This window comes from Diospyros lotus, chromosome 6 (assembly GCF_014633365.1).
Source record: "Diospyros lotus cultivar Yz01 chromosome 6, ASM1463336v1, whole genome shotgun sequence".
Lineage (NCBI taxonomy): Eukaryota > Viridiplantae > Streptophyta > Magnoliopsida > Ericales > Ebenaceae > Diospyros > Diospyros lotus.
Genome location: NC_068343.1, coordinates 15802320 through 15873183, shown reverse-complemented (window position 1 = coordinate 15873183; position 70864 = coordinate 15802320). Strand labels below are relative to the sequence as shown.

General features: G+C 35.9%; 7 protein-coding genes and 1 non-coding gene across 18 annotated transcripts; 4 read left to right on the top strand and 4 right to left on the bottom strand.

The window, feature by feature from the left end:
• Positions 1–510: 510 nt before the first annotated feature.
• On the bottom strand, positions 511–5424 carry LOC127803150 (uncharacterized protein At4g38062). 3 transcript variants are annotated; one of them, XM_052339197.1, is made up of 2 exons: positions 5201–5424; positions 511–3558 (listed from the first exon to the last, which is right to left on the bottom strand). In XM_052339197.1, the coding sequence occupies exon 2, from the start codon at positions 3521–3523 to the stop codon at positions 728–730; it is 2796 nt and encodes a 931-aa protein (XP_052195157.1). In that variant the 5' UTR covers positions 3524–3558; positions 5201–5424; the 3' UTR covers positions 511–727. The 3 variants fall into 3 exon arrangements, with proteins under 3 accessions (XP_052195157.1, XP_052195155.1, XP_052195156.1); XM_052339195.1 differs by lacking the exon at positions 5201–5424 and adding an exon at positions 4550–4783; XM_052339196.1 differs by lacking the exon at positions 5201–5424 and adding an exon at positions 4387–4539.
• A 12848-nt stretch (positions 5425–18272) lies between these two features.
• LOC127804963 (uncharacterized) lies at positions 18273–30326 on the bottom strand. Of its 6 annotated transcripts, none has more exons than XM_052342094.1 (4): positions 30085–30326; positions 25240–28581; positions 21291–22616; positions 18273–18642 (listed from the first exon to the last, which is right to left on the bottom strand). In XM_052342094.1, the coding sequence occupies exon 2, from the start codon at positions 28546–28548 to the stop codon at positions 27496–27498; it is 1053 nt and encodes a 350-aa protein (XP_052198054.1). In that variant the 5' UTR covers positions 28549–28581; positions 30085–30326; the 3' UTR covers positions 18273–18642; positions 21291–22616; positions 25240–27495. The 6 variants fall into 6 exon arrangements, with proteins under 6 accessions (XP_052198054.1, XP_052198055.1, XP_052198051.1 ...); XM_052342095.1 differs by having other exon boundaries at positions 25240–28593; positions 30089–30326; XM_052342091.1 differs by lacking the exon at positions 30085–30326 and having other exon boundaries at positions 21291–21537; positions 22419–22616; positions 25240–29609.
• Positions 18641–24122, top strand: LOC127804964 (kinase-interacting protein 1-like). The gene is made up of 2 exons (XM_052342096.1): positions 18641–18952; positions 21166–24122. The coding sequence occupies exons 1-2, from the start codon at positions 18865–18867 to the stop codon at positions 23931–23933; spliced, it is 2856 nt and encodes a 951-aa protein (XP_052198056.1). The 5' UTR covers positions 18641–18864; the 3' UTR covers positions 23934–24122.
• A 4703-nt stretch (positions 30327–35029) lies between the features above and the next one.
• Positions 35030–43364, bottom strand: LOC127804699 (protein ecdysoneless homolog). The gene is given in 8 exon segments (XM_052341637.1): positions 35030–35480; positions 35857–36076; positions 36264–36406; positions 36409–36423; positions 39040–39173; positions 41134–41281; positions 41284–41471; positions 42114–43364. Coding segments are annotated over 7 exon segments (1995 nt in total). The 5' UTR covers positions 43301–43364; the 3' UTR covers positions 35030–35480; positions 35857–35896.
• Positions 43365–43904: 540 nt separating this feature from the next.
• Positions 43905–44612, top strand: LOC127803274 (protein SKIP34). Its single transcript, XM_052339379.1, has one exon. The coding sequence runs from the start codon at positions 44115–44117 to the stop codon at positions 44400–44402; it is 288 nt and encodes a 95-aa protein (XP_052195339.1). The 5' UTR covers positions 43905–44114; the 3' UTR covers positions 44403–44612.
• Positions 44613–49952: 5340 nt separating this feature from the next.
• Positions 49953–60300, top strand: LOC127803801 (nucleobase-ascorbate transporter 11). Of its 2 annotated transcripts, XM_052340314.1 has the most exons (10): positions 49953–50871; positions 54468–54565; positions 54668–54838; positions 55210–55310; positions 55831–55966; positions 56149–56199; positions 57246–57533; positions 57963–58197; positions 58602–58882; positions 59902–60300. In XM_052340314.1, the coding sequence occupies exons 1-10, from the start codon at positions 50211–50213 to the stop codon at positions 60118–60120; spliced, it is 2241 nt and encodes a 746-aa protein (XP_052196274.1). In that variant the 5' UTR covers positions 49953–50210; the 3' UTR covers positions 60121–60300. The 2 variants fall into 2 exon arrangements, with proteins under 2 accessions (XP_052196274.1, XP_052196275.1); XM_052340315.1 differs by lacking the exon at positions 56149–56199.
• A 269-nt stretch (positions 60301–60569) lies between these two features.
• On the bottom strand, positions 60570–64654 carry LOC127803800 (putative U-box domain-containing protein 50). Of its 3 annotated transcripts, XM_052340312.1 has the most exons (9): positions 64526–64654; positions 64217–64423; positions 64024–64136; positions 63765–63892; positions 63268–63679; positions 62691–62831; positions 62067–62606; positions 61062–61772; positions 60570–60867 (listed from the first exon to the last, which is right to left on the bottom strand). In XM_052340312.1, exons 1-9 carry the CDS (start codon positions 64596–64598, stop codon positions 60670–60672), a joined length of 2523 nt encoding a protein of 840 aa, XP_052196272.1. In that variant the 5' UTR covers positions 64599–64654; the 3' UTR covers positions 60570–60669. The 3 variants fall into 3 exon arrangements, with proteins under 3 accessions (XP_052196272.1, XP_052196271.1, XP_052196273.1); XM_052340311.1 differs by having other exon boundaries at positions 63277–63679; positions 64217–64565; XM_052340313.1 differs by lacking the exons at positions 64217–64423; positions 64526–64654 and having other exon boundaries at positions 64019–64132.
• Positions 64655–69676: 5022 nt separating this feature from the next.
• Positions 69677–69749, top strand: TRNAA-CGC (transfer RNA alanine (anticodon CGC)). The gene has a single exon. It is a non-coding gene; the product is annotated as a tRNA-Ala (tRNA).
• Positions 69750–70864: the final 1115 nt, after the last annotated feature.

Genomic DNA, 70864 nt, shown 5'->3' with positions numbered 1-70864 from the left:
TAGCTATAGTTTAATTGTTACGCTGGTGAATCTGCCAAAGCAATTGACAAACACAAAAATAGTAATTAACCAAAATCTTGCACAAGGGTAGATAATTGCCAATCTAATGGAAACACTCTCTCAACTAAACAAATAAAATCAATCATTAACTTCGTTATTTTAATGTTATTGTTATTATTAACATTAGACAAAATGTATTTAGTGCACGACATTTTTATTTTGTGAGAGTCATATTTATATGCAGTCTTTCCTTTATTATTTTATAAAGAGATTGTTTTCACAACTTAAAATTTCCCTTATTATAAACTTCCCTTCTCATTGTTATTATCATTATCAATCAGTCTAGCCAATTGCAAGAGGTCTTGATGGCTAGGTGAAAATTGTTTCATAGACTGTCAAGTCCATGATTCACTTTGTAGTGACTGGCAAAGTAGAAGCAAATGCTCAATCATTTATAAAACTGAGTCAAGACATTACCGATTTAAAAAACCAAACTAGCATTGTGGCTGATTATCTCTGCACTCTGGCTGTTGATTCCAGAATAGGCATGTTAACAAGGTAAAACCAACATGATTAAATATAATGGTTACAAAGAATCAAAGTATAAAGCAATGGCATATAAGCTAAAGGCTTTCAAACATGCTCAGTACATAGCATGGTGATGAGCCATCAAAGTATACAAGGAGACGGAAGCTATATGGTAAATAGTTACTTTTCTCAGTGGTATCTAATTGTTGAGAGCTCTGAATGGCAGTCTTTCGTGAACAGTGCTTTCACCTCTTTTAATAGGATGAGAGTAATGGAATACCATATTCTCTTTCAGAGGATCAAAGGGGTCGTCACTCCCTTTCAAGGCCATCCCTATACTATCATCATCAAAGTTCTGCATAATCTTCTCCCAAATTCCCATGAGCTGAATGTCTTCGAGAGAGAGCTCGGTTAACCTGTCCAATAGGCTCCCGACAAAATCAAGCACGCTCTCTCTTTGAGATGACAACTTCTTCACATCCTCAAGTAGTGATCTCTTTTCAGTTTCTAGCTTTTCGACAATGGTGTCTGATGTTCTTAGGTCTGATGATAGCTTCTTTATTTCTAACTGTTTGGCTTTCAGGTCAGCCGCCATAGCCTCTCTTTCCTCTCTTAAACTGGACAAGTTCTTCTGCTGTGATTGCAGTTTCTTCTGGAAGTTAGTGAATTCATCTTCTAGTTCAGCAATCACCAGTGTTTTCTCTTGTATTTCTACCTCCTTCAGAGCCTGAGCTGTTCCAATCTCATCCCAAGTTTCTTGGAGCAGATTAAGTTCAGCTTGCTTCTCGGCTAGTTGTGATGAAAGAGATAACGTTACACTTTTAAACCTCTCCTCCATTGACATTAGAAGCTGATGGAGATCATCTATTTTTTTGCCTCTCTCATCTAGAAGTCTCTGGAAATAGTCTTTCTCATGTTCATAGGTTCTTTCTGCGAAGATGTGTGCAAGAGTTGCACCTTCCAGTTCTCTTCTCACCGAATCTTCCTCCAGACTCTCGATCTCTTTATGGAGACCATTGGATATTCTTTCCTCTTCTTTTGTGCTCGGCAGAAGGCTTTCTTTCTCAAGTTTTCCATCAAATAATATGAGCTGTCTTTGAAGATCTTCTAGTGTTCTCTCTTTCTCTTCCAGATCATGTGCAAGGCTTTCCTTCTCTTGTTTGAGAGTGAACTCAACCTCTACCTCTGCAAGAAGAGAAACTTCTAGTTGTCTACGAGTTTGCTGGTTTTCTTCAAGGTTGGCTTTCAAGTGTTCAGCAATAGATTTCCATATCTGCAATTCAAATTCAAGTTCATTTCCTTCACAGAACTTCTCATCCAATTCATTGTTTGCCCTGTTTAAGGCATCATGAGCCTTTCTCAGATCACTCTCCATCATCTGCAAAGCTTGCTCCTTCAAGCAAAGTTGGCTTTTGGCTGTTTCCTTGAGCATTTCCTTCTGTCTCACAAGCTCATCCTGCAATTGAAGCTGTTGTTGTTCTATAAGACTCAAAGACTCGACCCTTCTCAACAAATAACCCATCTCAGTACTCTGTTCTTCAATATTTCTTTGAGCTTTAGCAAGTGCAGTACTCTTCATGTCTAACTGTTCTATAAGAAGAGAAACCTTCTCCTCTCTCTGTGAGTTTTCCAGGTTCATATTCGCCATCTCATCAGCAAGCTTTAACCGAGCTTCATTAATTCCCGATTTCAACAACAATAGCATAAAGGATTGCTCTTCATTCTGCAACCCTAAGTGCATGATCAAAGAACGGCAAGTTTCCAACTCCTTCTTGAATTCCTTTATTACTGTATCTTTACTCTCCAACTCAGACTTGCAGTCGGTCAATTCCCCTGACATTTTCTCCAACCGAGAGGTCCACTCAGCTTCTTTGGCTCTGAGATATTTGGAACAGTCTCTGTGCATATTCTCCAATGCTTTGAGCTTATTCCGAAGCTTCAACAGTGAAGAAGAAGTTCCTGCCTCCTGAATATGAGGTTCCCGCAGTTCTTTAAGGGATAAGTGGAGCTCCTTGTTCTCTTGCTCAAGTCTTTCAAGTTGGTATTGCATTTCTTTGTGAAGCATCTCCTTTGTGCCTAACAAGTCCCTTAGACTTGCAATATCTTTGTCTCTTTGATCAGTCAGACATTCGATTTTTGACTTTGCTTCCTGACACTCAGCAAAAACATTGTTAAAGCATGTCTTGGTTTCAGAAAGCTGAACTTCCAGATACTTTCTTCGGCTCTCTTCATGAGCTAGAGCTTGGTTACACATTTGCAACCGGCTTTGAAGGTCTTCTAATATTCTGGTCTGAGAGTCTAAATTTGTTTCCAGTGTGGAAATCTCATCAAGTAATGTGGATTTCTCCACCTCCCATTCCTTCTTGCTTGCTTGAAATTGACCTTTAAGCTTTTCATGGGCCTCTTCTAGATGCTCAAATTGTTCCTTCTTCCATTTGAGCTGATTTTCAACCTTCCCGTTACTCTCCTCTAACTTGAGTAACAAATCATCTCTTTGCCTCAGCTCTTTGGTCACTTTGGCCTTTTTACCTGCTTCAACACACTTTTTCTCTGAAGCAGATAAGAGAGATTTAAGGTCTTTAACCTCTTCCTTATAGGCATGAAGTTGTTGCTCTTGATCCATGTTTCTCGAATTAGCATCATCTAAAGCCATTGCCAGCTCCCGGGTTTCTTCTTCCCATTTTCTGCGGTTCTCATCACAATTCATGTGAAGTTTATCAATTGCAGAACTAAGATACTTAATGGTGGCCTCTTTCTCCTTCATTCTGGACTTTAGTTCATTGTAATTTTTCTTTGTGATAGATATTTCATCTTCCTTCTCGTTCAGTTCTTGAGCTTGCTTCTCAGTTTTTGCCTTTGCTTCTTGAATTTTAGTAAGTTGTTCATTGTGGGCTCTCTTCAGGCTCTCAGACAGTTCCACTTTTATTTTAAGTTCCACCTTCAGGTTTTCAATCTCAGCCTTAGCTTCATCTAGCTCTTCCAAGACCTTTTCCATTCCTTCACTTCACAAGAGATATATTGTAATAACACCTGTCAAGTGTAACGCACAAACAAAGATATTCCAGATCAGGATATCCGCAGAATGAATCCAAACTACTTGCAAAAGTGAGAACAGAACATGTCAAAATATAAAAAGAAAACGAAATTCAAACTACACACCATGACCTTAAGCAATATAACTTTTCAGAATAATCCTCTCAACAGTACCATGCCTACGGTACTTTCAGCTTTGACCACACATCACATTCTTTGTAAAGAAATAGACAGTTAGACAGAGAGCTCTGCAAGTGTTCATGACGCAAACACATTCTTTGAAAGCAATTGGTAATCCGGAGAGAAAATATTAGAATTCTGACACAGAAAGATTTCAAACATTTGAGTGACGAAAGCTAGGAAAGGTAAAAGTTCATTTTTCTATGTTTGCACCATTAGAGTTCATTTTTCTGTTTTTCTGGTTCCTGGGGCTTTCCTTTAGGTGATTTTTTTTTTCTTCCCCTTGAAGAATGAAAGCTAAGAAAATTAAAGGCTCTCAGTTCCACACATTATTTTACATCTCTTTTTGAGATGGGGGGGTTACTAGCAGGTCTCTTCTTTGAGCTAACTAAAAATTGAGACTAAGCACTTGTGAGGATGACAAAGAAGGCGAAATGTACACCAATAACATCATAAAATTCTTCAATACACTGAATACGTACACATTCAGTGCCTATATTTGTTGTACTAAAAATTTGGTCACTCCGATTAACTGACAGATAAAAGCATGCAAGAAACCCTAAACCTCTCGGAAATTTCAAACTGCCAAATCAAGCCCAAAAAAGAAGCACCGAACAATTCTCTTAAAGTAAAACGGGAAGGTACCTGAAATTCCCCGAACATGGAGAAGAAGAAGAAGAAGACAAGGGAAATTTAACAAGGAAATCCCAACCAGTTCCAAGACTACAAGCTACCATCCTTTCAATGCAATTTCAGTCAGATCAATCAAACAGAAAACAACAACGAGGCGAGAGAGGAAGAAACTCACCTGGCTTCTGAAATTAGCAATCAGCCATGCAGAAGAAACAACTGTTCCCGAATTTGAGTGAAAAAGAAATTGGAGAGACAGCGAAAGGCAACAAGTGAGAGAAAGAGCAAAAGTGGGGGTCGCAGGTAGCCGTTGCGGGCGCAACGTCTATTTACGATTTGAAATTTACGTTTTGACGGTCGTTGGAGGATCGATTTGCGGGTTTGTCCTTGACGGCGTTAGTCTCGGATCAATTGCCATTCCATTTTTAACTATTTTCGTCTTTCCAGCCGTTTGGGATACAACTTGGGTTGGTCCATCGGAGTTGGGCTTCCTTTAGGTTGGGAGTTTGGGCTTTGTTAGAAACAGACGGGCCGAATCAAAATTGGCCAACGGCCCAAATTGGATAAAAATATTTTACCTGATCTTCTGTAAATCAACTGATATTCTTATAAAGTTTCATTTAAAAATGAATATTATTATATTCTTCTTGATAAAAGAGTTAAAAAAAGTCGACCCCCATAGTGGGATTAAAACTTAATTCATGGTAAATTTGAAGAAGATTCAAAAGAATCGTAATAATACACCAACACTAAATTAGGAAATACAAACAAATGGAATGTCCGTCACATGTAATAATCGGATAAAAAATTGACAATTAAGTGAATTTACCTCTATATGTGAGATGGATTAACATATCAAACTCTGGTAACATCAATGCTTTGCTAAGACCAAAAGCAGATAATTTTTCTGTCACTTCAGTGATTTCCCCACCGCTCATTTGTGGCTTTAAAGGAGGAATGACCTTTGAATTGAGTGATGGATCGGCTATGAATGAATTGTATGCCACATAAGCATCATAATGGCTTTGGTTCATTCTGTGAGATGCTGCCCCTTTCGGGCCCAAATAAACAATCATTTGTATATGGTAACGCATCAATTGCGTGTACATTGTGGCTCACAAAATAAAATAAAAAGCGGTTTCCTAAGAAAAGAATTTGGTCACAATCATTTGTATATGGTAACGCATCAATTGCGTGTATATTGTGGCTCACAAAATAAAATAAAAAGCGGTTTCATAAGAAAAGAATTTGGTCACAATCAGATGACCAAAAAAGAGAGCATATGGACACACCCAAAAAAGAGATTCGGAAGATTTCCCACATGGGCCATTGAAATGCCACAGCCCAATAAGCAAAATGAAAAGAAAGGAATCCAAGGGGGCAAATGAAATTAAGAAAGGCTGGTGGTGGTGGGGGTGGTGATAGTGGGGGCTTGAAAGCTATTTCACACACACACACACACACCCCCTTAATTTGTCTGTCTCGTTGATAATGCGGCTTTGTGTACTACTGACAGTACTTTGTTCAACGCAATTTTTAGAAGAAAGCACACACGGAAGATGGATGATACCCACCACCAAATGGTTTCCCTCTTGAACATGTGGACGATAGATTTTGCCATGATTGATGTGTAAATTAAAACTAGTAGAATTAATTAAAGAAAATAAAATCAAATTGAAAAGAGAATGGACAAATTAGTCCAATAAAGTAACTTTAAATCTTATTTTGCTTCTTCCCCTCAAAATCTCTTATTTAGTAAACATAATGGACCAAATTAAACATTTGGGTGATATATCAATCAAGAATTTGATACCTTTCGTTAGTACACATAGCATCCAAAGTTGTTAGTTTTGTATAACAAATAATTTTAACGAAAGACAAATAGTGGTATAAATGTTATCAAGATAATTTTAAGGAAAGACAAAGATAATTCTCCTAAGAATCATATGAAAGGGGTAGACATTATTTATAAAAAAAATTCTAATTCTAAAAAGGTTTCGAAATATCAGGATAAATGTTATCTATAAGAATTTTAATTCTAGTAGATTTCAAAATGTTAAGATAAATATCATATGTTAAAATCCTAATTCTAAGAGATTTGAGATTATTCAATGTTCCTCTATAAATAAATAATTTCTTATTTTAAAAAAATATATGTCCTTAATATTAGTTTCGATATAACTTTCAAGTATTTAGTATCTAATTTAAGTATCGATATGTTTACACAATAACTTCTTTACATCCTCTGATCGTTCTTTTTGTTACAAATTTTAAACGACTTGATGTTGACGTTTTCAATCAATAAATCTATTATTATGTTTGAACCACAATGATAGAGACTAAAAACACAATCAAAATCTACATAACCATAAAGAACGAGATAAAATCTTACTCATTGAAAAAAGAAAAAAATAAAAAAAGAAGATTAAGATAAATAACACCTTGTTATTTAAACCTATCATTAATCTCTACCTCTAATCTAAGTCTTATACCTTACCCTAATGAATTATGATTGAGGGAGGAGCCACCTTCGACCCCACGGCCTATAAACTTTAATTTTGTCAAAGATAGATGATGTCACGCCGCGGGTAACAATTCTGTGCAATGAGGTAACATAGTACATAGACAAGACAACAACAATCATGCGCATGTCCAAATTTAATGAAACGAGTTTCATTGTGTTAATTTTCTATTTACGTTTCATATTTGAACACGCAACCAACCCATCCCAATGGCAAGATGCTTCATTAATCCATTGTATTTAATTAAGCAAGTACTATTACCTCTGCATCGATCGTAATAGAACAGGAATAGTCTTATGTCATTATGTCTATCTAATTTTCACTTTAAATTTGTCTAAAGAAGCCTCAATTACAACCCCCAAATGCTACTTTTAAACATGCAAAGTGACAGTAATATAGCGTTATGGAACTAATTTGTCCCATGTTTGTGATCTGAATACATAACAGTTAGTTGGTAAATATAAATTGTATTTTAATTTATTTTTTTTTTAAAAAACTTTAACTACCATATATTATTTAAATCATAAATACATGATAAATTACGATACTGCCACAACAGGACAAAGTAATAATAATAACATTACATTGAAAATTTGGCATACCTATTGATGGGCTAGCAGGGGCATTTGGCCCCACGCTCTGCGGTGATAAGAAGAAAGGAAAGGAAAGGAAAGGCGAGGCGCATGATGTCTTTTGCCTTTTGAGTTTTGAGGCGGCACATGCAATGCAACAGCTCAAAGTTGGCAGGCATTCCCCAACCCACGCACCCACGAAATATATTGACGCTGCTGCTGATGCTGATGCTGATGCTGGTGCTGGTGCTGCTGCGAGGGGCGGGGCCGACATTTAAGTGCTTTGGCTGTACCCGTGCGCTCCCAATTCAACTCATTTGATTCACGCCCTTCCCAAGCTACAGCCCACCCACCCCCCCCCCATGGGTTGTCAAGTGCGTGTTGTATTCTGAGAGGCGCGATGTAAGAATCTTCTGACCATTCCAACTTTTTTTCCTTAGCGAAAGTGGAACTCAACCTCATGCCCCATCAATACCCGATCGGATCGTCGCGAGACATCACATGGGACACCCCGGTCACGTCTCTGGGTTTGCTTGCTTGCTTGTAGTGCGCTCTCTCGTCCCAGTAGATATATATTTAAAAAAAAGACAATTTGCATATGTTAGGTAAAACTAATAAGAACGTGATTGGTAGCATCATAGATTGCCTTTGTCATCAAATCCGTAGTTTACAAACAAATACACGATCAAAGATTCAACTAGGCCATAAAATAAAATACAGAAAAGAGAGACCACTAACTAACTACGTGATCAGAACTTAAAATTGTACCAATTTGGAAGTAGCACCTCGGCGTTATATGTGTTGGAATGGAAACATCATAAAAATAGTTTTTGTAATACCGATATTTTGGTGACATTACTCATAATTGCTACCACTGTTGAAGAGGAGAAAGCAATTAATAATTGGGTGGGTCAAGGGCTGGCTAGCTCAAGCCTCAAGTATTTGATGACAGAGACAGTGATACAGAGAGAGAACAGAAGTAAATCGTAATGGGACCTTTTTTTTCTTCTTTTATTGTCTTCTCAGCTTGTTTTATGTGCCTTTTTTTTTATAATTTCTTTAGCATTAATTGCATTAGAGGAAGTTGTCCAGTGCTTCTCGTTCCCTTGAGTCCTACTTTTTGTGCTGTGCGTTGAACTATTGAAACAAAGTGAGATGCACTAAAAACGTAAGACATAGGATACCATGTCAATTTTTAATTAGAATTATTATACGTGAGCCCGCCCGCCTGGCCCGTCTATTGGGAATTAAATTAAGCATTGAGGACCCATCTTGCCATTCAACACAAGCCATGATTATTAATTTAATTGATTAACGTAATAGAAGAAGATTGGAAAGCAAAAGAAAAAGAATGAGCCATATTATAGGCCCTAGATAGAGATGGAGATGGTTAAAGTAGACCCAATTCTATGTTCAACAACCCATCAATTTAATATATATATATATATATATATATTAAATTTGTTATTTTGATTCGGTATGACCCGACAAGTAGGGAGAGGGACAAAGTGATTCAATCCACAGGAGACTTTTATTTCTATCCTTGAATTGAGCACTAAATTACTTTTAGTTTTCAGTAGGCAAACGCCTACCGTTATACGCATGAGCAAAATCTTTTAAATTTGAATTCCTTCACCGGGTCGGATTATGTATTCCAAACAATTTTAATACATACAGTGCAAGATAATTCCAAATATCAATAATGTTTTCAGATCTCATTATTTTCCCACAATCTAGGTTTGAACCCTAATATAATTTCGATGACTAATGACAAAGAGAGCTAAGGGATAAGCACGAATATCTTTCTAATGCGAAAGAAAAAAAAAGGGGAAAGTTTTGGAATTTCTTCAAATGACTTACAGAAGAGTTTTTTGTTACTATAGATGTATTTGATCTGGGCAAAAATTATACATACAAAATTGAACTGAATAATTGAATCTGAATTTTTTCAAAAATTAAAATCGAACAATAAAAAAGAAACAAATCAAATTCAAAATTTCAATTGGGTAATTCATTTTCTCCAAATTGTGGTTTGTCACCCTTTATGCCATAAACACATTTTAATTGGTAAAAGTTCTAGATTCATCTATTTAAAAGGGACTGAATTATATGCACAAAAAACGTGATCTTATGAATTATTGTGACATTAAATTAACGTTCTCTTATTCTCTCCTATTACACTAGCTAGGTGTGGAAGTGATAGATCATAGAAGATAATATTATTTTAATTTGTCCTTTGAATTACCAATCAACATGCATCCATCTCTCTCTCTCTCTCTCTCATAATTATTACACTTTTTGGCTTTTATTTAAGACACTTATTATCAATGACTTTTTTTGCGCTAGCTAGCGGTGAGAAGGAATTGATGCCTTCTTCCCAGATGCCTTGCCTTGCGTAACTAATTAGCTTTCCCCATCTAAATTGCCGACTTAAAAAGCTTTAGGATAAGGCTCTGTTTGGCATCCGCTTGTTTTTAGTACTTCTAGTTTTCTTTAGGTGCTATGTTTTTTCTCACTTAAATAACTAAAAGCATTTACTTGATATTTTTATTTTTCATAAAACAAAAAGAATCTATGATCAATAAACATTATGTTTGGATAAAGGATAGGAAAAGAAAGGGTACCCTACAAAAGGGGTAACGTAGTCTCTTTTCTTTATTTGTGAGAAAATTTTATAGTGAAATAAAAGGAAAGAGAATGATGCATCTTCGGCCATCTTATTTTGATATAATAAATATTATTTTTATTATATTATACCATTCCATGTTCTACTTTATCTTTCTCCTCAATATAAACTTATAAGCAATCTATTTTGATAATGACTAATTATGAAAATAATTTAATTATTTTTATAAATTTATAATTTTATCTAATCTTTTTAATTTTAACCAATAGAAAACAACATGGCACGACTATAACGTGACAAAACAATTAATGGCTGTGAATCCATCACCACTCAAACGGGCTGCTATATATTATTTTAATCCCTTTGTTTTCATAAGTCTTTTATAATACTAATGTGCCTCCCATCGTTAACTCATCAATTGGCTAACACAGTAACAGATGTTTTATTAGTTAAAGTAAATGGTCCCACAATTTTGTAGTATGTGTACCCTCCAAATTATGACTAACCCATGAAATCTTTCAAAAAGCAGAAGAAAAGGGCTCGTTGGCCAACCTAAATCAGAACCCACATGATCATATTCGGATTTGCATAACTTAAAAGACCAGAATTTGGTATTAGTATAAGCTAATTGAAACCCACACTAGATTTATAAGCAAATTAGATTTAATAAGAGAATAAAGAAAGAGAAAAGGTTGAAAAGATGGGGAGGTCCTGAAAAATAAAAAAAAATTGAGGGGAGGGACAATGGATGCTAAAGGTGTCACCTCATTCAGTGGCGGAGCCACATGTTAGCCAGTTGGGGCCTTGGCCCCAACTGATTTTTTTATTTTTTATATATATTAGTATGAATAATTATAATTTTTATAATTTAGGCAGGGTTAAAATTAACCCTTGGCCAGCACTAAAATTCTTCTTTGACTTCGTTACTGACCTCATTGTAATTTTTGCCACTAGACAAAGATAGACTTTTGCATATTTCTTTTTTTGTTTTTAACTTATAATTTTTTTTATGTTTTGTTAATTTAGATATAAATCGAAAAAAAGAAAATATAAAAAGTATTTCAAATTTTTATTTTTTTCAATATGTTTGTTAAACTTATCTGTCAACTCTTGAAAAAAAAGTCATGTGATTTCTTATCTAAATTTTTTCAGATATGCTTATCTATCTCTTATTAAGATAAGTATATCTCAATCCTTACAAATAAGAAAAAAAAATGACGTTTGTGTTCTCCAGTGCATTCTGAAAATTTTAACAAATAATTTGATAAAAATTTTAGAATGTTTCTCAAGTTTATCTTGACTATTCCATATCTTAATCTATAAAATATTTTAATTTTATCTTAATATAATTTTTTCTTATTCATTTTAATAAACGTTAAATATACCATTATAAATTTAGGATGAGATCACTCTGTCCTTTTAAATAGAAGGACAAAATAATTCTTTAATCGTACGAGTGAGGGGCACTCTCAATAAAATGCAAAAAAACAAACATCTTAGTGAAGAAAATGACCAACAAAGTTTCTATCAAGGCATAAATAATCTTTATCATTCATAAAACCTTATGACCCATACAAATCAATTCAAAGCTTAGGACCCATACAAATTTACTTTTTTAAGTTGGTGGTTTGCAAAAGAAAGTAAATTTTAAAAGGGCAGTTGGAATATAATTGAGGGGTCATGGTTATGCCATATCAAGAGTCACTATACATAGAATAATTAAATTGAGCTCTAATAAAGTGGGTAAATGTACATTAATTATTGCTCTAATAAAGTTGTACATTATATACAATACAATTGACTAATTAATGGAGTTTCACATAAGATTTTTCTTAAATTTTAAATTTAAGGGTCATTAATGGAGTTTCATATATAATATTGATATATATTCTAATATATTTTAAAATATTGAATAATATAAATAATATAGTAATTAAAATTCTAAATTACAAAAACATCACAAAATATGGTGATAAGATTTATGAGTTATTTAATATTATTCTCAATTAAATAATAATTTTATTTAATATTATTCGATAAGATTTATGAGTTATACTACAGGGCTAGACAGCCTTACAGAGATGTTTACAGAATATGGTCGAAAAGACCAAAACACCCTCACCTAAAATACAAATTTTTAATGGATGCCACTGCCAACTCTCACCTTTTGCCTCTCTCTTTTCTTACTTTTTCCATGGTTGCCGATCGTTATGGGAGAATCGAGAGAAGAGAGAGACGAGGGCTAGGTGCGCGGTCATGAGAGAAAGAGAAGAGTAGAGAGGTGAAGGCTGAGCAGGGGCAATTTAATCTTTTTACCCTTTTTTGGTAACTCTGTCGGTCACTCTCTTTGGCTTTCTAAACTTATCCAAGATTTATTGTTAATTTTAAATTGAATTATTATATTTTTTTATAATATTATTATATTAATTTATAAAATTTATGAGCATAGTATTGTATTTTGGGTCGAGAGAAGCTGGCTGGCAGTTGCTTGAAGGCCACACGCACACACGCAATGATTGGTCTCACAGCCGGCCACGTCAGCAAATTCTTCTCCATTTGGTGCCGTGGGGTCGTCCATTTTATGTTTTTAATAAAAATAGTCTCCGAGTTGCCGTCGGATCAAAAACCCAAAGTCCTCCTGCCGTTCTGAATGATCTGCAGATCGGAGAGATCGATCCGACGGCTCACGTCGCGCCTCCCAACTGCTCCACCGCCTGACCCGCCGCTACCCGCCAAGGGCAAAAATAATTGCACAATCACCCCTTTGTTATGACCTAATCTCACTGGCCCACCAACTTAAGATAAGGATGAGCTTAAAACTACTTTTACTAATGACTTGAGATGCTCTTATCCGGAGCCTAGATTGACTACATCAAGAGACAATACTTTTTATTCAGTCGTACTCTTAATTATTATGATGTGTTTCTTTTTATTATATCAGTTTAATTTAATTTTAATATTTCTTATCCCTTTTAGTATTATTATTATTATTGTTAATCCAAACTAATTTGTTTGGATGAGTAACGACATGATTTAGATATGGCTATACTTTTTATAACACCAAAATTGTTGACTTTGGCTCAAAAATACATATACATGCTTACGTAATTTTTATTTTAAAAAGATAAATTATATCTAATTTATAAATTATAATTTACCTTTACTCCTTTCCATAGATGGCCTTTAGTCATTTTTAAGGTATCTTTCAATCTTCTCTTCCTTATTTTGGGTTGGCCGACTCAGTTGATTCTGAATTAAAAAAACTTAACGGAGTAATTTCATCGTTTATCATGTTATTCTTTTAGGGGTTTTATTTAATTATACTGATGTGAAATTATTTGTTTTATTAAAAAAGATAAAAATACAAATTTTTGTGTGTGCGCATTCATTTTGGGTGTCAACCTTATATTTTTCGTATTTTCAATTATTTATTTTTATTTTTTTTTTCATTCAATCATATTCTAAATTCATTTGGATTAATAGTAAGCAAGTTTGCACGTCTCTTTTTTATTTCATTTCAATAAATCATCATTTAAATTTTATTTTCGTTGAAATAAAAGACATCGAGCATCTTTCTTTTGCGCTTGATAACTTAAGTCTTACAATATCTCCAATAACATTAAAGCTATATTTCTCCTATGCCATGTCTTTACGTGGCATTTCTTTATTAGTTTTAGTTTGTTCGCTACGTCATCTAAATAATTGTTTTACTATATTCATTTTGATATCATTTTTTAATTATACTAATCGAGTTAATTATTTATTTATTTCATAAACATTATTTACTTTAACAAGTATCCTCAATATTTGTTATTGACACAAAAATTGAACAATTTTTTCAACTATCCATTCATAATGGAGCTTTAGAAAATTTAAATTTGAAAACATGGTTAGAAACTTAAAACATATCTTATCTTATAGCCAGGCCAACTTAATGAAGAGTAGAGGGTAGGCTGTCTAATTTTTCAAATTTTGAAGTGGTAAAGTGATATTAAATGGTATTTTGGGATATCTTTGCGATTAACACTATTCTATGTCCTTAAATTGGCATAGATATCTCAACTGGCTCTCCCTAGTTGATTTCAGAGAGGGGAGGGAGAGGGAGAGAGAGAGAGAGAGAGAGAGGGGGGGATAGGGGTGTGGCTCGGAGAGAGAAAGGTTAAGAAAATGGAAGTGTTTTGGATGGATAGGTAGGGTTTCGGACTCTCTTCAAGTTCCCCTGAAGCTTAACCGTCGGGTTCTCTCGCCGGCGAAGTCTCCGGTCTTTTTCACCGCCGTCAAGAACTTCTGGTTTTCTTCTAGAGTTTTAGTTCTCCGGTGGTAGGAACGTTTGATTCGTCGAAGCGTTCTCCTTCCGGCGAATGTTTCGGTTTCCTTCTGGTGTATCATCGCTCGATTCACCTGAAAACCCTCTCTTTCCGGTTATAAAAGGGACGGAGAGACTGTTTGAACCGGCGAAACTCGGGTAATCCCGATTTTGCTCTGGCCATCTTCTCTCGCGAAGCCTATTCTTTGATTCTTCAATTTTATCTGATTCAGATTTTCATCGATGATTTAGGGCTGAGTGTGAAGACGCTTAGTTTTATAAGATCTTTCTGCTTATTGAAGAAGCTCCCCTATATTTATGGATTTCTAGATGCATTAAGTGTTACCTATTTCTTTTTGGCTGCACACTGTCTGCAATTTATTATTTTTCCCTTTAAGAAGCCCCTATTTATGATAGCGGTGGACTTAGGTCCAGGGTTATTTGGATGAGAGATTTTGATGCTTGAACTTCTAATTTTGTTTTTCACTGATTATAGTTGGGGATGATATTTGAATTGAACTAAATATCTTCCTATACTTGGTTTATTTTGTTGTGTGAAGTGAATTAATGATCCTCTGATACAGTGGTTACTGCAACTGGCTGGAACCACTTGCAATTCTTCATTCCTTTATTGTGTTTTCTTCTTCCTCGAAAAAATGTCTGGTTCTTTGACTCGTTTGTCACGGTGGTTGTGGGGTGGTGGTAAAGATAAAGAGCCCGCTTCTAGTGGGTCTTCTCTAAATTCTTCGAGGAAGAGAGGAGAAGAGAGGAGAGCAGGGGAGACAGGAGAATGGCACAGCAAAGAAGAGAGGAGAATTGACAAAGAATTTGATGCCGTATTGGTACCATCAGATGGTGTTTGTTACTGGACAATTGGGTGGATGGAACCACCCGCCTCCGATTTCCAGAGTGATGTTGGGGCTGATGATAGTTTTGCCGTGCTGGTTCCTTGCTATAAGCACGACAGCAGGGAGTTGGAGGGGCCGAATGTTCAGCTCCTAAGTGCGATCGAGAACCTCCAAAATCAGTATGCTGGTAAGACCTGATATTTCTATGAATTATGCTTTCAGCTTGATTTCTTATGTCTCAGATTAGTTAGCTGTCTTGCCATGTTTGTGTGTGGTTTCCTGACTTCGTAATTGCTTTGACTTCACTTCCTGGTTTGAGATGTATTTGCCTACAGCAGAAGTCAGAAATCGAAAGAAAACATATTTTCTTTAAAAGAACATATAAGTTTCATAGTTGTGAAATGAATATCAAATTTTCCTTCTTCTGAGGCTATCAAAGTATTCAACTTCAAGTAACCATTATATGCAGAACAAGGGGATATGTAAAACTACTTGCTGCCCTGATCTGAAAGTAGGGGTTTCCTTGATCACAGCACGGATCTCTTAATAAGATGCTTAAATAATAGTCTCTTTTTTTTGCTCTTTTATTGTATTCTTTTAAGTGTATTTTTCCTGGCTTTGGATATTTACCCTTTGTATGAAGAAGGGAAACGGACAATATGTTTCCTAATGAATAAGTTAAGATCTGTACCAATCCATCTTAGTGGTTTCTGTTATGGTAATGCGATTTTCATTTTATAAGGAAAGCTACATTAATGGTTGTTATTGAAGACTTGAAGTATAATGTACTACAAAAGATCAGCCAATATGTAGAAAAATTGGCAATATGGATTTCTGCTTGCTATTAATGACATAATTTAGGTTTCCTTTACCTTCTTTATATGCCATCTGTTGAGCTGGAGATAACTGTCAAACTTTTGAGAATTTAAAATTTCCCCCCTTTTGAATTTGCATTGCAAGGATTTGATGGCTACTGGGTTAAGAACAATAAGGATTGGAAAGATGAGATATCATTTGCTAAAACGAAGTAATCCATGCATCTACATGATTGATAGGTTGATTCTACTAATTTACACCATCCCACTTCTATCACAGCCAATTTTTTTTTTTTTTTTTAAGAAAAAGTTTTCAATGGGATCTTTAGCACATTTTGCACATAAACTGGCTGCACATCTTCATGGGGATTCTCCCTTTCCTCTGTGTGAAAAAGAAAAGTGCATTCTACTTTAATTTCATTTTCTTGTTCTACGCATAGTCTCCACTTTCTTGGTTCTTCAGCTTTTTTCTGTAATGCAAGAAACTATTAGTTGCTTCATACCGTTGTTGTGTGTTGGTTTTGTGAGTGATTTTTTATGAGTTGCTTTTATGGTGATGATGTAAATGCAATTGCATTTTGTTTCTATTGCCTTTAGGCTGGACATTTTCTTGACGATGCTGAGTTCTGTTCTTTTTAGTTGGATGTGCAGATGGCAACAAGTACGTGGAGCAGTGGCTTTCTCCTCGTCAACATTCCTGAAGCATGCGTATGGGGGCAGTCCTTCCTGGGTTAGTTCTGTGGTGAACCATTAGAATAAGAGTAGCTAATGTAGATAAGAAGTGCAGATTGGAAGAGAAAAGGACAAAAAAAGGAATTCAGATGGGAAGAGAAGCAGAGAAAAAATGGTGGGTTTCCTTTGCATTTAGTAGTCTTGACTTGGAAGTGCAGAGGACTGGTATCTCCCAAAAGAGGGCAATGCCATTAGTTGAGTAAGGGCAATCAACCGTGAGTGGCAATGACAATGAAATGATGGGAGAAGACACATGGGATCTTGAATTTTCCAGGCATCATGTAATTTCCTTCGGGTTATCAGGGTTGGACCTACAAGGAGGGACTTAAACATGTACTGCAAATTCTTTATTGTAAATAACTAAATACTACTCTGGTATGATGAATATTTTGAAGCATGTCTATGCTTATGACTCTCTGCTTCTGTGAGTAATTCTCGTATTTTCTCAATTTGCGGGTCCAAGGGCCTGCCAGGTGACCTCTTTATAGCTGCTCCTTGTCTTTGCAGCAGATTGTTATTTTTCTCCCTTTTCATGCACTTAATGCTGCGCTAAGAGCTTGGAGTTGTGGGTGGGAAAATTATGCTGTTCTTTTACATGTATAAGAGTTATGATGCCATCTTTTCCGTTTCCATCAAAATGTCCTTCCAAATGTAGCCTTGCGGGTGGCATCCTGGAGAAATTTTGTTCGAATAAATCGACAGTTACCTCATCTTTTCCTTTCATTACTTTTCTCCCTTGTCTACTTTCAACTTTTGAAGCACTTGCAGATGTCTTACCAAACAATAACGTCGTAATCTTCCTTCACACTCTCTTCTGCCATGTCTTTGCAATGGACCACGTTCACAACTGCTTTCAACTTGCAAGTAATATTATGTGAACCATAAAGTTCATGGATGTCGCCTTATTTCATCCCCCATGTTGATACGGTACCTTAATTTCCTGTGACAATAGCATGCAAGCGTAGATTCCATCATGTGAGGTGTATATGTATTTCTACTTTTTATTTATTTCTATTTATAACCTTATTTTCTATAAAATTCTTGTAGTTAATATCAAATTTAAGTATCTTCAATGAAGGGTTTTTTTTTTTTTTTTGGTTCTCTACTTTTTTTTGTTAAATATATATTTCATTCTATCTACTCTCTCTATTGGAGTCTATTAGTTGCGTTATCATTTTTCTCTTTTCATAAAAAAGAAAAAAACGTCAAATCCATGGCAAAGTTGATTGAGAACGAAACATTTTATCTTCACTATCTCAGGCAAATACGGAAGCAAAGCTGGAGCAGCGTTGGCACGTTCTGGTATCCTAATGCTTCCTCTTAAAATTGGTCCCAAGCTTCCCCTACACTTTAATGGCATGCCAGCACTTGAATCTCAAGGCTCTGCTAAAAATGGTCTCAAAACAGCTGTATTCTAGGAAAATGACATGACTTGCAGGCCGAAGTTGGAATGTTAAAACTCTGAACTTCAACTGAAAAATAGGCTCAAAATAAAATTATTCATCCTACATTGTTAATTAATCAAAACTCAAAAGTTAAAAAGAGAGAGGTAAAATGAAATTAGAAGTGACACTAAATTGAGCATTTGAAAGCTAACTGGAATTACTGGCATGGACAACCAATCTATGTGGGCATTATTCAAGGCATATTGAAAGGCGGGCTAAAGAAGGGGTTGTGAAGCTATCATCAAATGGGAAGATACAGCATTTTGTAGATGTAAGTGCCACCCTTGCAAAGCCAGACAGCGCCATGACTGTCCATAGAATGATGGTTGCAGATTGGCTGGCTTTCTCTCCTTTCTTCTTTTCCTTCTTTGCCTTGGTTTTCAAAATGGAGGGTCCAAAATGCACCTGCCAACCATAAAAAACCAATCACAAGATATTCTTCATTACCCTTTGTTTTCTTAGAACCCAAGAGGGTTTCTATTTTATGCAGTTCCTTTTCTCTCCCTAACCTCAAAGACCTCTCTCTCTCTCTTTCCCTCCCTCCCTGTTGTCAGAGAGAGGGGGGGGAGGGCTTCAGAGTTTTGTGCTTCTTGCCCAGAAAGAGAGGGAGAAGATCAGACTGGAGAGATGTTGCAGAGAGCTGCAAGCAATGCATATTCATGGGCAAGCCATGTTAGGACCAAGCAATCGACATGGCTCAAACAAAGCCTTCAAGGTATTATAGCCAACCGACCACTTGGTTTTGGTTGATTTTCAAACTTATGTCAATCACATTTCAAGTTCAAGATATCTCCTTTCCAACTATCAGCCGGGTGTAATAAGATATCATCAACTGGTAGATGAAACAATGCACGTGTAGATTATTTGGCATCCAGGAAACAGTTCACCGCAAGAGCAAGAGCCACAAATTTCTGATGAAATATCATATCAGAGTTCTGAATCTTGTTCTCATGTTCAGAACTAATCACCTTAGCTTTTATTCACCTTGATGCTCAAAGAAAACGGAAGCCAACTTTGTATGAACTTTTAGCTTCTTTGCTATGCAGAACTCAATATTTCGAGATAATCTCCTCAATGTTACAAAATTTCAAAACTTATGCACGCTAATTATCTTTTCTAGACAACTTACAGCATGATGTCTAATTATGTTATCTTATCAACCATATGGTACTTGATGAAAAAATACCTAATTGTAAAAAGAAACAACAAACGAAAGCCTTAATCATACTAAATGGATTTGAGTTGACTATTAATTTAAATTTTTCAAGCATCTCTATCCATGGCCATATCTTTTTGGAAGGCCACTGTATCCCCTGTTATGTCTAAGAGTTCTCCATTAAATTTTCTTTGTTCTTCTTATCATATGTTCCATTCCAAGCCATCTTGATCTTGTCTTGACCATCTTATCTTCAATGGTCATCATTCCACTTATTATATATGATCAAGTTTCTAATTTTATCTTTCCTTGTATGGCTACACATCTACCATAACGATTCATCTTAGTTATATTGACACACTTATCCACTTCATCATCTTGCCTTGACTCTACAAGAAATATCTTCAACTATCTCATCTTTTTGAATAATTGCTTCAAGATATAGAAAATGATTTTTTCTAGAAATAGCTTAATCTTAAAGTCTCATTATAACATCACCATCATTAGCCACCTTATCCTAACTCAGTGGAACGATATTATCATCCACACTAACTTACATTCATAGATTTAATTTCCAACCTGCTCAACTTGATTAAACCTTTGAGTTCTAAGGCATTCTTCCATAATTCAAGCTTAATATTTACATCTTTTGTCTTATCTACTAAGACAATAGCATTTAGAAATAACATACACCAAAATACTTTTTTCTTGAATGTGCCTTGTGAGTTCATCCATCACAAGGGCAAAGAGGTAATGACACAATGCAGATACTTAATGTAATTCAGTTACAACTGAAAAGGCCTCAATATCTCCTTCACAAATCCTAAAACATGTTTTTCCTAATAATATACCTTCAGTAACCTATATATAAGCAATTAAAACTCCTTTCTTCTCTGAAACCAAATTGATTTTCAGAGACCTTAGTTTCTGCACTTAACCTTTGCTCAATCGTCATATCCTAAGTTTTATGGTATGGCACATCAGGTTTATTCCTATATAATTTTCACAACTTTGAATATTTCATTTGTTCTTGTAAACGACACTAGAGTGCTTTTCCTCCACTATTTAAACATCCTCTTTGATTTAAAAATTATATTAAATAAATTTCATTAACCATAAAAATGTAATATTCTCCCAGGCATTTCCATGTTCCGATCAACATATTATCTGGTTCAACTGCTTACCATTTTGTACATTTTAATTTTTCAAAGCAAGCTTTACTAAATACTTGTATGGAACATGTAATTCCTATATTCTTTAGAATTACGAAGATATCTCAATATAACATTTGTTTTTCCCTTGATCACCCTCATTTATCAGCATCTTCTGATTTTTTTCTTTGATCTGCTTCACTGAACTCAAATCCCTTTTTTCTGTACTTTCTTTAGCCCCGCCTAGTGGGAATAAGGCTTTTCTTGTTGTTTAGCATACTTAAATAATTATATTTCTTTCCCCTCTTTTGCTTAAGTTAGTGGTACAAATTTTTGTAAGCCTTTTGACTTTGTTTCACTTATTGCCATCTTGGCTTCCTGAGACTGAGTATACCCTTTTACATTTTTCATCACAAAATGCATACAAAATGTCGCAGCAAGTTGAAAAGTGAAAAGAAACAAAGAAAAAAGAAAACAAAAAGGTTAAACTAGAATTTTTTAAGTTATGAGGACTCTGAATTTCAAACCTCTAGGCTGGGAATCAACTGGTTTAACAGTCATGAACACCCAATGATTGGGTTTTGATTAAGTCCAAATTAACCGTATTGTGTGAAACTGCAGACATGGAAGAAAAAGTGCAGAGTGTGCTTAAACTCATTGAGGAAGATGGAGATTCTTTTGCAAAGAGGGCAGAAATGTACTGCAAGAAAAGGCCAGAGCTGATACACTTTGTGGAAGAATCTTACCAAGCTTATCAAGCCTTGGCTGAGCGATATGACCACATATCCACAGAATTGCAACACGCCAACACCACCATTGCTACTGTTTTCCCTGAAAGAGTCCAGTTTGCAATGGATGAAGAAGACGGTTATGGTTCTCCTAGAGTATCAAAGAATATTCCAAAGTCCTTGGCAAGTAATGTGCTCAAGGTTCCAAGTTTTCACAGGAGAGATTTGAATGGTCTCCAAACAACATCCTCAAAGAAACAGGAGGCTGCAAAGTCATCAAAAGCATCAAATAAGATTGCTCCTAAAACTGGTTCAAGCAAGTCTGAGACAGTTGAAGAGATTAACAAGCTTCAGAAAGAAATCTTAATCCTGCAAACTGAGGAGGAGTTTGAGAAGAGCTCTTATGAAGGTGGGCTTGCAAAGTACTGGGAAATTGAGAACTGGATCTCAGAATTGCAAGAGAGAGTGTTCAGCTTACAAGAAGAATTCAGTGAGGGAAAGGTCATTGAGGATGATGAAGCTTGGATTTTAAAGGCAAAAGCAGCTTTGCAATCATGTCAAGAGACATTGGCTCAGTGGCAGCAGAAACAAGAGAAAACAACCAAAGGTTCAGGGGCAGATTTCAAAAGGATTGAGAATGCTTGGGAAAAACTGAACTCCTCCAAGCACAAATTTAATCCAGATCAACAAGCTGATGAAGAAAATCCAAATAACAAATATGAATCTGCAAACACGGGAGGAAAACCACAAATCTTGAACTCAAAAGTAGGCAGTGTCACCAATGAGGGCCAAGAATTGGACATGTTGATAGAGAAGACTATAGAGCATTCGGAGGTGGATTCCAAAGAATTTTTGACTGTGAAAGAAATGGAAGAGAAGAATGATGACCTTGCAAATAAGGTCATTAACCTGGAAAGTGCAGTTTCATCTGAGACTGCTCTTGTACACGGGTTAAGGAGAAAAACTGATGGTCTTCAAGAAAAAATTCAGACCTTGGAAGACGAAAAGTCAGGTCTAGTTGATGGCACAAACAATTTGACAGTGGACGACAAGTTGAATAGGATTCAAGATCTAAACCAGAATGTTGAAACCCAGAACAGCCTCCTTCAGACACATTTCACTGAAGCTTATTCTAGTCTTCATCACCTGTCTGAGAAACTGCATTGCATGAAACCTGACGAAGAGCTGACAGGGTCATTTCTAGCAGACAAGTCCTCAGTTAGAGTTAAGCCACCAGAAGAGATGGAGAAACAAGAATATTTTCCAGCTCTAGATGATAGTTCCAGGAGCTCTGGTAGATTGAAATTAGCACTGACGGAGGATAAAAATGGACACATAATCAATCTGTCTGTCAACAGTCAAGGAGAAAAGGTCAAAGAAAAAAGTCAGTTGCACTCAAATGCTGACATGAATATAATTTATGAGAAACAAGAAGACACAAAATCACTCAAGGCTGTTGATAAACATGGCATATTGCAAACTGAAGATAATGTTATAAATACTCAACCACAGGAGGTGGCAATAGAGAAAGAGGAAGAACCAGACTTGCAGGGAATGCTCCTGAACCAGCTTGAGGATAGAGAAAACTTTCTGACAGAATATACTACATTATTGAGAAATTACAAGGGCATGAGGAAGAAGCTCAGTGAGGTAGAAAATAAAAGTAGACAGAGCATCTCCGAAATGACGTTGCAGCTAAGAGAACAGAGGAGTACCATTGCCATGAGGGACAGGGAGATTCTGACCTTGCATCAGAAACTGAAGCTTCTGCATGAAATTTTCAATGAAAATATGTATCCAAAAGAAGACAACAGGATGCTGTCTACTCTATTGGATGATCAAAATACTAAACCTGTCACAACTGAGGAGCTGAAGGTAAATGGAGCCTTAGAGATTCCTCCAGCAATGAAAGAAGAAGAAGAAGAAGATATCAAGTTAATTCCAACCAATCAGCCTCAACTCATCTCGCCAATAGAAGAAAAGCTCCGAACGAGTATTGATGCATTACTGGATGAACATCTGGATTTCTGGTTTAGATTCAGTGCTTCATATCACCAGGTACAGAAATTTGAGTCCTGGTTCCTGGATTTAAAAGCTGAACTAGCAGAAGTTCAGGGAAAAAATGTAAAGGGAGGCACTAAAACATACATAAAATCAGATCCCCAGCCAATACACAAGCACCTTACTGAAATACAGACAGAACTGACACTCTGGATAGAACAAAGTGCATCACTTAAAGATGAATTGTGGAGCAGATTCTCATCTTTGCACAGCATCCGAGAAGAAATAATGAAAGCGTTGAAGGAAGGTGCAGAAGAAGAAGAAATAAAGTTCACTAGTCATGAAGCTGCAAAGTTCAATGGTGAAGTATTGAACATGCAACAAGAGAACAACAAGGTTAGGAAAGAACTGCAAGCGGGTTTAGATCGCGTAACTACACTTCAGCAAGAAATTTTGAGGACCCTCACAAAGTTAAAAGATGAATTCAGACTCTTTGAATCAAATAATAATTGTCGAACAAAATTAAGGCACTTGAAAAACCAGTCGCAGGTTCCTCTAGGGTCATTTATCTTCAGGAGTAAACGAGATAAAAGATTATCAGTTTCCTCCTGTATCCAAATAAGAAAATACTGTGATCTTAGAGCTAGCCCTCCAATGTAAAATAATTCAAGTCAATTTGTTTTTTTCTTCATTTTACACATTCTTTAGCGTGCTATTAGAGATGATATCTGGGTGTGTACAAAGGTTTTCTTCTTTGTTTGTGAACTGGGAGATAAAAGTTTGTGTACTGTATATACTTTTGGGTAAATTACATGAAACCCTTTTGCACTTAGGATCATGTGCAACTTACCCTCCATGTGCTTTTAATTGCACCAAAAGACCCCCTTACACTTTCTATGTGTTGGTTATTATTATACAGAATTTTGTACAATCTGTTAGTTGATCAACGCAAAATTCTATAATTCTGTATATAGAATTTTGGAATTCTATATTTTTTATGTAGATTGCTGCATAAAATTTTGTATAATAATAATGGATGTTGGCTGATTGCAACATTTAGAAAGTGTAAAAGGGTCTTTTGATGTAATCAAAAGCATAATGAGGTAAATTGCACATGACTCTAAGTGTAAGGGGGCTTCATATAATTTACCCTATACTTTTTGAAGTCTGAAGTTATCAGAACAATGAGGAATTTTAGTATCACAGGTCCCACTTGGTTTGTTTCATTTAGGTTTTTCTCGCAGCTTTCTACGTTCCTTATTGCAGGGAGTACAATTTAGTTTTCAAGCTCAACATCTGATCATTGAAATCTGTCAATAATATAAGCTAATTTTTGTTTTGTCAAAACATCTCTGAGCTCCTCCATACAAGCAGCTGGCAAGACAACACAAGGATCATCTTCAGCTTGTTCAGGTCATCTCAAAGAACTAGGATTTAAAAGGTCAACAGTAATTGGTGCTATAATTTACCTGACGGTTTCTAAGTAGAATTTATTTAGAGCTATTAGTAAGCTTTTTGAGATTTGTTGCATCTCATTCTTGTCCATGCATAAAATTAATCTTGTCAACATAGCCTATGAATTGGAAGGAGGCGATTTACCCAGTGGATTGCTGGTTTAATTGTCTCTGTTAACTCAATTCTTATGCATATGCATCCAAACATGTCAAAAACCACAAAGCAATAATGGAGATCATGAAACGGGAACTTTAACATGAAAATCTCGAATGAGCAAAAGACCATGTATCTAGTCCCATTAAGCAATCCAGCATCAAGAAATGAATCCGAGAGAGAATTTACAAACATTATAAACAAAATTGACAATATACTCAAAGTTGTGAGCAAGAAAATGGTCTAGAGTATTCAAAAGCAACCTAGTGCATAATCTTCTGATGGGTATATATATTTAAAAAGACTTCTTTGCACAATTTTATCTTTGCAATCTTGTTCACAAAGAGGTAGAACTCACCTTCAAATTGAGTAGAACTCATTTATTTTGAGCTTATATTGTCATTATGGAGTGGAAGCATATCAAAGTTGAGTCTGTGAGCAATAAACATTCAGCTTCTCTTTGTACCATTACCCAGCCTTGTCTTCTATTCTTCAAATCTCACTACTGTTCCAAAATTTTAACCCTTCTGCAATGACTTCAACTTTTACTACAACTACATCTAAATATCCATATTCATCAACTCTAAATATTGAAAAAAAAATCTCAATCAAAGGAGCCTAAATCTAATCTCCCTCATTGTTTCTGAAGGAATACTTAGTGTAGTAAAACCAGTCAAGTTAGCAATAAAGCACTTTGGTTGGCTCACTGCAGAACAGAGAGAAATCTACATGTCACCAACAATGAGTATTGAATATTGAGTGCAATAATGCATACGTGCCTTAAATTTTCTTAAACATTTAATCTTAGGATACTGATATATTAACCCCACATGTTAGTTAAGTGGAGAAGATGCATGCAAAGTGTGTGCTGATGGTGTAAGCATATCGCGTTAGATTGAAGTCCTAAGGATGCCTTTAGAAGAAAATTATGAGCACTACAGCCAGCCAAATTGAGGCTGTAATCTACTTGGACAATTTGTTCTTATTCAAAGACTAATAGGGTCAGGTTGCTTGCTAGTCTCAAGGGAGTTTACTCAAAAGAGGTGGGTCCAAAAGGCCCTAACTTAGACTTCTTCTCCCCCATTAAAAAAAACAAAAAATATATCTCCAAAAATTTGGTACTAAGTTAGAATATTTTGAGAATATTTTATAGATCTTTTATATACTCTTTAAGTTTTCCATAGTTGATTTTTACCTTTTTAGGTCAGTTAAATAACTTATTTATACCCGTTGTATGCCTTCTATAGTAAAATACAAGGAAAAAATACAATACAATATTCTTTGACTTTTACAGGAATAAATACATGAGTATGTTACAATATACAAACAATCAAACATGATATGTAAAAGATATTATTATTTAGACATGCAGTTAAAACTAGATGGAACTCAAAGAAGAAATTTGAGATTTCAATTTCTTATCCATGTTAAAGACTTGAAACTTTTCTTTACTGTCAAATGTGAGCCCTTTTTTTTTTAACATTGTTAAAATTAGAGAATACAAGTATCCAATTAGCACATGGGTGAACAAGATACCATGAATGTGAATAAGCTATAGAAGACTAGAAGCCCAAACTATGGTTGACAATGTATCAATAAAAACCAAGATATATTGAGACATTAGAGTCATAAAAACATGTATAGAACTATACAAAGTTCAACAAGTTTGAAGCTATTTGGAGAAAATGGAAATGATTGACACTATACAACTTCAATATCTTGACTATTACTTTTTATTCTAACATGAGGTTATAAGATGGTCTTGAATAGAAAGAGAACTTTGTCTATCAAGATAAACATTAACAAGCAAGGAAGATAAAGCATCATAAGTGTGTGATAAGAAAAACAACCTTCTTATCTTGAAAATGTCTATTGGTTTGTAAACTCTCAATTCTTACAATTATTGTTGATTATGGTCTCGGTTCCTCTTGTTTTACTTGCTATTATTGTGACAATCCAAAGTAGTAAGGAGTTAATTTAGGTTCATTTCACTTATTTGCCTCATCAATAGTTTGTAAATTCAACTTTATTTATTTTCTTTAATATTTTCCTTTTTACTATTACAAGCAAAATGCTCTATCACGTCACTATTCTTCTCCACACTATGTTTTTTTCCCTTCTATATGAAACGAAGTTTTTATTTTTTATAAGTTTTTTATTAATTAGTTTTTTTTTTTCCATAATATCAGCTCATTTTTAGCTCTACTTTGAACAGTTTTATAACTTTTATTTATATGTATAATTCTTTTTTTATAGTTTGTAAAATCTTATAAGCCCTTATCCTATCTTGTAACAATCCAATGCTAAATTCCAATTATAATAGTATAGCTCTTGGAACTCATTAATTTCCAAAGGTAGAAACAAATTAAACTTAATAAGCTCGTCTAAACTCTAATACTCTCTGATTATATAGGAAAATTAGATATCAAAAACACATAAGCAAACCAAATTTTACCAATAAAATTGGACAATCTACTATGATCAACTTGTTTTCTTGTAACAGTAATTACACACAAGGGCAGATCCATGAATCTATGTTGGGGAGGCTGAAATTTTAAAAAGTTAATGTAATAAAATTCTTATGTAACCAAAAAGTCAGTACAACAAATTTTCACTAAACTTGTGCTCGACGAGCTTTTGAAACAAAAAATTCATCTACAACAGAATCTACATCTATTGTGAGAGCAAGTTCTCTTTCAATGTAGAGTGACATACAATCAGCAAGGAAATCATCCTCCATTTTGTTACGAAGTGCCGTCTTCAAAAGTTTCATTGTTGAAAATGCCCGCTCAGTAGTTGCAGTAGAAACAGGTAATGTCAATACAAGACGAATCAATCTAGTTATCATAATGTATGTATCTGACCTTCCACTCTCGATTAATTCCTGGCACAATTCAGCAAGTGTAGATACTTGAAACTTTTGTTCAGGAATCACATCCTGAACATAATACCGCAACTCATATTCTAAAGCAAGAATATCTTGACTGCTAAAATCTTCAGGATAGAACTTCTTTGCAAGCGTACAAATATCATCACTATTGAATGATTCAAATGAATTTTTAGGATCCAAAGCCACACTGAGAGAAAGGAGTTCTATTGATTTATCATTAAATCGTGTACTTAATTCCATCAATACGAAATCTATTGCTTCATTGAAAACATCGAAGTGATAATGGTGCTCAAATGTAGTCTCATCACTACAACGACCAATCAGATACGAAGAATCTAAGTTCGGTACGCAAATGTTGTGTGTTGAACAAAAACCTTTTACTTCCTGAAGAAACTCTTCCCAACCTTCTTCTCTCAGTTCTTGAAGGATATGTTTTGCAGTAGAAACATATCTCATAGCAACCAAAATGTCTAGAGATTTTTTCTGAAGGGTTTGACAAAGAACATCAGTTATTCTCATAATTCTATGCATTAAAAGCAAGTTGAACACAAATTCAAAACATGCAAAGTGCCTGTAAGCGCCACGAACTTCAGCTCGAGAACTTGCTTTTGGACAATGGACTTTAAGATATTCAAGCACCTTGCAAGTTGCAGAGTACATGTTTATGATACTTTTTACAGAATCATAATGAGAACCCCAACGTGTTGCTCCAGCGCGTTGCAAATTACCTATTTGATTGGCTCCACTTCCAGACTCATGCTCTCCAATACTCAACATATGCTCAACTTCTTTTCTTTGAGCACTCTGCAACTCACTAATGCACTGAGAAGAATAATTAATAATTTTGATAACATTATCCAAATGAGAAAAGAATTCCCAAATAACACTGACATCCTTAGCTGCAGAAATCAATGCTAGTGTTAACCTGTGAGCAAAGCAGTGAACATAGTATGCATATGGATAATCTCTAAGAAATAATGCTTGAAGTTCATTCCAAGTACCACGCATATCATTAGCACCATCATATCCTTGACCTCTCATTTTGCTAAACTGAAGGTCGTGCCGAATAAGAATATCGGATATCTCATTTTTTAGGTTCAATAATGTAGTGTTACTAACGCTTTTGATTGCAAAAAAACGTTCTATCAAAATACCACGACTATTCACAAACCTCAAAATAATAACCAATTGCTCTCGGTTATATTATCTTTTGTTTCATCTATAAGAATACAAAAACATTCGTCTCTAATATCCTCACGAACCATCTGTCGTACTCTGTTGGCCATAATGTGTAAAATATCTTTTTGAATATTTGGAGCAATGTACTGAGCATTTTTTCGGAGCATTATCTAATACAACTTTATCAACTTCTATACCCAATTGTGCAAAAGCCTTCAGCATTTGAGATAAAGATTCACCATGACCTCTAAAGGCACAACCTTGGAGTGCTAGCAACCGGACAGCTATAACTGAAGCCCTTAGGCGCAAACGATTTTTTTGAGATTCCTCTTTTGTTTGTGAATGAATTACCCTTTCAATATGTTGATACGGATTCATTAAGTCTTTTGCCATTCTCACACAATTCAAGTGGGGATTCATTAAATCTTCATCCCATGCATTAACGGGATATTCACAAATTTGCTTTCTTTTTCCCGGTTCCTACTCAATACAAGAAGACCATTGAAATTGATGCATAGAAGCAATTGATCTAAATTCACTAGATTGATTTTGCACGCTTGAAGTACTTTCACTAGTCTGACGATCTCTCTTTCTGAAAAAGGATAACAATGTTTTCCCTTTCTTCGCAGAAGGTGGTTGTGGTTGTTCCATTCTAAATTCTAAGATACACAAAGAAAAAATAGCACAATTCAATAATTAAACAATTAAAATATTCAACTCAAGATTTAAGATACACAAAGAAAAAATAGCACAATTCAATAATTAAACAATTAAAATATTCAACTCAAGATTTGAGGCAAATGCAAGGCCAATACAACAACTGTATTTCTAGGGTTCAAATATTCAATCACAATTAACAAATTCCAGCCAGGGCAATTCCTAACTAAATCAGTAGTCAAATAGCAAAATGCAGTTGACGCCAAAATAGACCAACGTGGTGAAATTTTCCCGGATGGTGCAAGAAGACACAAAGTTCGCAGGAAAATCACTTAAAACTTGCTGAAAAAAGACATAGACTCGAACAAATAGAGCATAAACAGGTAAAAAAAATTGGCCGAAAAGCAGAACAACCGCAGGCATAACCTGTAATATCTAGATTTAACTGTCAATCGAGAGAATAAAAGAAGAGAAAACATGCCGGTTGTACAGATCCGGGCTCGGATGAAGCAGATCTGGAAGTTCCGGGGGGCTAAAACCTCGGGAAAACAGAGATCAGAGGCGGCGAGAAAGAAAGGAGAGAGAATGGGGGGTTCCGCAGGGCGAGAGAGAGGCAGCGAGCGATAGCGAGAGAGGGAGAAGGGTTTGCAGAAGGGCAGCGGCGGAGCAGGCAGGGGTGGGCTACAAAAAAATTGGGTGGGCTGCGCACGGGCTAGATCCAGATTGGGCCGGGTTATTATTAAAAAAATAATTTTTTTATCCTAAAATTTTAAATTTGATTGTGGGACTGGGCAGCTCACATAAATCCGCCTTACATATTTCTTTTAGTTGAGTGCCATTACGAGGAAGCAAGGTCTATGTGAATACGGGATACCATGCCACTGGTCACCAAATTGAGCCTATGGAACGGAATGAGGTAGATAAAGCATGAAAGCCAGATCAAACACAGAAATGGGGCAAAATTCAAAAGCGCGATGGATTCTCATGTCCTCAACTACGCAGCAGCATCCTATATACAAGTGATGGTTAGATTTGTCGATCATCCGGTCTAACCACGAAACCAGAAGACATAGGTAGGCAAATTCCTAACATTCGCGGTCGAGATGGCATAAGCACGCCTGCTGGAAATCGTGAAGAAGTCAGTGCGCAGTTCCAACGCCAAAAGAAAGGAAATAGAATCAAGTAGACCGAAAGCCTCTCACCGGTCCTGCCGCATCAGTATCGAGGTGTGTGAAACTAGAATTCGAAGCCCTTGCCTTTCCCGCGAGTTCAAGAATAGGGCCGTAATCAACCCGACAATTTAGACTTGTTTTATTTATAAACGAACATGTTCATTTATAATTAAGTCGAATATTTTTTGACTCATATTAACCTCACGAGACTTATTAAGATTTAATTTTATTTAAAAAGTAAATAATAAATTAAATTAATAATAAATTTATTTAAAAATTTTAATATTTAGTATAGAATTATATAAATTTATGAAGTATTATAACTTTTCTATATATATTTTTTAATAAAATTACTTAAAATATATGATTTTATAAATATTCTAAATAAATATATGAAAAATTCAAAGTATATATTAAATTATTCATGAATTTTTATACGAACTAACTCACAAACTTATAATTGAATAGTTCACGAGTCTTATTGAGCCGACCTTTGTCTAGCTTCAGATTTGGCTCATTTATTAAACGAGCTCTAAAAATTGAGTTCGAACGAGCTTTTATCAAGTCGAGTTCCAAATATAACTCACGAACGATTTGGCTCATTTACAGCTCTATTGAGAAGTTGAGAAAGGAAAAAACTCTATTTTTGCTTTTTATAAGAGATATACAAGTCGGCTGTTGAATGGAATTGAAAGCTTTTCTGTTCTTGCAACAAGCAGCATGCCAATAGTTATTTGAGTAAGAAACAAAAATGTTAAGAAAGTGTATAAATAAAAGAAAAAATATAGGGATCTCTTAGAAATATAATTTTTAAAATAAAAAATAATTATTTAATTAAACATAAGTATAAATTTTATTATGCCTTTAATCAAATATAAATATCAGTTACTTTTATCTCTAATGTGGTCGTCAAACAAAAGAACCTCTAATATTTTTTTAATATTATTGAACTATCTCAAAACATTTTCAAAATTATAAAAATACCCAAAAAAAAAATTTTAATATTTCTTAGCATTTTGAAAATCATAATTGTCGAACTTTATAAATATTATGCATTAGTTTCCCAAACTTTATCGAACTTTTTAAGAATTTAATTGTCGAACCCAAAGTGTGATTTGAATGAACAAAAGAATAGCAAATAACTGGGGCTTAGGTTAGTCAGAATTTGACACTACTAGGAATAATGGTTTGAGAATTCATTTGATTTGTATAACAATTTAGGAATTTTATCCAAATAATATTAGCTTTGAAGAAAAATCATACTATCATAGTTATTTAAATTGTGTGTAAACGTAAGTGTTATAATAATCAAATTAAACTAGTTAATTAAATTAAGAATTGATCAATTGGGTTTGATAGCTAAAAATCACTTATCAAAAATTTGATTGATTTTCTACATAAACCATGGTCGAATTGGTAAACTAGTTGAACCAATCAAGATTTTTTAAATTTATTTTTACCTTTTATTTTATTTTTGAAATTAGAAAATATAGTAATGATTTGATATATTAAAAAATAATTAATGTCTACTATTTGAATATCATATGTAAGGGTGTGCAAAAAATCGGGTAAACTGATTTAATCAAACTGAACCAATCGGTTCGGTCGTTTCGATTCAGTTAGCCATAATAATCGGTTCGATTTCGATTACTCATTTAGCAAAAAATCGGTTAGTCGGTTCGGTTCGATTATTTTGGTAAAAATAATCAAAAATCGAATCGAACTGTGAAGGCTAATAAACACCCCCCCGCACCCGAACCGAAGTGTGAACTCCCCCTCCCTCACGCACGCGGGCGCAGCACCTTAGGTCCCCAGATCTCCCTCCACCATTGCATCGTTCTTCTCTCCTTCGGTCCTTCCTTCTTCGTCCTTCTCTTTCTCTCTAAAGATCTCCCTCCACCATCCCTTGTCGTCGCTGATGGTGAAGACGAAGACGAAGGCTCTTCGACTTCAAGGCTTCGTAAACGATAGATCAGAGAGAAGATTGAGAAGACCTAGAAGGCGGAAGGATCGAATCGATCCTTAATCCTTTTGTTTGCTCAGCCCCTATCATCTCTGATGCCGACTGTTGTTTTCGTCGAAGCAACCACATATGATGCTTCTGCTTTAACGTCGACACTGATTTGGACCTCCGACACAACAACGTCGATTTCAATGCCTACGGGTGCATCTCTCTTTCCTCCGATTTGCACCACTGTGCTCGCCCTTCGGTAAGTTTTCTGCTCTGTAACTTCTATTTTTCCAGAAACATAAGAGTTTTTTTAACTATAGATTTTTAGATCTACAAAAAATCAACCGTCCGATCAAACTTATTTTTGGATATATGAATCACTATGGTTGGGGGAATCCAATGATTGGTTCCGATCATTGGAATCATCGACTGGCCACCTGGTGGCCAGTAACGACAGATGTTCAGTCTCTTTGGTATTCTAGGTTAGTTCGATTTTCAGTTCGGTTCTGTTACCATGTTTTAGTTTTTGATTATTGGGGTTGGTCGGTTCGATTATTATAGATTGGTCGGTTCGGTTCAGTTAGTAATTTTTGGACAGTTCATTTTGGTTATAACTGATTGCACACCCCTAATCATATGACGTTTGATAAATTCATTTCACTAATAACATGAATTTAGTTTTGGATAAAATGCACCCAAATCCTTGCAGTTTTGGGTCATTGGTGAGAGGCTCTATGGTTCAAAAATACTTTTATTAGTCCCCACAGGCATAACCTAGTAGTTGGAACCGTACATGTATTGCTCCCAAAGAGCCATAGATTTAGCTGCTATATAGTCAGTGAATGGTTTCGTGTTTGAATTCTGTCACTGGATTTCGTGATTTAACCCCATGCAGAAATCTTGAGGCTGAGCTGCAGAGGCCCCCGGGACGAGGGATTTCACCTTTTGGTAAAAAAAAAAAAAAAATACTTTTACTAGTCCATCTAACTTATTATTTTTTTTTTAACAAAGACAACTTCTTTATTACTAACTCTATTAGATTAATCTAAATTATTTTTATTGAATATTAATTAAATTAAAATAAAAATAAAACTCCAACGTGAGTTCCAACAAAACCCAATGTTAAACTCACTGACAATATGCTATTTCTAAAACCCATCACGAATGAGGTCCAAAAACCTCTAGTATAAAGAGAGAGAAAAGAAGAAAAAAAATGATAAATCGATGACCCTCAAAGATAGAGTAGTCAACTAAATCTTGGAACCAAAGTTTCGCTGAAAGTGATCTCTACCTCCCATCTTGCCCCTCCCTTGTAATAGTATCTAATGCTGCATGTTTTTACCTTATTTTTTATTTATTATAATTAAATATAAATTGGCAAAAAAATAAATAAAATCTACCTTACTTAATATTGTCTCTACTTAAAACTAACGAAAATGATGTATTAATAACAAATGTAAATTACATAAATTTCTAAAAGTATTTTTAAACCAAAATTTCTCTACCACTGCGTTTTACCCTTTAGTTTTGGAGCAATTGTTGAGCCCATGTGATGACTATAGCCATGTGTCAAAAACCTTTTAAATGTAAGGTTCTTGATCTCAACTAAGTCAGAAGTGAGTAGCTCACGTTGAGTTTATCAAAGTCGTCCCCTTGGCCGTGAAATAAACCACCCCCCCCCCCCCCCAAAAAAAAAGGGACGTAAAATCATGGAGACTGTCAACATGAGTTTGACTCTTGAAGAAAGCATAATTACTTCCTCCTGGGGTGGTGGTGATTTTAGTGGAACAAACCTCAAACCCTGATCATCCAAACACATTTCACGATTTACCTGATAACAACGAGAGGCCAGGGTTGCTATCCTCAGACTAGTCAAGCACAAATCTAGAACTGAATTATCAAAAAATAAAAAAATTAAAAATTAAAAGTTAGTTCATCCTTCAAACACCATGTCAGAAGCATTCGATTCAGTTGAACTAAAATTAGGTGTAGGACCATAACTCGTGTAAATCTTCATGGCCTGGCAAAATAATATTAATAAAAAGGTTAAACAGCATCATAATGATGTAGTTCAATTGTCTTCCAAAGCAGTTGGTCAGTCTCGCACCCTAGTAGAACCAGTTGGGAACATCGATAGTCTGTATCTTAAGACCCAAGAACCTTATAGCATCACACCAAACAAGCATTAACAGAACTAAGAAAGAGCCCACGTTGTCAAAACTAGCATAAAACCAGCAATCAAGATTAAAGGCCATATAAATACACACTCTTTAACTCCGATTATGTAAATTTGCAGGCATTAGCAAACAGTTTCTTTGTTTTTTTTTTAATAAATCTGTAATGACAATTGGCAAAGCCCACGCCAGCCGTCCTCCTTTTTCATCTTCCGAGTTTTGGGTACATTAGAAACCAAGAGGAAAACTAAACCTTTCTATTTATGAGGGAAAATGGTTCGTGTCTGCTATTAACATGGTATGCACATTCCCATTTGGAGGGTTTTTTTTTTTTAAATTACACGCTATCACTCGCGTTCCCGTCGAACCAGCCCAGTGTCATTTGGAGGGTTTTTTATGGCCACTTAATGAAGCCCCCCGCATTGCACAATTATGGTGTCAAGATAATCATTGGAAGCAAGAGATCAACAATTCAGGCAGGGAAGGTCATGCTTTCTCCAGGCATCAAAATGACACTCTTGACAAGATGTCCTCCACGTTCTTTGCCATGCAAGGACCTACATAATGCTGCGGTTCCTACCATAAAATATACGGAAGAAAGAAGGGCAAGTTAGCCTCTATTCAGTTGCGAAAAGGAGCATTAAGACATCGGTACAGCCTTTACATCTTTGTAATGATACATTTTGGCAGAAACCATCAAAGAGGGAAAAGAATACCATTGCCAAAAATAATTATAGAAGAAAAACGGAAAAAAAATCTTTGAAAATAATAGCACATATGTTTTATCTTCTAAATCGCTAATCAAAGAATGTAACCGCACCCCCATCAACAATTTTCAAATCAGAGATTTCACAATGTTCTAAATTCACAGTAACTACAAAATGTAATTAATTTAAACCACAACATGAATGGAAATCTTAAAAGCTTAATGTTTGAAAAGAGTGGAAGGTACCTCAATCAAGACCATGAGGATATGTCAAAAGCAGAATACTTCACTTGTCTTTTTTAGGATCTTCTGGCAGGTGCAGACCCATTAGGCCTAGCAAATTGGAAGCAGGGCCAGGAAGCCCTTGTTGAGAAGAAAAGGAATCAATAAAACTCTTTACAAGGTTCACATCCACGTCCACTGGAGTGAACTCCTCATCCATGTCTTCCGTTGCATTTGATGTCCCCTGCACAACTTAAGTTTATGGATCAAATGATACAACAGAAATATTTTACCAAGCAATATTCAGATATTAATACATTTGTGTGCAATCACACGGTAGAATGTCATTTCAGAACAATTTGTGTGGATAGAGCTTACATCAGTGGGTTTTGATTATCATGAATTTAATAAATACAGTTGGAGAGATGCACCTCGTCCTTCTTTGAAGACTGTTCTTGCGCACGAACAAAACTTTTGTCAAGTGTGGTATTCTTCAGTTGCTCATTCAGGGCATCAGAATAGGAACGCATGAAAGTATCCCCTCCCTCATTTTCCTCAGAAGACTCTATATCACTTCATCATCAGACTCATCTATGCATTGAAAACAATTACCCAGCATAAGAACAACAACCACAGGCCTCAATCCACTAGGTAGGGTTGGCAACATAAGTTCTAGCTCTCCAAACATCAGTATTCATGGCCATATCTTCAATTATACAGCAAATATATATGTGTGTATATAATCAAAGGCTCAAAGCCAGGTTTGAAAATGATATGCTCATACACATAGAGAGTAAATCTGAATATATTCATTAAACTTCAGTGAAAGGATTCCATCAACACAAGGAACTATACTTCCAAATTTCTAATCCATGAGCAGTCATACTTGATTTATTGTAAATGTGTCATGCTTCAAAATGAAAGTTCTATTACAATTGCCTGAAACCTCCAATAGCATTCAGCAAAAAAAGAAAAAAAAAAAAATCCTAAGATGGTATATAAAGATTTTCTGATGGCAAGCCTTGATAGCAATGGCAAGGAGCTCCTTTGGGATTGGAAGGTCACAGGTTTTTGTTGTAAAAACAGCCCCTTGGCAAAGCAAGGGCTGCATACAAAACCAATCGCTCCCCAACCCTCACAAAGCAGAGCCTCGTGCACTGGGACAGCAAGATTTATGGTATATAAAAATTTTCCCCGTGAATTTGCATAAAATTTGACTCTCACAACTTTTTTATGCAAACAGAGCCAACAATACAAGCATGCCAGGATAAAACAAACAGTTTGTTTCAGTTATGCAGATAACATAACACACCCTTGAAATTATGGAATACACAGGATAAGTTATCAGCATTCCTGTAGATAGATACAGAGCAATTGCAAAGCACGGTGTTCAAGCCAGATCCCATTAAAGTCATCACATGTCAAAACTGACAAAAAAATTGTTATAAATGTACCAAAATAGTCATCCTAAATATATGTAACTGTCATTTATAGCGGAAACTGTACCAAGACAGCCCAAGAAATAAACATAATCAAAGTCACACCTCCACCGCCTATTACAGAGGAAACATTCTCGTCTCATGATAGATCAATTCCTTTCTTCTTCAGAAAATCAACTATACTAGTGCGCACACCCCCTCCTTAAAGTGTGCAAATAAGGTTGAGTTTTCAAAACCAAATTGTAAGACCGTGTTTACCAAATTGTAAGCCATCAAACCATGGAAGCAGCAAATTTATTTCACTTTGAGCGAGTTGGTCATGACAATAATACTCGACTACTAATGACACAAGTCTAGATTCGTAAAAGTTGAGAGCGAGTTTTTCTCCCACCCAGGGAGAATGATAGGGATATTTTTCTATTTTGATTTTAAAAATAAGATTTAAATTACATTTTGTCTTGTTCAATTTAAAGACAGAAACATATAGACGTCTAGAATTCATGTAGCCGACCCCACATAGTGGGATAAAGGCTGGATATGCTGTTGTTTAAATAATAGAATTTTATTTGATTTAGGGATTAGATAAGAGTTATATTTGATTTGTCTTCCAAAGTGGCACTAGAAGTTAGTTCTTCACCTTGTTAATATTCAGGAATCCCCAGTTGGGTGGTCAATCAACCCATTAAAGTTGGAACCAGCAGGTCACCTCCTCCTCTGATAGGACCCTTGTTAGTCACATGTACCAGCAAAGAAATAGGAGGGAAGAAGCAGGGGCAGAATAGGATATTGGGAGAGGGGGAAAGTGACAAAAACAGTTGAAGGGCAAAAAGGGGAAGAGCAGCCAAGGGAGCATGGCTGATAGCTGAGGCCGTTGGAGGGGAGTGTTGCTGGATAACAAACTATAAATAAGATAGGCTAGGAGAATATTGGGGGGAAGATCTTTGTGGGAATAGTGGGAGAGTGTGGACCTCTCGAAAGTCCATTTTTGCTTTTCAGCATAGGCTGTTTTCATGTTGTATTTCTCTTGTTTAATTGAAGTAAGATGGACTCTCATCAGGAGCCTATCATCCTCCAGCCAATGTCCAAGTAGAATTAGGCTGACTGGTGCTTCCAAGTTCCAATGACCATATCCTCCCTCATTTCAACACCTTTCCAGGTCAATCATTCCTAATTTATCCAAATGGTTCACGTACTAGAATCTTAAGGCTTCAAGTCCAAAACCCATCCAGGCAACCAAAAATGTACGGAAAGGGTGTAACTACATTAGAACACTAAAACCACCATTAATATGGTCCATCGATAGCAAAATTAGATTACCAAAGCCCCCTGGATTCTTAAACAAAAGAAAACATAAATGGGACTGACTAGAGAAACCTTTTTTGTTCTTTCAGTAAGCAAGGCTGAGCATAGGATAGCAATCTAAGAATAGATATAATAGGCGTCCAACCTCAACAAAAGCAAGGGCATTGGTGGATGTGTGGTAGTGGATACATGTGGGCATGGGTGTGGGTGTGCGCATGCACGTCTGTGCATGCATGTGGACATGTGAGAGAGAGAGAGAGAGAGAGAGAGAGAGAGATCACAGCAACTGTATTTATTAATTTAGGAAAAAGTTTTTAAAAGGAAAATTCCTATCAGCATATAGGACAAGACAGGAGGAGAGAAAAATAAAGGAAAAGAGGATGTGGGATTAAAGAACAAATACCATGACAAGAAGTAGCTCCACAATTTAAAAGAGAAAAGAACTTCTCAAAACAGAAAAGATTACCAAAATGCATGTCAGATGAGGACCCTTCCTCAAGATCCACGTCATTGCCAGTGTCTTCCCAGCTATGATGTCCCATTACTGATTCCACCTCCTTCATAAAACGGTCCACATCAAGGTCCACAGCTTGCAGGCTTCTTCATAAAAAGATTTAAATAAATAAATGAACACATTGCTAACTCCATACTAACAAGATGAAACTTTAAATTAAAATAATTATCATTCAAACTAGAATTAACAATGTTTTATTCACCATTTTGAGGCTGACAAGTTTAGTCATCAGTCCAACTGCTGAAGATTATTGATGCAGTTTTGTCAAACACAATACATTATTACAAATGGACTGGCCAGCAAGATGGCATCTTCCCAGATATGTAATAAATGGGCATTAGGTTCATCTTTGAATCTAGAAACCACCGTGTTCAAGGTATAATCCATTGTTACGAAGTTGTTCTGTGAGTTTGCTCCCAATCTAGTGTGTTCTGATTTTACTGGTTCTATTATTGATCAGATGGTATCAACATGTACAAAATATGAACATGCTGAGACGAGAATTTTAAGAGGATGTCTGGCCTTACAAAAAAAAAAAAAAAAAATAGAAATGAGGTTATACGTAATAAAGTTGGAGTAGCTCCTATTGAAAATAAGACATAGGAGATGCAAATAAGATGGTTTGGTCATGTGAGAAGTGTTAGAAGACGAGCAGTTCTCTTACTTTCCTAATATGCAGATTTCCTAATAGTGTTTTTATTTATGGTCTGATTTGATTGTATTAGCAGCTGTGTAATTTGTTTCCTTTTCTGTAAATATTTCCTAATCTAGTTTAGGAAACTATCTAATTAGGAACCTTCCTAATTAGGCCTAGGAAACTGCCTATACAAAAGATAGGCGTATGTGTGTATATGTTACTGCAATTTCATTAGAAAGAATAAGATTGGTTTTTCTTTCTTCTTGACAAGAAGAAGACCAATATAGGCTTCTATAAGGAGAATTGATGAAATGGAACAAATAATTAGCAAGAGAGTTAGAGGAAGACCAATAATAACTTGGGAGACACTTGGACTTGATATTAAATATATAGATCTTACAAAAGATAAGGCAATGGATTGAAATGAATGGCAAGCTAGAATTCACGTAGCTGATCCCACATAGGGGAATAAAAACTTGGTATGTGTTGTTATTGTTGCTCAGATGGGAGTTCAATTTTAATGTTATCATGTTTAGGTGATTGGATTTGAACTTATAGAGTCAATAACTTTGCAGCTACATCCACCAACCCAGAAATGCAAATAGAAAAATCAACACATAGTTCCCAATTAGAACAAAATCACAAATAGCTTAAAGGAAACAGATCCAATGGCCAAAGCAATTCAAGTCTACATCCTATTTAATGCTATTACACATTAGCCCCTACAGCCTACCAGCAACATATTGGGAGGACATGAATTTAGAAGGAACCAAGTTAATCTGAATCCGAAGAGTTAGTTGCCTTCTATTTTTGCATTAGGTTGCTTAGATTTTCATTTAATAATTCAAAGTTTATAGTTTGTTCTTTTGAGAAAACTGAGTAGGGAAACAAGAAGTTTTTGCTATCTGATTTTGAGATGAAAATTTCCCATGACAAGACAAACACCAAAACATGGAATTAACATTATACTGCATTGCCCTTGTACACTGAATAATATTCATCATCACATGGACCTGAGAGAGATTGATTTATGATTTAGAGATTAAAGCATACTTCTCTCCAACAATTCATGGGAGTCATCTCACTAAGAACTCATATAAATCAAGTAAAATAAAAGAAAAAAAATCCTAGACTCAGTCCTTTTCTTCATAGAATTTTTTCTCTTTCAAGTAACAACAACAACACACCAAACTTTTATCCCACCTTTACATGAATTCTAACTCCCCAATCATTTCTATCTATGGCCTTATCTTTTCATGAGTACCAGAGATGCAAATTTGTGGCCACTATAAATATGTTACTCTAGCATGTGTCCAACACAAACAATCTTGATGTCATTCATGGCCACAATTTAAAGTCTTGCTATCAATAATAAAAATTGGTAGGAGATAAAAAAACTGCAAACTCACCTCTTTTCAGGAACCTCTGCTCCCTTATAGCTGGACATCTTATGAACGAATGCTTGCATGGATTGTGCAATGTCCCCAAGACCAGAATCATCCAAGTTTTTGCCAGAAAAGGGTCCAGAGTCCTGCTGCTCTTTTGACTTCTGCTTTCCTTATGTTTTGAATTATAAAGTTCCATCTCCCTCTCTCTCTCTCTGAGGGCCGCATTCAGTTCATCCTCCCCATTGTAGAGCCATGAATCATCATCTGAAGGAGGGAGCTCCTGACCCACAAAATCGTCAACTGAATAAGGTAGATCAAGAATCTCATCTATTCGTCTCACCGGAGCACTCATCATTTCACTGCAAGGATACTTCATCTCAGTGCTAGAAGTAGTGGTACTGATAACAATGGTAAAATTGCCTATCACACCCACACACACAAATAATAATAAAAGGCAAAATAAATGAAGTCAACAAATCTCTAGAACTTGGTAGCTTTAGTATGTACAAGTGCAGTGGTAGGCAGCAGCAACTTGATTAAAATTTTAAAACAACTACTTTAAGTTATAACTGCCTTCTTTCACCTGCTATTTGCTAGGTGGGAGGGGGCGGCCTTGTAACTCCACTTGCCTTGGAAGGCCCAAACTAAGATGAGATAAAGGGATCTGCCCAGGGTTGTGACTAGTCTTCTTGTTCTTTTCTTAAGGTGGATATTTATGCCATGAGAACAAATTTACCAGGGTAGAATATAACCTTTAATTTTCAAGAATTGCTGACTACTTAACAAATGATGATATTACGGCACTTCCCCCCTTAACTCCAACTGGCAGTTTCGTGCAACTATAAGAGGCTATACCAACCTATTAACCTTTAAAATTCTATGGGCGCTTACCATTATTTGTGCTGCATGGCCTTCTTTGATTTCTTAATTCCACGTAGCCAAGTTTACCAAACACCAATAACACATAAATGAAACAATTTGAAATCGACAAAAACATATACCTGGCTCTAGAAAACAAAGAACTTTTTCTGTAATACTCTAGCGCATTCTCCATCAGCCGACGATGCTCCTTTGAACCCGGAAGTAACCCCTCAAAGAACCCACTCCTCTCCAAACTCTCCCTGAACGCCTCCCATGTATTCCCCTTCCCTTCCAACCCCTCACGCCTCCGCGACTGATACATCATTTCAAGCCCACACGTAATCTTCATCCCTAATTCTGCCTCCACGTAAACCGCCCCCTCACTCCTAGGCGGCATGGGATAACACTTGGGCGCCTGAAAAGTTTGCTGTGCCAACTGCGCATACATGGCTCTCGACATACTCAACGACACTCGAACAATCTCTTCCCCACTCCCTTTACTCAAAAACCTTTCCATCTTCGCCGCGTGCTTCATGGAGTCGATATCGCGGTCGTAGAATCCCTCCACCGCCAAGGAAATCAAACACGGCTCGTGCTTCAACACCTGCGCCACTGATATCGGAACCCTAACCCTAACCCTGTGCATATTCCCCCGCGCTCGCTCTGGATACTCCCGAATACGATTTTCGATAGCAGACTGAACGGAATCAGACGCTCTCGATTGGTCTCCGGAATTCATCAGATATAACAATGACTCCTGCAGAGTAGGGGTCGCAGGGAATTGGTCCCTGTCAACGATGTGCAACTCGCCCCGACGAACGAAGACTCGGTTGGTGGATGTGTCGGGGTTGAGCCAACGGGGGAGGTGAAAGGCGGCCTCAATGAGGAGGAACTCGCCGTCGGTGTCCCAGACGCGGACCGAGAGATGAGGGAGCCGCCGAGAAATTTCGAAGAGGAGGAAGACGACGAACCACTCGTCTTCAAGGTTGTCGCCGAACCGGAGCTTGCCGTGGAGGTGAGGGATGCTCTGGGTGCGGCGGGAATCGCAGAGACAGGCGGCGTTGGCGGCGGAGAGAGACAGAGTGAAGGGCTCGTGCTGCCAAATGTAGTCGGAGGTGTAGGGGGAGAGGGAGTTGAGGATTTGGAGGTGCAGGGATTGGAGTTGCGAAGAGAGGTCGGCGGGGGCCGTAGGGTTTGAGGATTGGGAGGAATGGGAGAGGAGTGAGAAGTCAGGGAAGATGGAGTAGAAAACGGTGTCGTCGGGAGGCCTGGCGTTCTTCTGAGAGAAGATGGAGGCGAATGGATCGGCGTCTCCTATAGCTGCCATGTCCTGTCCCGTCCCGTCCAGTGAGTTGCTTTGCTTTCTTTCTTTTTCTCGAGCATTCCAGTTCCAGTTCTTCCTCAATTTATACATAACCTGCCTGCCGCTGCCGGTAAACGACGGATATTGTGAAGTAAATTTTGAAAAATATCCAAATTTACAACGGTAAATTACATTTAACCCTCATGTGACCTGATTTTCAAAGTTTTTGTGATTTTTAATTTTTTGCTTATACATATTAAGCCTCAAACGGTATTAATTAATAATTAATTATAATAAAATATATCTTTTACGTTTGAACAATAAATATAAGATTAAATTCAACATACTCTCCCTCAAAATATGATACAAGTAATAAATTTTTAAATATTTTTAAAAATGACGAAAGAATTAATTCTTGATGAAGATAAAAATATCTTATTTAGTAAGTATTGATTATGTGTTTATTTAAAAATATATAAATTTATAATTAGATCTAATTTATTTAAAAATTAAATTAAAAAAAAGACATTTTCTCTAAAATTAGATGGATAAAACTTAAACACCTAGATCATAAATATATATATATATATATAGTCAAACTTACTTTCGGGATGGTGCGAGAAATTTAGAGCGAAAAGGAAGTCGCGGAAGTGTTACGGGACAGGATACTTTACGAACTGCAGGAAAAAAACCGCAGCGAGGCGAGAGGCCACTCCAAATCAATTCAACGGTGCGGATTTAATGATCCAAACCCAACTACCGCTGATCATCGCCCCCCTCTCTCTCTCTCTCTCGCTCTCTGCCTCTCTCTCTGGTTGTTTTCCGGAGGCCTCACAAAATGTGTTACGGTTCGGAACGATTTCCATCAAAAGATGAAATAGCGGCTACGCGAGGTAGGCCTCCGGCGACCGACGCTGCGGTGGTGGAAGATCTGAGGGACCGGTTGGCCGAGACGGAGGCGCGGCTGGAGCGGGCCCGCGCCCGAGAGGCCGAGCTCAGCCGCCGCCTCGAGGAGATGAAGCGCTTCGTCTCCGTCATGGAGATCATCGAGAACTACCTCAAGCGACGCTTTCGCGAGCGGCAAGAAAACGTCGTTCGTCTCTTGTCTCCGGTACCCAGAAACTAACCAACCCAACTGAAAAGATGAAAAAAAAAGAAAGAAATTCTGTCATTTTCGTCTTTAATTTCTACAGCTGCTTATGGTTGGTTCCTCCTTTGATGATGTTGATTTTTTATTTTCTCTTTTGGTCGTGGACTGTTGATGTTCTGTTTGTAACATTCCTGGTGTTGGATAGGCAATGATCATTGTCAATCACAAATTGAACTTTTTGCGATTTGTTATTGGTGTCTTCCGTCAAGAGCATGCGCTGAATTTGAGTGAATTAACGAAATTGGACGAGTTAGCTGCCCGATCAGGCCGTACAAAATCATTGTTTGCCATACCTTAGTGGAAATTTGTTGTATCGCATCTAGAGGACCGAATTGTGTAGTTCATTGAGTTCAATTTAAACCATTAGGAGTTTAGGGATGACTTAATTGATGGCTGAATGGGTTATTACGAACTGAATGATTGTGAGATGGCCAATGAGTGATACTGTTTATCAAATAGGATTATTTGAAGCAGCTGAACTCCATACTTTGATAGCTGAAGCTGAAACCTTATTGTTCTTGGTGTTGTGATCGTTTATCTTAAGAAGATTTTTGCACCAGTACTGTGATAAATGATTTCGTGGTTGTTTGGTGCAAATATCTTAGCTAGGACATTGGAGTGGAGAATGTGTCTGCATTTTCTTTATTGGTGTCATTTTCTTAGGCATATAACCTACAAATTTTCACAATGGCATACTGCTTAGCTGAGGAGAGATTAATTTGCCGTGATGATTGCTACCTTGCAAAATATATCCCAGTCCACTGACTGTTAGTTCTTTTCACTACGTTGGGACAGTGAGAAGTAATTATACCTTGAGCAGAGAATGTCAGGATATTCATTGGAAGGAGAATACTTGCCTGACTAAACATAATTTGACCATAGACATCTACGGTTGGCACTTGATCCACCTTTGTGGAAAGGTATCGATATGATTTGTTTGGAGGAGAAAATCTTACTCCAATTGGGCAGCACACTTGCAACCCAAGGTCGTTCTAGGGCTTGTCTTCTAATTTTATCTTGGTGCTTATATGTTGCTTATGAGACAATAATCATTATGATACCAGAACATATAACCTCAATTAGGGGGCATAGGTGCTAGGTGCTATATTTTTGTTTATCTCGATAGTCAGTGTGATCATTCTACTGACTTCTCTCCATTGGAAATGCCATTCTACAAGATGCTACAAGAGACTACTTATCTAGAGTAAATCATTAGACTTCGATTATTTTAGTAAGATGCAGCACTAAAAAAGGGCACAAATGAAGGATGAAAAAATTATAGGGGATTTGAAATTATAAACCAGGCATTTCTTGGATGTGTAGGTGTTGTGACTAGTGAGGCTTAAAGTCCATGCTATTCTATACCAAAGTTTTATGGATTGTTGCTTATTTTGAACTTGGTCTGAAGGTGATCTTTTATTTGGTTGTTTGGTGAAACATAATAAAGTAGGCTGTCTGTTTTATAGAAAAAGACACTGATGGAATGGACAGGAGTTTTGAATAATTTTCGTGAATAGTTGGAAGAGAGTGCTAGTTTGTATGCAATTGATAGAAAATGAATTTGGATTTTTTGTGTACTTAAAACATGGAAACATATTTGTTACAGCAACATCAACGTGCTAACTGGTAATCCCACTACATGAGATAGATGGTGTTGGCTATATGGGTTGTTAGTTTGCTAATCTCTTATCCATGACCATATCTACTGTAAAGAACATTATATCACATGTAATGGCCTAAGAATTTTTCACCAAAATTTGATTGGTCTTCGTTTACTTATTTTGCCATAAACATGTCTCCGTATCATTATTTTCAAGAGGCGTCAATCCTATCTTGTCATGAATAAATCTTATTTCTAATTATCTTTGTTTTTTTTTTTTTTTTTTTTTGGGGGGGGGGGGGGGGCGCGGGGATGACTGCATCCACTATAGCATGTTTATCTCAGTTTCACTCTTGTTTCAGAAAGAATAGTGTTTCAATGCCTGTTACTTTGTGCTAATAACAAAACTAAGGTTATAGCATTTCATAAAACTCTTGTTTTAGTTTTAAAGGGATTTGACAAGTATTTTCCACTTTAATGATCTGGTCTTGATTTTGTGAAGAAGTTCCTCATTAATTTTTTTTTTTAATCTTTTTGAGCAAAAATATTCAAGATATTTGAACTGATTTTTTGGAAACACGTTGATCTTCAAGTGTCACCATATATCATCCCCATCTTTTAGGTCATCGATTGCTTGTGAGAGTACAAATAGTTCTTCATTGTAAAAGGGATTTGCCCATGTCAGGAAAACAATTTTTAAGTGTTGAGGCAAGATCTGTCAGTTGCTATCATCAATTTACAGAATTATGATCCCTAACACCAGTATGCAGGTAGGGCTGTTATTCAATTGAGATACTGCTATAGAAGTTTAATATATGATGGGGAATATGGGGCCTTTTACGTTTCATATAGATATATGTTTTCCTCATTGCATTGGACTGGTTTGAAAATTGGAGAACTTATTACAGAACACAGCCTATAGTTTTATGATTTAGTATCTTTTTTGGTGCTGGCTTTAGGCTGTCCAAGTGTGCGCTTAGCTATCATTGTTTTGATACCAGCTAATTTGTTATCTTTGTGCACTCCATTTTTAGACTGTCTCATTTGTATAAGCAAGAGACCAAGATGAAAGTTGCCAATAGCTGCCCTCAATTATTTGGAACAAAAACTTCAGTTTCTTTCTTTTTCTTTTTTCCCCTGTTGCAAACACACACTGGTGCAGATTGCAATGATTTAGACATGTCTAAAAAATATGTAAAAGACTTAAATATTGCAGCATCATTTCTATCTCTAAGTATGCGTGTAAGAGGTAGGGAAAAGAAATAAAAAAATGGTGGAGATCTCTTACGGAGGAATGATTATAAATAGAGATAATTGGTGAGCTAGTATAAATGTAGTGACCCCACTTAGGGATTAAAGATTGGTATGTTGGTTGTTGTTGTTCTTATTATCTCAAAGTTGAAATTCAGGCTTTGCACCCATGGATCATAGCTCTGTTGGTTGTTTCTATTATATGGAGCCATTATCACCAGAATGTTATTTACTTCAGACTTTTGAGGTCTGTGTTTCATCTTCTATCATTTTGCACAAACAAGGGTCTTATTGGGGTTTATGTTGGATACAGGTATTGATTATTGTTGCGTCCTATTTCTGTTTCTCTGTACTTCAGCTAATAGTTGCCATGGGAACCTAATGTCAAGCCTTAACTGAGATAGGTACAGCAACAACAATCCCAAGCCTATATCCCACTAGGTAGCTTCGGCTACATGAACTTTGCAGGTAGTGACAATGGATTTTTGGGGGATTTATCTTTATTAGTTGTTAAAAAGGGATTATGAATTCTGTAATTGACGACACAGCTGGAACGTCAAGAACATGGGTTTTCTTTTTTTCTTTTCTGGGTATTTTCATTTTCATTTGAAGGTTGAAAAGCAACTAGGGACTTCAAGGTTGTTTGGAGAAAATATCAACCAATATATATATATATATCCTTTTTCTCTTGATTCTTTTCCAGTGGATATGCGTGGATCCATGGATTCATGTATCTGTTGCCGTTGGGAAATGCATGAGAATGAGATCCATGGATTCATATGAATGCAGGTTGCATCTTGTATTTAATCCATTACTTTGCATTCTCTCTTTGTTGCCGCTTCCTTCCCCTCCTATCCTTCTTGCTTGTGATCATCAACTGACAGATCAAAATAAAGATGTAAGCTAAAGCTACTCTTCAGAGTTACAAGCTTTCAGTTTTTGTTACTATTTTGGAAGATACGGATCTATGGATAAAGATGGTTGGGGACCTAGAATTTACTTGGCCTGACTAAATTTCTGATTGTTGTCGTCCTCACTTGATGAAAGGTGGAGATGGTGGATTCATATGATACGAGGATATGGATGAGCTTGTAAAATAAGAATAACAATCAGCGAAGCTAACAATGCAGATTGGTGGTTCTAGTTTGCAAATGATCAATATGTTGATTTCTTTTCTTTATTTTTTACTTCCCACTTTACATGCCTTAGCCTTTTTTCTTTCCCTTTTTTTTTTTTTTTTCTTTTTTTAAAGTTAAAGATGCCTGGTGGGATGCCCAAATTTTTCTTCTTAAAAGAGAACCTTTTTGGACAGAAAAAAAGGTATAAAAGGCTCTAAGAAGTTAAAAGTAGAATATGAGTTCATATTTTGGGGGTGTTGTCTTACAATAATAAAGAGATCAGATACATTTTAATATTTTAATGTAATTCTTTCTCAACAACAATAATAATATATATTAATTATAGTCTCATTAGGGAAGAGTCATTTGTCAATATGCCAAGGAATAGATGCACAGACTTGCTTAGAGCTTTAACATCTGACATTTCTGATCAAAATATAAAGCTTAAACCACACTACATGAAATAAATTTAAAAACTCATTAAATTCCCATCATTATCCTAACAAAAGTGCTCTGATTCACACAAACATGAGAATTTCCTCAAAGTTTAAAGAACACTTGAGGTTGAAGAATCTTATCTCCACTGCAATGCAATCTGATGGCAGTCAAAAGGTGCATAATTTAATCTAATTTATAGCTAAAAAGTCCATGTCCATATGATGCACTCACCTAACTTTCTCCATTTAAAAATTAATGAAGCAACTAAGTGTTTTTTTGTCAGTTTCTTTTCATTTTTAAGTACAATCGAATCGTTTTTCAAGACTATGTTTAGTGATATTATTAGTTATTTTACTTAAATTTATAAAATTGTACGACATAAATATTCAAATAATAATGAGTTTTCATACATAGATTAATTAAGAGTATTTCAATATTTCTGTATCTATAAAACAATTTTAAAGAATTGTCTTGAAAGGCCTTCAATTCTTAAATTAGTATAAAAGGAAGTATATAATCACAATAATAAATAGTAAAAAAGAATATGAAAGGCAATGCATAAGAATATGAAAAGAGATAGAAATATTATCTTTATTGTATAGATGAATGTAAATATCTTTTAAAATTTATAATATTATATATTTTTAATAAAATTAATTTTATAATATTACAAATGGAATTAATGATTATATCTTATGATAAATAATTATGTCTCGTAACATTTATCATTAATTCTTCCGATACATTTTCAAAATTAACACTTTTGTTAAGTTTTTCTTTTGGTTTTAACATCATCTTGTGATTTTTTAATTTCTATCGTCTAATCATGGTTATGGGCCATTGCAACCATGTTTTTCAACAAATCATAATTACCAAGTGCTAATGCAATCTTTATTTGTCTCCAAACCAAGTCGGAGTCCGAGTTCGCACTCGTCCATGGAGCTGCCGAGTCCACTCGGTGAGTCTCAGGTTCCATCATCATATCATCAAAGCTTGAAACCTAAGGAACTGCGGACACTGACATTATGACGAAATTGACCTCCCTCGTCGGGTTCAACCTGAAGGTTGCAACGGTCACTATGGGGCTATTTCAGCAATTTTCCCTCTCGAAAGCAACGGCGGCTTCCAACTGGTAATAGGAAAGTCGCTGCAATGTCGTCGTCATCCTCATCCGCATCACCTCACTCTCACTCACTACAAGCCACCATTCACCGCTGCCGCATTGTGCTCTTTACTCATCTTTCTTTGCTTCTACTCTCTCTAGAACTCTCTCTAGAGCTCTTTCTTTTTCGGTTGCTGAAGAACAGAGCCTAGAGGGGGTTAGATTACAGTGCTGCATTTGTTGGATAAATCAGCACCCATTTGCGGGAAACTGAAATGGAAGGTGGGTCGAGATCAGAAGCCCCGGAGAGGAGGAATACACAAAAGGGTCAGAAGCTCGGTTCGGTGCTTCCGGGGCTAGAACCGTTTGTACCAAGAAAAGGCCACGATCCGAAGGAGCTGAGATCTTGGGCGAAGAGGACAGGATTTGTGTCTGATCTATCCGGAGAGAGCCATGCTAGTGTGAGCCAGAGGGCCCAGAAAGACAATACCGGGAGTTCTGAGCTTGATTTGGAGAAGGGTCTGGAGAAGCATGGGTCATCCTCGCCGAAGATCGAAATTGATCCAGTTCTGGGGCGGACCAGGCATAGGGGGATTGAAATTGAACCAGTTTTGGGGGCCGGGCGCGGGGCGGGCAGGAATGGGAATGGTGGGGATTTGGGGATTAAAGATGGGAGAGTGAGAGGTGAGAATCAGAGGAGAAATGGGGCCGAATTCAGTTTGGGGGCTAGAGATGAAGAGAGCAGGGTTGGCCTGAATGGGAATGGGGTTGTAAACGGGGCCGGACAGCGAGCTCCGGCTGCTGAGCCAATGAAGGATGACAGAAATGTGGAAAGCGAAGAGGGGATTGATGATGCGTACCAGGATGGTGGAGAGCCTGGTCCTGGAGGGTGGAGTCCTGGAATGAAGCTTGGGCTGAGAGACAATCCTGGAGTGGGTTAGTATGGATTTCATTTTCTACGACTTATTTGTTATGATTAACTTGCAACTATTGATTTATTTTTTCTGTGCCTTTATTTTAGTTTAAAGTCCATGCTTGTGATTGTGAATTATCAGTAGCGTGATGAAGTAATATAGAAGAAATTCCCAGTATAATGTAACAGTGAACAAAGCAAGAGAGGTACTTTAAGAGGGGATATAACAAGATATAAATGGAAGAATAACGAGTTGTTATATGATTTAAAAGAGTGGTTTAGTACTTCATAACTGGGAAGAGCTAGTCATGGTGAAAATGATGCGGGTATATTTCATTTCTTTGAGAATGGAACAGGCTCGGCAATGTGACTAGGGAAGCTCCGGTGTCTTTTGTCCTGCATGAACTCCTAGTATAGAATCAAAGAAGATGAAGAATAAGAGAAGAAATAGAAGAAGAATACCCAAGAGATACAAATCCAAATTTTGAATTCAATGATTAATCATCAAAACTTGAATAATTTCTATACTTGTGAGGTATTTATTAGCTCACAAATCCCTACCAAACTAAAAATTCTAATTAAACTAGGCAATAAAGACCATAACATCACTAAACTTGGAATTTAAATTAAAACAGGAGCAAAACTTAAAATTCCTAAATAACTAAAATCCTAATGTAACTAGAATTGTACGGTTTTTAAAATAGTTAAAAACTCTCAATTTTTGTCAACTCCACTCAGAGTGAAGAAACTACTATAGGCTAAAATCTGAAGGAGCACTATCCTAGCATGATGTAAAATTATTGAGATCTGGAAATAAGATGCTCTTAATATAGGCACACATGCATTATCAAAATCAAGAAAGGAGAGTAGATTCAAGTTATCTAAGAAAGAAGAGAACATGTCTAAGTGAGATTCACTTCAAGACAGATCACTTATTCCATCTAATTACCATTCTTTTGACCTCTCTAAGAGTATGTTTGATATGTGTAAATGGGAAGGAACAATCAATGGATGAATGAGACAAATTGGCTACATTTTTCTAGGATTCATGGTATATGATCTGATGGCTTCTATGTTGTTGGCTACCTAATGCAATGATCCTCTGTTATTTGGTATCGGGACGGATTGGCTGTAAATAAGAAATTCGTTCAACATTAAAAGCATTGGGGAATTACTCAACTGATGAGCAGAGTTACAAATTCGTTGAATTTATTAAGAAATATATATTCCAGACCATTAACAAGGATACATTCAAGATCATTGATAAGGAGAACATGCAACAGTATTAAAAATATAGATATCGTAACAGGTACTTGAGTGTGTCTGAGCTTACATTTATAAATAGTAGCAGTTTAAAGTGTATATGTGAACTTCCTAATTTGTTTAAGTAACATAACTCAATTGATTCATGGCTTGTGTATTTTTTTCCCCCTTAAAGTTTGAACTTTTTTGACTGGCTTTTGTTTGAATTCATAAACTTATCCGGAAGTAAATCAGTTAATGTATAGTTGACATTTGTGTCTAAGGTTTGGTTGGGCATAAAATGTTTTCTTGAAAAACATTTTCCTTATTTTCTAATGTTTGGTTGACAAAAAAGATGAAAATATTTTTATAATGAAAATATTTACACCAAATGATGGAAACAATTCGAAATTGGTTAGTCATTTTCCTATTTACATGCATATATGTATATCAGTATATGTATGTATATATAAATACATACATATATATATATACATGCATGCATATACATACACATATAAACATAGACATAGACCGACCTACATATACATTATACATACATACATGCACACATACATATATACACATGCTCATATATATACATACACGTGCACATGTGTAGACATAAATACGTGCACATGCACACACATGCATATATATATATATATACACATACATACACGGACATAAACATTCATACATGTAGCTAATTTTTGGAAAGTAGTTTACCATGCAAATCAAAAACTAGAAAGTAAGATAAAAAATATTTTTTTTGGTAAAACATTTTACATTGAAAAATATTTTCCCATAAAATGTTTTAAGTTCAAATAAACAGATCCTAAATGGAAAACAGGATGTGGAAATGATAGTCTTCCATACGTATAAGTCAATCTCAATGCCATGTGAAACCTATGGAGGGCCATTATCAGAACACCACCTATTAAGCCACAAGATAAAACACATTCTGCAAAACTCAAAGTATCAAGAGAGAGGGGGGAGGGCGCACTAATGGCTTGGAACAATGTGGCAAAACATTTTAAAGAGAACACGTTTATTTATGAATTTGTTTATTAGAGTCCTACCATGGTTTGGTCCTCTAGTACATGAATCTTGGTAATATCCAATACCAAAATGCTTATAAGTCCTTAAAGTGGGTCAGCCTAACTAGGTCAGATCATTAGCAAATGCCTGGTTTGGGTGTGCACAACTACATGCAACCCAATTCTTCAGCTTCTGGCCACAGCTTTTCCCTATTTAGGAAAATTCCTAATTTGCTAGTCCACAAGACAAAAGATGCCAATTTTTTGTGTCCTCTCTCCTTTCTTTCTTTTAACTCTCTACTATGGTTTGGTAGGGGTAGGGTGAAGTGGATTGGGTGGAGAGATAGGGGATCAAGCTTGGAGCCTGGACCTGAGACCTTGAGTTCAAATTTGGTTGGGAAGTAGGGAGCCAGGGGTAGTGACAAATGGGTAGATGTTAGTGGAAGAGTGGGGATCTTCTGGGTATGTGAGTGCCAAAAGAGAGGAGGAAGAAAAAGAAGAAGAGAAGAAAGAAAGAAAATTCTGTGTGCTGGCAGTGGAGTTGTCCAGAGCAAGCTGGGGGAAGAGAGGAAGAAAGAGAGAAGAGGGAAAGACTTTCTGCCTTTCCCTTCAACATTCTAAACTAACATTAAAATGGTTCTGTCTCACTCTCATTTCATTCTATTCCTGTACACCAAATGTACCTTCAGATAATTGCCAATTCCCCAATGTCCAGAAGTGCAAAAATAACCCTATTCTCAATCGGGTAAAGTGTTGATAGGTTCAGTTGATTTTCCAATGTTATCCTTCTAAAAATATATTATCATCATCAACTGCACCTTATCCTAATCAAGTTAGGGTTGGAGACATGGCAATCTTAATGTCAATTGAGTTCTAAAAGTCACATTGACAATACATATCCATACAAAAGAATAATGTGGCAAAATTTTATGCCAGATGCCTTTTCTAACGCAAACCTCTAGCAAGGGAATGATATCCTCTTAAAAATATAGGTAGAAGAAAATTCAACTAGTAGTTCTTTGACAGAAATTACTACAGCTGTGTGGTTGTTTTAACTGACTGAATATAAGCTGTATGTGTGAATGCATATCTATTTTCTTTTATATAGCTTACTGCTGCACCTGTGGCTGTCAATGTGTTTCTTATAGAATTGTTCTTGTTCTTGAACAGCCAATGGAATGTCTTGAGCATTTCTTTTCCATTTTTCAATGTGTATTCTCTTTTTATTCTGTCACCATGAATGAAATTCTCTGTTTTCTGAATTCTGCTCAAAGTTTTAATATGCTTCTGATCTGCCATTATTTTACTGTTGATTCTTTTTGTTTTTCAAACTGCAGTACCACTTATGTATTACGGTTTGCAGCACTACTTATCACTGGCTGGTTCACTTATTTTCATCCCCTTGGTCATTGTACCTGCCATGGGTGGGACTGATGTAAGGAAGTTCTTAAAATTTTTCTTAGTGCAATTGAAGTTAAGAGATGTCAATTAAATATCTTAGTATAAGAACATTTCCTTCTTTTTGACACCATTACAGAAAGACACTGCCACGGTGATTTCCACGATGTTATTAGTGTCTGGCATTACTACAATACTGCACTTATACTTTGGTACCCGTCTTCCGTTGGTTCAAGGCAGTTCATTTGTGTATTTGGCCCCATTGTTGGTCATTGTGAACTCTGAGGAGATTCGAAATCTTACTGAACATGTAAGTTTACCCTATTGTAACTTTTCTTTCTTGGGGCATTAGAGGTCCTTGATCAGATACCATTACCTTGGAGCTTATGTAATTGGAGAAAAAAATTATAGAATTTTCATAGGATTCTAGCATTTGTGAAAGCCTAGTAATTAATGCATTTCAGAAGAAAAAAGTGAAATTCTAAACTAGACTGGGACTTGCAATTAATATAATTCTCCCAATTTGGGAGCTTCCCTTTTTGCATTTTCATTTATTGGGGTTATGAGTAGCAACCCAAGTGTTACGTTTTTTTTTTTTTTTTTCTCTATGTCAACTCTTTCTTCTTTCCATAGAACTCCTTTTTCTGAAACAGCCACTGATGCACATTCAGTTTACTGCAGAAATTTAGGCACATCATGAGGGAACTTCAAGGGGCTATAATTATTGGTTCAATATTCCAAAGCTTCTTGGGGTTCAGTGGTTTGATGTCTCTTCTTGTAAGGTAATTCAACAGATTCCATATTTGTACTTTCTCTTGCAAAGTTGACTCATTTATTGGGATCAACAGGCACTATTGCTTGTAATTTTTCCATGTTGACACTACTCTGCTATCAATTCCTTCTGAGACATCTTATGTCTTTGTAAAATCACAATTGCCAGAAATTCACCATTTGAGCTTCATTTCCAGAACTTTGTGCATGGCTTCAGTGGAATTGCTGCTCCTGTTGGCCTTTATATCAAAAAATGGTTGTGGCTGATGGAAATTTGAATAGGAAACACCATCTTGTGTGTTTCAAACCATCTAGCCTGTCCTACTAATAATATATTTATCTTTTTGTTTCACATTTGTCTTTAGAACCAGACAATCATCTAACTAGTGGCTGTATAACATTCTTGTTTAGAATCAAACAATCATTTAAAAAGTAGCAATCACTTTTGGTACACATGCCGATATGTTCTCTAGCTTGGTTTGGAATCTTCCTCTCCTGAATACTGTTTATCTGTTTCACATGATACTGCAGGTTGGTAAACCCGGTTGTGGTTGCACCAACAGTTGCTGCAGTGGGCTTGGCATTTTTCAGCTATGGTTTTCCTCAAGCTGGTAGTTGTGTGGAGATCAGTCTTCCCCAGATACTACTAGTCCTTATTTTTACCTTGGTAAGAAGCTTCTTGAGCTCTTTATCTTTTTTGGTTCAATAGGCATGATATATAACAATTCTAGCTGTATTCAGGTTTAGCAGTTTAGTATGCCATGAATTTTTTTTGTTAGAACCCTAATTTAAATGACTCTTTCAGAAATACCCTCAATATTTGCCATAACTAACACTGTTTGTTTTCAGTACCTCCGCGGGATATCTGTTTTTGGGCATCGAATATTCCGAATTTATGCGGTAGGTAATTTACCTTCAGTTTGAAGGTTCTTTGTCGTGATTCACTCCCCCCCCACCCCCGTCTTTTTCTTTCTAATATCAAATTGTCTGGTTCACAAGATTGTGAAGTTATATGCAACTCTTCTTACCCCAGTGTGTCTTAATTTCACCTCCTTGCACCTATAGATATATTCTGCTATTTGTGGCTAGAGGTCTCTCTTCTTGTGAACTACAGAAACTGACCTTCTCCAGGGTAATAGCATCGTCTTATTGACTATTAGTTTAAGGAAACCTTTTGAAATTGCACATAAGCTTTGGTTTGATACCATTGCTATTAGTTTTTATCCCAGGAGATGCTTTGTTCCATGCAGATCCTTTTCCCTTTCTTCCAGCAACAAAAAATTGAAATTCCATTTCCCAGTTAAATCTGCATACAGTATTATTCTCCGTCATCAAGATTTTCATTCTCCTCCTAAGTGATTCCACCTATCCAATGAAATCTAGATAGTGTGCCCTTTGTTACTATTGGATGAAACAGTGGACATTCTCTATTGGCTAAAATGCAGGTCTTACAACTACACTGAAACTGTTCAAATATTAATCATGCTGTCCTGCTATAAACTGTAATAAGCCAAAATAAGTCATTTTCTCTGTAGTACTGTGAGTTGAGCAAAGCAATAACAAGAATCAGCCAGTCATTTACTTAAGGTTTAAGCAACCTAGGAGTCAAGTTATCATAAAAATTAAAAGTGAGACTCCTGTGAACTTTCTTATGCACCCCAGTTATCAATCAAGCACTTTTGACAATCCTGAGATATTATGAAACTTAACTGGATGTCTTCTCAAATAATAGATTCATGTACCTTCACAACCTTTGGTTTGAGAATTCATTCCCCCTCCCGGAATAGGGGGAATGAATTAGGCAACAAAAAACCACTATATTCATTTCTTTATTATGTCATTGCTGTGAATGAAGCCTAAAGTTTTTTTCTTTTTTCTTTTTTTTTAATCCTGTTTAGTACATTTTGATATTATCCTTTAATTAATGCTGCCTTTAAGCTTTGCAGGTTCCCCTGAGTGTTATTTTGATCTGGGCATACGCATTCTTCTTGACAGCCGGTGGAGCATATAATTACAAGGGCTGCAGTCCTGACATACCCAGTTCCAACATCCTAATTGATGCTTGCAGAAGGCATGCGTATACCATGAAGCATTGCAGGACTGATGTTTCAAATGCTTGGAGAACTGCTGCATGGGTCAGGGTCCCTTACCCTCTGCAATGGGGTATCCCCGTCTTCCGTTTAAGGACTTCATTGATGATGATCATGGTGTCACTGGTTGCATCAGTTGACTCGGTTAGTGAAATGTCGTCTTAATGGACCAATAATAGTAGAAAATTCCCTTTTAGAGAAAAGTTGTCCTTTTAAAACCAAAATCTTCACCTCTACATCTCATCTTTCTTTTACTTTACCAGTCTGTCATATGGTTCAAATTGCCCATCATTGCTTTCATTTAGCCAAAAATTAAGGAATTCATGGGCAAGCATGTCCCTTGCAGCTCCTTAAGTATGGAAGAACCCTTGTAACTAGATGCTTTCCACAGGTAAACAGGCTGACTGGTTGAGTTGATTGCAATGACTATGTGAGAGACTTAAGAAAGGAGCAAGTTGGTTTTGAGATGTTGAAACACCCAATTATAGCCATGTTTTCTGACCATTGAATGAATGAATTATAGTTTCATATTTTTTTTTAACAAATGCTGACAAAGATGCTGCACCTTCTCAGGTTGGAACTTATCACATTACATCTGTGCGAATTAATTCAAAGCCTCCTACTCTGGGTGTTGTCAGCAGAGGAGTTGGCATGGAAGGTTTCTGTAGTGCACTAGCTGGACTTTGGGGCACAGGGAGTGGGTCTACAACCTTGACTGAAAATGTGCACACCATCAACGTAACAAAAATAGCAAGCCGTAGGGCTGTGGAAATTGGAGCAGTTTTCTTAATTTTCTTCTCATTCATAGGTATAAGAATTTAATTCAAGATTTGCACCTCTTGCTGCATTTTCATATATTTTGTTTTCATGCAGAATATGCATAGGTGTAATGCATAACCAAGGACTAGGCTGTTACTTTAACAGATTCAAATATAAAAGACTTGTAAATTTTGGAGTCTCACAATACATGCTAGAGTCGAATGCAATTGTGTACAACTAGTTAAGGTCTAGGCTCCATGTTGACAACATAGGTATGTGTGCATGCGCATATATGTGTGTGCGCGCATAAAATGAGATGCATTTTATTTAATCTAAGAGCCTTTGGGCTGGAAAATTTACGTATGCCATTTTGCAGATTCTTTTAGAGAATTTTAAGTTGGTACTTGACTAGGAAAAGTTTAGGGTACTGATATCTTCTAAAATGCTTTATAGGGAAAGTGGGTGCCATCCTTGCTTCTATACCACAAGCCTTGGCTGCTGCCGTTCTGTGCTTCATATGGGCTCTGATTGTTGCACTTGGTCTCTCCAACCTGCATTATTGTCAAACAGGAAGCTTCAGAAACATGACAATAGTCGGTGTTTCACTCTTCCTTGGCTTATCCATCCCTGCATATTTTCAACAGTACCAGCCTGACTCCAGCTTGATACTGCCCAGCTATTTTGTTCCCTTTGCGACGGCTTCACATGGACCTTTCCACTCTGGCAGTGAACAAGTAGGTCATCTCTTTCGTTCCTCTTTTTTTTTTTTTTTTGGATTTTTTTCTCTTTTACAGTGAGAGTTGTGAAAACTTCTTTCTTGTTTTATGGTTTTACTAGTGCAAACTTCTTTGTTTCTTGAGGATCTGCTGTCCAATAATAAGAGTGTGTTTGAAAAATACCATAAAAAATATATAATTATTACACATATTTTCTATGGAAGCAATCAAACACTCTTAATTTTTCTATGGAAAAATGTGTATGGTATAAACATTTAAAGGTTCTTTCCATGGAATTCATTTTCTAAGGGGGTGAGATGGTTTTTGTTTTCTAGGCAATCATTACTTAGAATTAAATTCTAGATAATGCAATCAAACACACCTTAATTTCTTTCTCGATTTGTATAGATAAACACATTACCTCATTGACTTTCATCGCCATGGAAGTTCACAACAAATGAGGTGACTTTTAATTCTTGTTTGGTTGTAGTTTCAAAACCTGTTTTATAGTTCTAAAACCTAATAAATTCAAGAGAATGCATTTCATGATCAGTTTTAAAAAATGTTCTCATGTAATTGCTCTCAAAGAAAGCCTAATTTTTTAGAACAAGAAAAAAAAAAGATGTTTTCACTTGTTCCAAAATTATTATCATATGACATTGAAGGTGTTTCTAAAGTTACCATAATTTTGCAATTTGAAAGCGATGAAAACGAAGAAAATGACAAACATAGAAACTATAGTCAAACAAATAGGCCCTCAATGTCCATGTCTCTCTTGATATTCTGCTCAAACAAGGAATGGATTGCATCACTGATTCACCCTGCCGAAGGTGGTGAAGGAAAATGGGCAGCGATGAATCTTTCCAATCAAGAAATCGAATAATTCCCCAGAATGTATGGAACTTGATGTCTATTAAGTCACACAGATACTTGTGATGAGTTCATTATCTCATTTCACCATTCATCTTCAAACCACTTTGCTTTGCTTTCCTGATATGATAGGGCTGACATGCCATTTCTATCTGGATGGCTACCAGTTTGATTTTGCAGTAAACGGGCTTCTATCATTGAACATGGTGGTGACACTACTGGTGGCACTCTTGCTGGACAACACTGTCCCAGGAAGCCGGCAAGAAAGAGGCACGTATATATGGTCGGGTCCTGAAGACATGACAATGGATCCTTTGTCCCTTTCAGATTATCATCTGCCAGAGAAAGTTGCTCGGTTTTTCCATTGCCCAAAATGTTTAAGCTGATGACCATTATGCTGCTTGGTGCATAAAACACTGAGGAGTTCGGCTGTCGAGTGTTCAACCTCTAAACTGTGGCCCAAAAACTTGGAAGCGGTACAGCTCAACCGTAGATACACATATATAGATGACATTCCTCTTACTATAAGTTCATATAATCCTTTTTTTTTTTTTTTTTTGTTTAGACAGAGCCATTTATGTCATCATTTGTCCATAATCATTGCATCCTTAACAGAAACTCATTTCAGGTTCTTGATTTTCTGTTTATTATGCCATACTGTTACTCTATATTGAAATTGTGAAACAAGTACGAGTGACCCATATAATATCAATAGTCAATGCATTCTTATAAGAGCCACGTGTTCATTTCTGTTCACTGTTTTGCCCTCTTCTCTTTTCCTCTTCTTAAGATCATGCTGAGGGACAAGCTCCAATAACTCTCAAGAGTCACTAAGTTAAAAGAAATGAGTTTCCTTGATGTAATAAAAGAATCAGCAAGCTGGACTGGAACTAATGAATATGTAAACACAAATGAAGGTTATAATATATACATGTTTAGGCAAGGATTATGGATCGCTTATTACTCCAGTCCTGGATTAGTGACCGGAGGGTGTGATTGGGGGTAAGTTGCTTGTGCTTAAGCTTTAAATTTGTCATGGGTGACGTATCGCCCCCGGTTCTCAGCCACTCCTGTATTGCCTCTAGCTCATACGAAAATCCATCCGCTGCAATGTGCGGATTCTTCATCACATCCTGCATCAGAAATCAACATTAGCAGCTACTCATGGTTCATATTTCTCAAGTTTCTTAAGACTTAGGATAGAGTCAGATTTTTCTCTGAACAATTTTTGCATCCTCTGAGCTAAGGCGAAAAATATTTCTATTTCTACTATCCCATCTGCTAGCTGCAGATGGAATAGTGGAAATGGGAAATAGATGGTGCTAACCTGAAATATAGGGCAGAGAAACACGCCTGGTACATCACACAAGTCTTCTGTATCTACACATCTATTCGTCGCCTCCTCTCTTCCTCCCCTTGCCACCAGATCATTGGCTTTCTTCATCACTTTGTCGATCTCCTTCATCACTGTAGTCATTGACACATCTGTGCCTGGCCCTTTGTTAGCAGAAAGACATCTCATTGCTATCCCAGCAAGTTCCACAGCCACATCCAATGGCCATTCCCCAGCCGAGTCATCTAGAACCTCTTGAACAGCTGCTCGGTCCATCGGAATCGTCTCTTTTGGAAGCTCTTCCCAATTCCTCGCAGCCAGAAGTTGCAAGACTAGAGTCCCAAAAGCCTGAATATCTGACTGCATGTTAAATTGGTTGTGGCACCAACCAGGCCTAAAACAATGTATTTTTGCAACAAGGTTGCAATCTAGGAGGATTTTGGAGGGGTTGAGGTTGCCATGAGATACGGGCTTGGGGCGGGCTGAGTGAAGGAAGCTGAGGCCTGAGCAAACTTCAGCTGCAATATGTACTCGAGTGTGCCAATTTAGACCTCTGTTTCTTCTCTTGGAGCTTCTGCCGACCAAGAATAATGCATCCCTCAGGCAGCCATTTTGCATGTACTCGAATACAACACATTGTAGCTCGGAGCAGAAGCCCATCATTGCAACTAGATGGGGATGCCGCATCTGGCTGAGTACCTTCACCTGCATTAGCATTGGTCAATTTTGCAAAGTGAGAAATCTCATTATTATCAAGAATTTCCCAGATCTGCAAATTTAGACTATAGAAAACCATCAAATAGTAGTTCGAACTTCCATTTAAACAAGCGAACATATCTTTGTTCTCCCCCTTAGAAGATAGCTGTGATAATAACTAAACCAGGAAAAAGCATACTGTGGGTTCCGATCCATTTGAGCAGGGTGGGTTATTCGAGAGATGAACCTTGAGAAAACAGTAGTCGGTAATATAACATTGATGTGGCACCTTTGTTTTTTTACCTTAGCTTGGAATGCTTCTTGAGATGATCCCTTGACTGACTTGTGCAATTTGATTGCCACAGCTGTGTGGTTGATCCTTCCTTTATACACATTTGTCCATCCACACGCGGATTTCAATCTCAAACGGTCTGAGAAATTGTCAGTGGCTGCTCTAATCTCTTCAGCTGCAAACTCCTTATAATTGAAGCCCAAGTCACTCAACCTTGTAGCCATTCCTATGGCATCCTTCTCCCTACAAAACTCAATTCTACGCCGCAGCACATCTCTTTGTCGCCTCAACTCCTCAATGTCACGAAGTATGTTAGCTCTTTCTGTGACTGCCTTTTCTAGTTGCCCCTCGGCGTGAGACTTGGCAAGAGAGGACAGTTGGAGTTTGTTGGAGAGTTCGTGTTGGAGTTCCAGCATTGGCTTGAGCTTTCTTTTCTTGTCTTCCACTTCAGATCGAACTTCAGAGACTTCTTCTTTCACAGTGTCCAACTCTTTCTTTAGATCAGCTCTTGCTGCAATCTCTTCACCAATACTAGCTTCAAGCTCCTCAGCCTATAAAAGCAAAAACATTTTTGTTCATTAAACTAGTTCCTTACTTCAAACTGAATTGAAATGCCCACTAGCTCAAGACGTTACCCGATGTTTGCACAAGCAACTAGCCCATTCAGCTCTAGCACGTCTTGCTGCATTCTCCTTGGACTCTCTTTTCTTCAATTGGATCACATCCTGAGCTTTTCTAATTCCAATCTTCAGCAGTTCAATTTTATCGCTACCACTCTGATATTGTTACAAAATAGGTGCTTTTAGCAAGTTAAAAACAGATTTTTTTAGTGATAGATTGTTTAAAGCACAAAACAAACATGGTCAGATCAGAAACTAGGTTAAGTGGTTAACTGCAGAAGGATTTAGCTTCAAAAAACAAAGAATGTAAGAACAAGATGTGACAAAAAGCAAGCAATTCTAACAGGCCATACTTATATACGATAAATAAATAAATTCAAGCATGCCAATTTGCATTCTATTCTGTCACCATCATCATGTGCCTTTGAAGTCAGAAAAAAGCAACGATAAACAATTGAAATTCATTGGCACAAAACAAGTTAAAAGTGGACTTCTTTTTAACACAAACGCCATTAGCTTTCTAAATGCTATAGGGTAAGAGAGGATGTTTGTGACCACACAAATGAAAACAATCACCATAATTGAATGTTACCATATTTACCGGCATATCCGGTTCTGCTTGACCATTCCAAAGGGTGTCGCACTCCATCTCTGGACACTTTTCACCACAATTTGAAGACAACAATTCATAGAAGTAACTCTCAAGCTCTTTCTCTTGATATTCCCATTGATCTGTGGAATCGTTGTTCATCGAAGCTACCCGAGAGCTACCGAGATTCCTCTCGTTCGTCGCACTTTCCGGCAACAATTTGCCTAACCAACCATTGAAACTCCCCTTTTCTTTTAACTTAGTAGCCATGACTCCTTGATCACCCTCTGTAAATCCTTCATTAGTTGCTCCTCTCAGGAACACCAGTTTTCCTCCGCATACAATAAATAACTCACAGAATTCGGGTTTGTACTGGTGAACATAAAATGATCCACTGATTGCACTGCGGCATTTTCTGCAATAAGTGGAAGGTTAAAAATAACATTGTCTGCAATAGATGAGAGGAACTGATTTTTGTGGATTGCAGTGATTCCAGTTACCCTGATGATGACTTCATGATTGAAATCCCCATAACCAATTTGGTTATCCGAAGCTCCAATATCAAATCCAGCAAGACCTTATGCAGAGGCTGGTCATGCTTCTCAATTTTAAGAATTTCAGTTTTGACCTGTAAGTAGAAATTTAATAGACATTTTATCAAACAATTGGAACTGCATCATGACTGACAATACAATCAAAGATTCTATGAAACCATTAAAGAAAGAATATATAAAAGTAAGGTATATACACCAACCAAACCTTGCCACAGAAACCTTTGTACCGAGACAGCAACTTGTCATCTTCCACTTCCTTCATCTTCCTCATAATTTGCAACTTCTCATCACTGATGTATCTTGCAGGGAGTTTTCCAACTGCAAGACAACAAAATCAAACCCATATGACCAATTTGAAGCATTTTCTTGGCAATTAAAGGAATGGGAAACGGTCTTACAGGGCGTGTAAACATAATCCTTGGGCGAATAGTTGTTGGGCACATGGAGTATCACTATGGAGATTGAATGGGAAGACCACTTTCCAAGCGCCCATGCCAAGGTTGCAAACCCATCTTGTGGGTCATTCCCAACGGCAACACAGACCCTGTCTTCTTGGGAGTCCATTGCCAAGCTTGAACTCAGCCCAAACTGAACATGATTTACTTCTGAAAATGTAAAAAAGTACAAGGTGGGTTGGATATATATGTTTGTCAAAGGACTTACAGAGGGTGTGAAAGGGCCTGCAGATGAAGGGATTAATGGCTTGCCTTTTTGCTGTTTGTTTGTTTGTATATGTGTGCGTTCGTAGATGATGGCTTTTGGACTGATTTCTTTGTACATATATATGTGGTAGCATCAAAGACAGCTGGATTCTCTTTACTGGGTCTCTGAATTCTAATGGTTTAATTTGGTGTTTTGAATTTTCTTGCAGATTTCGTCCGACGAACTTCACATATGATGGAGAGTTTTTCTTCTTATCTCTTTGTTTTTTTATCCTTTTCCTTTTCAGCAATGAGCCGACATGACTTCACCACGTTCCGTGATTAGCTGACTAATGGGGCAATTAAATCTTCTCTTCTCTGTCTAATAGTAAATATAAGTGGAATTGCCATTCTTTCTATTATTATGATGATTGCATCGCGCTGTCCTGTCCTTTATTATTACCCTAATCCCCTTACAAAATAGTATTATTATTATTATTCACATAATAAAGTTGACAAATATTTTGTATTATTATAATTATGAAACACACTGCACCTCTAATTATACGATAAGGATTGACCTCCTGCGCAACGTTCTTATGTTGCCCGACGCGGGCCCTCCTCCCCCCCCCCCCCCACCTCCTCTCTTATCCCCACAGGCATGCATGCATGCATTTAATTTTTTTTTAAATATTACTATAAATTCTTATTTAAATAAATTATTAATTTTAATTTATTCAATTAAAGTTACAATTACTTTAATAATTACAATTATAACCATAATTAATAATTTATTTATTTTTTTAGTCATAAGAGAATTTATACATATTTTATATTTTTTTTAACTGTATCTATCTGATAAAAATATAATCGAATCAATTAAATTACTCAAAAAAAGTTGAGATGATTTAATTGGGGAGGGAGGCGAAATAAGGGGTCTAATTGGATGAGAGTTTTAAGTCTCTTATTGGCTAGACTACATTAGTGTCAAGCAACATAAATGGTTCAATATTTTTAATTTTTTTGATTTTTTAATCTGTTTAATTTGAGCATCTATTTGATTGAGTTAGTTTGGTTTTAGAAAAAAATTGGTCTGTTTAATTTGTGTAATTTAATTAATTCGGTTACACTCTTATCTGATAGACACAATTAAAAAATACATAAAATATGTATAAATCTTATTACGATTAAAAAATAAATAAATTATTAATTATGGTTATAATTGTAATTATTAAAGTAATTGTAACTTTAATTGAATAAACTAAAATTAATAATTTATTTAGATAATAATTTATAATAATATTTAAAAAAATATAAAATTAAATGCATGTATGTGGGGATAATTTTGGGTGTGTGAGGTTGCCTGATGCGGGCAAAAGATCAATCCTGATTATATTATTTGAAACTAAGTTGAATGGAATTCACGTATTATGATATAGGTAAAATTAAATTTTTTTTACACATTAGATATATATAGTGGAATCTATAAATATACACACACTATATAGGTTTGATATTTATGTAACACGTTATTTTATTATATAAAATATAATAAAAGAATGTTTAATATCTCATACAGATTAGATATATAAATCGTTTATGTATTGGGATCGAATTCACCTCAAGTTATGGTAATTCTAGTCCGTTCACACTTAGAATGTTATTCAGTAGGACCAAGTGGGGGAAAAACTAAAAATTCATAATATTTTAACTCGAAGTCTTAGATTTACTCGTACCATTACCTACCATTAGACAATATAACTATTTTGATGGTCAAAATCATTATAAATAAAATAATATATCAATCTCATTCAATAATAAAATAGTAGCATATCAATAAATACGTTACTAATTAAAAAACTCAAAATACAATATAAAAATAACACCAAAATGTAACTAGAAAGACCATTGGTTATTTAAGTCAAAGTTGATAGAAATGGCTAATATATAGAAAGAAAAAGTAAATGAATCCATGAACATGTGTAAGTGTAACATAAACAAAGGTAGCCTAAATATAGGGGCCTAAAAGATTTCGTCTATCTTGATGTTACTTGTCTTTTATATTAAGCATGGGAAATGATATATGTATAAATAAATTTAATAAATAATTGTTATAAATTAACGTATTATACATATATTTATAATAATTTTATCTAATTAAATTCATAATAATCTTATATAAAATTAATAATAAATCTATTTCTTATTATAAATTATTGTTAATTTTGAATAAAATTATTATGAATTTATATATATCACATTAATTTATAAAACTTATTTGTGAGTATAACATTTTTTTTAAGTATAATTCTAAGAGTAGTTGTCATTTTGGGATGCTAAATCACCTATTTGTAACTTTGAATAGTATTATGACACATTTGAATTATATATGTCATTTTAATATTTTTTTATTGAAAAACATAATTAAAATTTTAAATTTCAAATCTCAAATCAAAACCCCTGTTTAATACTAAAATACTTATTTTAAATTAAAATCAAAATATATAATTATATCATAAAATAATCAATTTAAATTCTAACAATTAACTAAAAAAAACATTTATATATATAATTGATAATTGATTAACTAAAATAAAAATAATTATATATATAATTGATTTGTAACCTACGAATCCAAAACCTTCCTTCCCTTTCTACGCCTCTTTCTCTTACCTCATTCCCCTCGACGGCTCGCCCTTGCCAGTCATCGCCTCGCCCTCACTTGGTCGTTTCTCACTGCTCGCCCTCGCCCTCTCGATCGCTCGCATTGCTCTTGCTTATTGCTTCTCTCAACTCTTCTCGCTCTGTCGCTTGCCACCTTGGCCTCGCCTGCTCTCTCTTCTAGCCCTCTGTCGTTCGTTGGTTGATTGTTGTCTCTCTCTCGCTCCGTCTCACCTCGCTTGCTAAACCCATGTTTCAGATAGTATATATATTTATAGAAGTTGAAATATAGCCGTTAAATTTTATCATTAGCAAATGCAATCTCTCTCTTTTTTTCTCTCCAAGGGTTGAAAAAATAGCACCATAAAAAAAGTTGTTGCCATTTTAGAATCTCACATGCCACTCTCGTTTGAGTAAAAAAAATTTAATCCGAAATACCATTTCAACAATTATGGGGATGACACCATAAATGGCAACTCTTGTTGGAGTTGCTTTAATAGATGTTTAGTGAGCTTCTAAATTTTATCTTGATACCATAAAGTGGTAATAAGCATATTTAAAGTGGATTTTTGTTGAGATATTAAAAGTGTGTAACTTTATAGTTACATTAATTATATGATAAATTATGTTGTTAGTCTCTATGTTTCACGAAAACACCTCATAGGAGTCGTTTTCGAAACGTTTCTTATTTCCGTTTCGGACCTTATTTATGCCTATTTTTTTAAAAAAAATGTCTGTTTCCATGTTTCCATTTTCTATTAGAAACGTTTTCTGTTTCCGTTTCTGTGCAACATAGGTTAGTCTCTTAATTTTTTATTATATAATAAATTAATTATTATTACTATAATTATAGATTTTTTTTTTCAAAATTCAGTCCTCTTTTTTATTCTTCATAAAATTATTTTAACAAAAATTAATATAGAATGTATTAATATAAATAACTTGATGTTAAAACTAATCTAAATCTCACAATCAAGTAATTTTATAGTTTCTATTAATATATTCTATGTCAGTTTTTATAATAAAATTTGTTAAAGAATTAAAATAATAATTAAATTTTTAACAAAAATTAAAATTTAATAACTAATGCTAACAAAAATTAAAATACAGTGATTATGAGCACAAAATTATGTAATTTACTCATCAATTATATATAGTAAAAGATGAAAGTATTGTGTTAATTTCAAAAGGTACCAAGAAGTTGAGAAGAAAGAAAAAAAAAATATGTTAGTGATAAAACTTTCCACCCCAAAGAATTTTGATGCGATGAAAGTGCCAAAGGGCATTGATCACTTAGCTTATTTGGTCATGTTATAAAGATCTTAAGGTGTGTTTGATTGCATTATCTAAAATTTAATTTTAGATAATATTACTTAGAAAACAAAAATCATCACACTCCCTTGAAAAATGAATTCTATGAAAAAAAAATTTAAGTACTTGTACCATACACATTTTTTTAGAGAAAAATTAAGAATGTTTGATTGTTTTCCATAAAAAATATGTAATGATAAATGTGTGCAATCAAACACACATTTAGTGAATCCATGTCACTCCAACAATAATAGAGTTTACTCACTCAAAATCCCCTTAAGTAATACATACATTTTGGGCTTTTCAACCAATCCTTTCAACCCAAAACCCAAGTGGAATCCAACCCAATAAGCACCCCAAGTTCCCTCACCAACCTCATAACATCAACTTAGATACCATAACTCTTTAACATATAGACATTTGAAGGGAGATTAATACAACCTGACTCTAAACACAAAAAATACAAGAGGAGAACAACAAAACAAGAAGAAACTCACAAAAGGAGATAGACATGTAATTACTCTTCTATTCTAACTTGATTGTTGAAAAGCCATTTCAAAAGAGCCCTCGAACAAACCTAACATTTGTCTTGTAAAACTTAATTTTTCAATGAAGGAAAAGCAAGCAAAACAATCTCAACTGGGTCCACGTGGACCTCTCGGTCACAATATCTTATTGACACAAAAAATAGCTATATCAAATTTCTTGTTTAAAAATTTTGCATAGAAGTTTTGTATCCAAAAAATTATGCAAATAAATATAAAATAAAACTCACACAAATTTTGTTAATCACAACTTCTAATAGATATATATATATATCAAATCAAAGCACATCTTGAGATTGTCTAGAAATACTTTTCTTGAATTCTAAAGTCTCAATTTCATACTCCCATAATTTTTATTTGTATGCATATTGATATCATTTTCTCATTTTGCTATTTTTTGTCTTTTTCAATGAAAATTGTTATGGAAGTTGCCCGCGTGAGAGGGCAAGCATGGTCTCGGTCGCGAGCCCCACCCCCTCTCCCCTTCTCTACATATCAACATTCCTTTTTTAATTGCCTTAGACATATTTTTATGTTATTATTTTTTCCAACTTTGCATTTGAAAGGTAGGAAAATTATATTGTCCAAATCCCAATTTATAAACCGAACCAAATGCAATGATTTACATTTTAATTTCCTATAGCAAGTTGACGACTTATTCCATTGTTAACTAAAGGTGTCCCAGGGCCCGATGGGCATTGGGGGTGTAGCTCATATGGTAGAGCGCTCGCTTCGCATGCGAGAGGCACGGGGTTCGATTCCCCGCACCTCCACGAGTCTCTTTTTAAAGTTTTCATGATTTATATGCTTTGGGCTTTTTTGTTGATGGGCCTAAATATAGATCTAACAGGCCCAACAAGCCTAAACGGCCCTGCCTCAAAGTCTGCTCACTCAGTGCTCCAAAAACAGGCCTTTTAATTCTTTTGATAAATTAATTAAGATATGCGAAGGTGGGTCGGCCCAATTCTCTTTCGCCCCCCCCCCGGTTTTACGTGCATTATTACTAGAAAGGTAAGCGGCGGGCTTGGCGAGCTTCACCGGTCACCAGGCCTATGACTCGTGTTGGGTTGCCCTCTTTAACATATCTTGGTTTGGCTCTTGTGAACCATGTTGTCTCCTCTAACATCACATAGATGAAAAACAAAAAAAATATATATGATTTGTTTGAATTTATTGTCAGTTTTAGCTTTTCTAAATTTTACTAAGAAAAATAAAACAATCAAAATGATATTTCAATGTTTTATTCTTGTTTTCAATTTTAGTAGTTTATAATCTCCGGTAATCTATTAGTCATTTTGAGGTTAAAATGCGTCGAGATCTCATTTGATTCGGATTAATAGGTGAGAGACACTGGTTGTGACTTGAAAATGTTTTTACCAATCCGTGTGATTTAATTTTTTTTGCAAAAATACCCATTTGTTACTAACACCCATTTGGCAAAAAAGTTGAACCCTATAACTCGTTGTCGGCATGAGTTTTACTTGCCATCGACGACCCTTTGGCATCCAAACCCAACTACTTGTCGTGAATGGGTTTTTGAATAGGAAAAAAAAGAAAGAAATAAGTAATAGAAGAAGAAAAGGAAGAAAAAAATACTAATTACTTTGTCATTGTGTCCATTTATTTGTTGATTCATCTTTATCATTGTCTTTTTCTTTATCTATTGATTTGTCCTTCATTCTTTTTTTTTTCTCTATTTTATGTGTTTTAGAACTCATTGGCAATGGTCTTCTTCTGGAATCTACTATTGGATGCCTAGAACTCGTCACCAACAATAGTGTCTCAACCAAAAATCCAAATCATATCGACTAGGTCCATTTTAACCCTTATTTTAATGAATATTTTTATGATTCAAGATTGATTATATGTATCTTAGTATTTAACTATT

Excerpts from the sequence above, each read along its gene's own strand:
- LOC127803150 (XM_052339197.1), bottom strand. The coding sequence starts at position 3,523 with ATGGAAAAGGTCTTGGAAGAGCTAGATGAAGCTAAGGCTGAGATTGAA.
- LOC127804964 (XM_052342096.1), top strand. The coding sequence starts at position 18,865 with ATGTTGCAGAGAGCTGCAAGCAATGCATATTCATGGGCAAGCCATGTT. Across the intron at positions 18,953-21,165 it reads GCTCAAACAAAGCCTTCAAG|ACATGGAAGAAAAAGTGCAG; the intron begins GTATTATAGCCA and ends GTGAAACTGCAG.
- LOC127804963 (XM_052342090.1), bottom strand. The coding sequence starts at position 28,812 with ATGAGAGGTCAAGGATATGATGGTGCTAATGATATGCGTGGTACTTGG.
- LOC127803274 (XM_052339379.1), top strand. The coding sequence starts at position 44,115 with ATGTGTTACGGTTCGGAACGATTTCCATCAAAAGATGAAATAGCGGCT.
- LOC127803801 (XM_052340314.1), top strand. The coding sequence starts at position 50,211 with ATGGAAGGTGGGTCGAGATCAGAAGCCCCGGAGAGGAGGAATACACAA. Across the intron at positions 54,839-55,209 it reads TTCGAAATCTTACTGAACAT|AAATTTAGGCACATCATGAG; the intron begins GTAAGTTTACCC and ends AGTTTACTGCAG. Across the intron at positions 55,967-56,148 it reads TAGTCCTTATTTTTACCTTG|TACCTCCGCGGGATATCTGT; the intron begins GTAAGAAGCTTC and ends GTTTGTTTTCAG.
- LOC127803800 (XM_052340312.1), bottom strand. The coding sequence starts at position 64,598 with ATGTACAAAGAAATCAGTCCAAAAGCCATCATCTACGAACGCACACAT. Across the intron at positions 64,137-64,216 it reads GGATTATGTTTACACGCCCT|TTGGAAAACTCCCTGCAAGA; the intron begins GTAAGACCGTTT and ends GTTGTCTTGCAG. Across the intron at positions 63,680-63,764 it reads ATCATGAAGTCATCATCAGG|AAAATGCCGCAGTGCAATCA; the intron begins GTAACTGGAATC and ends CACTTATTGCAG.